Below are 72089 nucleotides of genomic sequence, written 5' to 3' on the forward strand. Positions count from 1 at the left end.
GCAGGTCCTCAGGAAAGTGGGAATTAGTCTACCACAGGACCCAGCAATTCTACTCTTAGGCATATACCCAAATGATCCACATCCATGCAACAAAAACATCTGTTCAACTATGTTCATAGCAGCATGGTTTGTAACAGCAAGAATCTGGAAACAGTGCCCCTCAACTGAAGAATGGATAAAGAAGATATGGCACATTTACACAATGGAATGCTACTCAGAGGAGGGGGGGAATGGAATCTTGAAATTTGCAGGCAAATGGATGGAACTTGAAGAAACCATCCTGAATGAGGTAACCCACTCACAAAAAGAGGAACATGCTATGTACTCACTCATATATGTATTTTAGACATAGAGCAAAGGTATAATTCATACCACCAGAGAAACTAGGATACAAGGAGGAACCTAAGAGATTCATACAAAATTCCTCACAGAAGGGGAAAAGAACAAGATCTCCTGAGCATATTGGGGGGGGCAGTGAGTGAAGAGGGAGCTAGGTGAAAGAAAAGGGGAGGAGAGGACAGCATGTGGGACTAGGAAGATTGAGTCACGGGAGGAATAGATGAGAGAGAAAAAAGAGAGATAATATAAAAGAGGGAGCCATTATAGATTTGAAGAGAAAATTGACTCTGGAGAAATCTCCAGAGACCCACAAGGATGACCCCAACTATCAATCTGAGCAACAGTGGAAAGACTACCTTAAATATCCTTCCCTGATAATGAGATTGATACCTAACTCATATGCCATCATGGAGCCCTCATCTCGTAGCTGATGAAAACAGAACCAGACACTCACTGCTAAACACTGAGCAGAACTGGAATCCAGATGCAGAGAGAGAGGACAAGGCCAGGCTACAGAAACCCACAGAGACAGCTGACCTGAACAAGGGAGATCTAATGGACCCCCAGACTGATAGCTGAGAAACCAGCATTGGACTGACTCAGACACCATGAACATGGGTCTCAGAAGTTCTGGACAGTCTAAGGGACCTCTGACTGTGGAACCAGGATGTATACCTGGTGCACAAAAGGACTTTGGGAGCACGTTCCCCATGGAGGGATATTCCCTTAACCTAGAGGCAAGAAGGAGGGCCTAATCCCTACTCCAAATGACTTGACAGATTTTGTTGACCCCTTCTGGGAAGCATCACCCTCCCTATGGAGTGGGGGTGGGAATTGGATGGGAGGGGGTCATAGGGCATGGGAGGAGAAACTAGGATCGATATGTAAAATAAGAAAATACAATAATAATTTTTTTAAAAAAGAAATTGTAAAAGCCAGGATATTGGGGGAGTTTGCTATGAGACTGTGTCTCCTAGTAATGTCAGAAGCTAAACCCATAAAATCTCACCAACATGATTGCCCAAACATGAGCTAAACAAGGACAACACCAATGGACATGCCAAAGTGGATGGAGAAAGGCCCATAAAGCCTCAGCCCTAAACAAAGAACTATAGTCAACTGAGTAAAGCTAGGAACAGAAGTGGTCTTCTCCAGGGAAGCATACCAATTAGATTGTCCAGTGGCAAATCGTTAGATTTGCAATCATACATACATACAAGTAACTTTATAATGACTGAACTGATTATACTTTGAATTGTGTGTGTGTGTGTGTGTGTGTGTGTGTGTGTGTGTGTGTGTGTGATAACAATTAATACCAAAAGAGGCCATGAATTTGAAGGACACTGTGGAGGGTATATAGGGAGAAGGGGTTGAAGGAAAAAACGGTGTAAGAGAAACTGTGGCCCGAATGAGAACGCTAATGCTCGGCAAACACTTCCTCCTTGAGCCAAGCCTGCCTCTGTGCCCAGAGATTGTTGATGAAAAGATGCCTGGCCCAGAGACACCAATAAAGAAAGGATATACAGCAGAGTAAGCTGCTGGAGCCAATAGGACCTTAGGAGGTGGTATAAAGGCAGGTCTAACTTTCTTCATAAATGAGTCTGCAACACACTCTGCTACTCACTGACTCCCAGTACCTGAATCATTGGTGCATCTTCCTGCTGCATCCCCCAAGGAATGTCCAAGCAGAGTAACCTATAACAGAAAGGGAAAAAATTATATTATATAATTATATTACAATCTCAAAAGTAAAAAAGGAATAAAATAAACTATATAGAATTATAGAATTCATATTTCAAATAAGATGTTCCTACTATAATATACTCCTTAAGTTGTGGTAACCACTTATATTTAGTATTCACATGATCATATTCCCTGAACACAATTTCAGATAAAAGTATTACATATTAATGAGATTATACAATGAGAAGAATAAAACTATTCAATCCTATTCAAATACCCTGAAAGAGTTGGGGAACAAAGGTTGTTATAAAGCCAGGAAATTCCCAATAGAATAATTTGTAGGCATTAGATGACATTTTTAGCATCCTTTTTACCTATGCATTGTGTTCTCCCACAAGTCTCAGCATGACCATCACCAGTGAGTGGCTTCAGCTGCTGGAAAGCAGGGGGCCTAGCCCTGTAGAAATGATCCCTGTGGTGACTTTTAACTCTTAAAGGTCACAGCTACAGCTGGGAGAAGTAATGCTTTGTCACTAGGAGTGATGCTATCAATATTTCATCAAAGTCCTGCAAGGCTTCCCACTGTGTCTGAATTCCTAGTTGGTTTGGTTTGACATTGTCAGGTCACTTTAGCACTCAAATTCCTATAATTCTCCAACAAATTATCTTGATGAACTAAATCAACACTAAAATCCTGTACTATATATGTTTCTGCTGTGTATAGCAGGACTATGGAGAAGGAGAAGATACAAAGAAGAGTAAACCACAGAAAAATTCTTTCAAATTCATAATCTCTACAATATTCAGAAGAGATTCAGAAATGGTTATCTGATGAACATACAACACACCACCCAAAGGGGACATATATATTTTAAAAAAAAAAAAACAGTATTACTTACTTTTCCACTTGCTGGAAAAATACCTGACAATTTAAGGAAATGTGGGCTAATTTTGACCCAAAGTTTAAGGGTACCATCCATCATGGTGAAGAGACCATGATGTAAGGAAGCAGGTAGGAAGCTAAGAGATGAATACTGGAACTCAGCTCACTTTCTCCTCCTTATCCAACCAGGATACCCAGGACATGAAATAGTGCCACTCACATGTAGAGTGAATCATTCCACTTCAATTAACCTAATCTACAAACTCCCATCATGGACATACCCAGGGGTTTTTCTCCTAGGTTCCACCAAGATAATAGTATTAGTCATCAGAGAAACCTATCTCCTAATGTACCTGAAGCTCGTCGGTTGGCTAGTCTGGCTTTCCATCTACTCACTAGGGTCCTCTTGTCTGTACCTCCTAAGGTTTTGATTTCAGGGCATATGCTGCCACACCCAGCCTTTTCCATGGTCTGGGGATTCAAACGCATGTCCTCTTATAAGCATTTTATTCATTGAACAATTTCTCAAACACAAAAAGATATTTTCCCCCAATCTTGATTGTATAGGACTGGGTTGTCCATGCATCTCCAAATTAATCACTACATCCTAGTGTAACAGTGTCCTTATCAGCTAATCTGAATCAAATATCCCATCCTAAAAAGGGCAGTCTTTTGACAGATTTTGATGATCCCTCCTGGAAGGCATCACCCTTCCTGTGGAGTGGTGGGGGTGGGATGGGAGGGGGTGTCGCGGGCATGGGATGGAGGGAGGGAGAGGGAACCGGTATCAATACATAAAGTAAGAAAAATATTATATATATATATATATATATATATATACATACATACATACATATATATATCTTCCACAAAAAGCACTTTCAGTAGGGCTACAAGCGAAATTATTCTTGGACAGAAATTGGTTTTCTCCCTCTAGCAAAACAAAAATAATTGGCTAATATAATGAAAGAATGACTAAGTAGAAAACAGAGTTACAGTTATGGCACTGTAACTACTCTGAGCAATACTGTAATCATGGACATATATCATTATAACTTTCCCAAGGCCATGAAATGTACAAACTCTAAGAGTGAGTCCTAATTTAACTGTGGGTGTTGGTAAAACTGTCAATGTAGACTCATTTCTAACAAATATTTCAGGCTGATGAGAAATGGAATAGCAATGTTTGAGCATGAAGAGGGAAGTTACTTGAGAAATCTCTGTGTCTTTGTCTGTGAGCCTGAAATTGATGTTAACAAAGTAAATTATATTAAAAATAAAATAATAATAAGCATCCATTTCAGTGAAGGAAGGTAGCACAGGATCATACATCAGGTCCTTTTAAATTAAAAAGGCAAATATATTTGTCTATTTTAAAATGGGTGTCTTTTCAATGTGAGAAATGAGGCATGAAGAGTATCAACAATCTCAAAATCAGAACATAACATTTCCCAAGAACTTCCTTAACCACCACTTCCATTCTAGCAAACACTGAAAGCCTCCCTGGTGCTATAATCTACATTCCATGTTAGGGGACTCAGAGCCTTTTTGGTGGAGTACATAGATAATTATTGATAACACAACTCTAGAAAAGACATAAGCAATGAGAAGATCGCAGAAAGTATACTAGATCCTGGGGGAACATTTCTACCATCATATCTAAGCCAGAAGAACTATTTCCTTTCTGTCATATACCCATAATTTTCCCCAAAATTTAAAGAATTGGGTTACCAGTATCTGAGATTCAGATTACTCTCCTAGGTGACACTCCTAGGTGCTCCCTAGGTCCTAGGGAAAAGAGCATAGAATAACTGTCAGTAAGACCTGGTTTCAAATCTTGTAGGATGATGCCCACCAACCATGTTCATGTGACTGAGACAACAGCACCCAGAAGGCACCAACATCCACGAGGTACTAACATGTAAGAGGTGACAAAACTAACTAACAGACATTGAGCCTGCACTGTGCTCCAAAAACAAGTGAGGGTCAAAAACTCTAAGCATAGTCTAGTGATTATTCAAAAGTTAAAGGGGACATCTAAGGCCCAAACATTAGAGATACTATCTTGGTTCGAATCTCAATGCCACTGTTTACTAACCATACAAATTACTTCAATTTTAGGAGTTATATACACTTAAATATTATTTGCACATTATTGTCTTGTAGAGTGACTGTGATAATTATAGGCTCCAGTCCATAGGATTGTTGCAAAATTTTCATGATTTCAGTAGAGGGAAAACAATAAATGTTTGCTATTATTTTTGGTTCATTCATCACTGATTTCTTGAGAATATGTACTAATCTTATACAGGTGTGTATATCTTTTTTCATAAAAAAGCTCAATGCAAACAAGTAATTTTTCATTGTAAAACAATGAGACTGTAATTATAATAATAGAAGAATGAACAAATGCCATGAATGCCCAGAAGAGGGAGCCTAACACTGTAGAAAGACTTCCCAGAGAAGGAATACTTACATAGTGTCTTGGGGGGTTGACAAGCCATGGAAACAAGAATACCACAGAAAATTAGGCAAAGGAATATAGCAGTATACCAAAGTTATACTCCATGCCAACTAGAAAAAAATAAAATAGTACAGTATTGCAAAGTTTCTTTGACATCCAGATTAACACACAAAACAAAAGAAGAAAAATACCAAGACCAACTCAGCTGCCATCCCAGCCAAGACCCAGCACTTTGAGTCAGTCTATCACAATAACTACTCCATCTATGAGCTGCTGGAGTGAGTGAAGAAGCCAGTCCAGCAGAAACAGGTGTCATTATTAAATAGGGCCTACTCTAGGCCCACATTCAGTGTCCAGCATGGAGCTACTGTGGCTGTAGCCTGAGCTGCTTGCCCTGCTGGGAGACAGCATTGGGGCAGTGGTGCTGCCTGTAGCCTACAAGAACAAAGGTCGAGCCTGGTGAACCTCAGGGTGGCAAACACAGAAGGTGAGGAGGTGTACAGCAGCCTCAAGCTCTCACAGAACCTGGGCCAGATGGCCTGCTAGCCACAAAATCAGCCTGATTCTGGGCAACAGCAGGATATCCAAGATGAGTCTCAGCAAAGTCTGATACTTATGGTGTGTCAGAAACCAGAAACCTTGAACCAGACCAATAACTTGTTACATAAGTACTTGTATCTAAAGCTGTTTGGACATATATATATATATATATATATATATATATATATATATATATATCAATTTCCAGTGCCTTTATGATAAACAAATATGAGGTGGAGAGGTGGGAAAGATGGAGGAGTGCAGCAGTGAGTAAGCAGTGGAGAGAAGTGGGACTGGAGACAGCATGGACAGCATGACAGTGACTGTTGTTAGAGAGGGCTTCAGCAGATAGGGGAACATGTGTCATTACCAAGTAGGGCTGACAGTGTAGTGTGTACCAACCTGAAGCTTTCACTCCAACACAGTCCCCAAACATACTGTACAGCCACACAGTTGCTCTGCTTCTGAGTAACAATGGGATGTACAAGATGAAGAAGGGTTGAGGAGGATGGCACCTCCTCAAAAGACTTCTATGGTCTGTGTTGCCCCTGGAGGTTACTTTGTCATCCATGGTCCACTGCCCCAGACCATGTTGAAGCCAGAGGTTCATGTGGCTATCCACAGTCCTACAACAGACAGGAGCCATGTTGCTGTCCCTGGCCTGAGTCACCACCGAAGGCCATACAGATGTTCTTGGTCTGGGCCTCCTGCCTGAGCCATGCTTCACTGGAACCACATTGATGTGAGTGACCTTTGCAGCCACCTGAGGCCATGTTGATGTCAGTAGTCCCCACTGCCTCTGAGGACTATGTCTGGGTCTGTGGTCCAGTGCAGCCGAGCAGGGGACTGTGTTGGTGTCCATGGCCTGTGTTATCACCAATTTCCATTTGGATGTCCATGGTGTGTGCTGCTGCCTGAAGCCATGTTGATGTCTAAAGGCCATGTTGCCACTGAGGGAATTATTGGTTTGAGTGTCTTATGTTCCAACCTAAGACTATAGTGATGCCTGGGTCCATACTGCCAAAATGATCCATGTTGATGTGTGTAGCTTGTACACCCACCAGAGGCCATGTAGGTGTTGCTGAGAATCATGTCTGGGTCCATGGTCCTACTGCTGCTTAAGCAGGGAGCATGGAGCCCGTGTTACCACCAAAGGTCTTGTGGATGCCTGAACCTATGTTGTTGTCTGTGTGATGTGCTGCCACTGAAGATCATGTTGATGTGAGTGACCTGGACCCCCACCTGAGGCCATGTTCATGTCCTTGGCCTCTGCTGCCAGCAATGACTATGATGGTGTCTGTGGCCTATGCAGTAGCAGAGGGCCATGTTGATGTCCATGGTCTATACTGCCACTGGAGAACATGCTTAGGTCTGCCGACACAAGAACCATGTGGATATCCATGGTCTATTCATCAGTGGCCAGAAACAATGCATAGGTCATGATCAATGCTCTACTAACTGTAAAGAGCAAGGTATCTACTTTTGCCACATTATTGATAACTCTAGACTCACAGATGAGAAAGAGGGACACAGAAGCTGTTTGACAACTCCTACCCCCACCCCAAAAAAAAAAGTAACAGCCTAGATGAAAAGCCATTGAATAGAACTCTTAAAATTGTGATAAGGATGCCGAAGTGTAGTCTTCCACAATTGATGACTTCTAGCATGGAATGACTCATTTTCTTTAAGGGGATAGCAACCACAACTAGACTTGATTTCTTTTTCTTCTACATTTTGGGGGAAAGGTCTCAAGAGTGGGGGACCAACATGGAAGGACTTGGAAGTAATTCTGCTTGGGTTCATGATGTGAAATTCCCAAATAATCAATAAAAATATTACGAACATAAGGAAAAACACCCACAAAAATTCCTATTCATTGAGTAGATTAGAGATCCAAGATTTACAAACACAGATCTGGTGCAATGGGCACACCTTTAATTCCATCACTCAGGAGACAGAAGCAGGATTTTTGAGAGTTCAAGGCCGGCCAGCCATAGGTACATCAGCTCAGATACCCAGTACCCACATTAAAAACTGGGTCTATCTGTAACCCCATCACTGGGAAATATAAAGGCAGGGGATCACTATGGCTTTCTGGCTGTCAGCCTAGCCAGGCTAATTGGAATGTGACTAAAAGTACAAAAAAGACACCTGGTGTCCTATTACCTCCATATATGTACATAGAAACACATGAACCACATATCTGTATGACACATACACATTGAATGAATGAATGAATGAATGAATGATCACAAGTAAATTTAAAGCAAGAAAAGCAACACATAACTGGTGCTTAAAATATGCTAGTAACTGAAAACCAAGAGGGAACAAGGGAAGGGAGAAAAGACAAAGAGTAAACAAGGGACATGTTAGAATTCATTGGCAGGAGTTTGCAGAGGAAAAATGTGAAGGTAGATGAGGCATGAGAGTATTTGACTGAATACTCAAAAGTCATGTTAGCTAGATAAATAAATTCTAACACACACACACACACACACACACTTATGAGGCCATCCCTGTCTCTCTCAGGAAATGAGAAAAAGGCACCTCCTCCCTGGACAGACTGAATTCACCCAGCTCAATGTGGTAAGTACAAGGTAGAAGTTTGCAGCATGCATGCCTTCTGCAGAGGACTCAAATGTGGGACACAACTGTGCAAACTGTGCACCCTGTTTCACAAAACTCCTCCCCATCTTGTGGCTTTTATGTTCTTTCTTCTCCATTTCTATGATGTTCCCTGAGCTTTTGATGGAATGGTACAGATGAACCATTTATGGCTGAGCACTCGACAGTCACTAATTCTCAGCACATTAACCACATTGACCAAGGTCCATTCAGCATATGAACCTAACCGCAAATGCTTTTCCTAAAACCCAAACACTGTTTTTTCTTCCTTTCCCTAAAATATTCACAGAAAAGTAATGCCAGGTGTTTTACATATATATGTATGTATGTATGTATATGTACATATATATTATTTTTCTTATTTTACATATCAATCCCAGTTCCCTTTCCCTCCCTCCCATGTCTCCCAACCCCCTCCCATCCCATTCCCCACGCACTCTACAGGGAGAATGATGCCTTCCAGGAAGGATCATCAAAATCTGTTAAGTCATTTGGGGTAAGGTCTAGGCCCTCCCTCCTGCCTCTAGAAACTTCCTAACAAATCCGCATGACTATTATTAAAGCCGTAAATATTGCTGGAGAAGGAGAGAAGAAAGGAGCACACCTGGCAAAGAGCAGAAGAGTTTAATTCAAGGTAATATCATGGTCATCTACTTGCTGGAAGGAATTCTTTGTTATTATAGTTAACATGTTTATTATATAATTTAGTGAGAGCTACTAAGTGTGGCAGTCTACTATCCTCTAGCCACCCCTTAATCCTGTCCCCATGGGATCCTTCTCCAATCCCTAAGAGTCCAAGAAAAAACAGTTTTGCATTGAAGAGGACACAGCAGGCACTAATAGCATGAGTGTTAAGGTCATAGATTTTTAAGACAGACAGAGCCTGATTCTAGCCAGCCAGAGGGAATTCAGCGAAATCCATTAGCCATTCTATTAGTTTCCTCACTTATAAGATGAAATGTGATAATAATAATCATGTTATAATGTTATTATTATGGGGAAGTGCTTACAAAATTGTCTGCCAAAATAAATGCTCAATAATAGAAGCTATCATCCAGTCATGTGTTCAACAAATACTAGAGTCAGACACTGTCCCATGAATAAGGATACAGTATTCACCAAAAATCAGACATGATGATTGTCCTCCTAACATGTAGCATCCAGTGGAACATACCAGCAATAATGAAATGTTGCCTAAAGAAGTATTAACTGTGAATTACTCTCTGTACAATAAAATTACAAATATCAGAACCTAAGATGCTGTTGTCAAATGATATTGTGTTTATGGAGACAATTGCATATGAAAGGAAATTTTGAGTTAATATTTGAAAAAAATGAATAGAAGGTAACTATAGATGAGCCCTAAAAGCCCTATTGTAGGATAGAATATGTTGTGCTGTGGGAGATCATGTTGTAGCTAAAACACTAAGTTACCAAGGTGATTGGAACAGAGAATAAGTAAACAAGAACAACATCTGCAATGTCATGGTAGGCATCCATGAAAAGTCACCAAGACATTTTGTTCTACTAGAATTGACTGATCATGGGATTATATGTACACAGACAACTCACAAAGTAGAACTCTTGACACTTGTGTTGAGAATGGATGAGAATGAAAAAAAAAAAAATATGCTGATTTTGCAGGGTAGAGATAATGGTGGCTTGAGCCGAAAAGGGAGGAATCTGAAGACTAGTAGAATCAATGAAATTTTAAGACATATTAAATTTGAGTAATAAGGGAAGGGAATGGAGCAAGAAAGCTTCACAAGGCAATTAAGGATCTCTAAGTTTGAGGGCAAGATAATACACAAATATCCTTGTAGCAAAATTGAAATTTGAGATAGCTTTGGGATTCCTAGATTTCTATGTACTGTAAATATATGTTACAGAATCTCATATAGGGGCAATTCTATGGCTCTGTATTTAATAGACATATACATGGAAAGTGTGATAACCTGTATACTGAGGAAAGAAAAATTAATTCCACAGTTTCTTGTTGGTAATTGGGGCCATTTTTATTATGGTGATGATTCTATTCTTTTGAAGTTTTTTGGTTGAGTTGGTTTGGCTCCACTTGGCTTGGCTTTCTCAGCCACGTCTCATGTAATCCAGAATGGGGTTAAACTCAATATGTAGCAGAGAATGACCTTGAACTCCCCATTTCAAGCATCTTCTTTTTGAAAATATTTAGGGGCTTTAGGACCAACATAGTTATAAAAAAGTGGAGGTAAGCCATAAAAAAAGAGATAGAAAATAAATGATTTAAATAAAAGTAAAACTCAGAAAACAAAAAGTACCAGAAGCGGAGGGAAAATAGAGCTTGAAGAAGTCAATGTTTATTCAAAGCTACCAAGAATTATGTAAATTGGATATCATAAATCACTGGCCTATTTGCTATTCATCAGCTTAAAATTGCATACCTTTCATCAAGACTAAAAGACTGAAAGGCTTAAATGTTTGGATCATTTGCCTAAGATTATGCAGTCTGAAGGAGGTAAACAGAATTTCACACCCTAACAAAAATCTTTTCTATGAAGGTTCTCTTAGCCTAAGCTATCTTCCTTGGGGTTAGACTTTGCAACCCAGCATGACATCCACTCATAAAACAGATGTCACCGATGCTGAAAACTTAGCACCAACATCTATCTTCTCTTCCCAGTACATACACATATAACTAGAACAGAATTATTTGTCATCCATGGGTCACTAAGTGATGAAGATAATGCCGGTAGAGAAATGATGAAGGGGTTGTAGACTAAGCCAGGATTGTAACTCAGCTGCAACTGATTCTATCCTAAGCCTAGCAGGCAACATGGGCATCTGGGTACTAGGTAAAACTTCGTGAAGAGCTGCAAAGAACTCTGGGAAGAAAAATTTAATCAAGAAGTAAATCATTTCCAAAGGACTTCATCAGAAAGAAAGTCTTGTTCAACAGCAGAAAGCCAGCTCTGAATCCATCCCAATGACAGTTACTCAGAGCCATCCCTGACCCAAATTGTTAGGTATAAAAGAAGAGTTGACTATTGAGTCTATCTTTTGTCTTTTTTGTCCCTGATTTTCAATACTCAGATTATTATCCCTGTTCATGTCAGCTATTTCCTGAAGCCTAAGACTTCTAGCTCACTTCCATACACTAACTCTCCAATTCTGGCACTTTTACGACTTCACCATATTTAATGTTTATCTTACATCCTCTTACCCTTTCTGAAGTCATTTCACTGACTCTGGAACTCAAGTTTTTTGACCAGTACATTACATTACCCTTTGTCATGAAGTCCTTCCAGCAGCATTTCCGTCACTTTCTTACTGAGGCCTGGCCTCTCCTTGAGGACACTGTGGCCATTACAAGCTCTATCTTCTCTTACACTCCTGACCTAGTGGGCCTGGAGCTGGGGTAGATACCCCTCTTTCTGCTTTGATAGTGAATGAAATTGTGTCCCTGCCTCTCCACATCATAAAATTACATGTCTCTTCTTGAGCATGCCTACCCCACTCAAGATGAGGAGATAGGAAGAACTGATAGTCTCTCCTATGACGCACAAGTAATGTTTGGCAAGATATCTCTAAAGGTGCAATGATGCATTCATATATTGGCAGTAAGGCCTACTCAACAGAGAAAAATCATATGTGGTACTGGAAACCTAACCCACTACTGAGGGCCAGTGAGGTCCTGTATCTCAGAGAAGAACATACTACTATCATTTTACTAAATAACAATGTCCCTAACCACATTATAAATACTTATCCTTATACCCATAGGTAAGTATAACTTCTAACCCTCATCAAAGAAGGTTCCCATGCAGCAGGCAAAGCTAATTATAAAAAAACTGAACTGGTAAAATACAGAAAACAACTGACCAACTGACAGTGAAGTGCCTAACCTCATTGAATATATTTACAACCCAATTTCTGTAACTTAGACTTGGGAAATATCATGGAAGAGATGATGGAAAGACTGTAAGAGCTGGGGGATGAGAAAGTTTAAGGTGAGAATATATCTCCAGGAAATGACAAGGGAGCCATGATACCTTAACAATATGGCTACCTAAATAAGATATGAACAAGGTCAACACCAATAGACATGCTAATATGGAAATAGGAAATTTCTCAGAGACCCACCTGTGGTGATATCTTTCTTGTACAAATAAAGCTTGTCTGCAAATCAGAGGATAGAGCTTGCTACTAGCTAACCATAGAAGTCTGAATGCCTATACAAACAGAGGAAGTGAGATGACTGGGCATAAAAAGTGAGATGGCTGGACAGAGACCTTGGACAGAGAGAGGAGATAAGTCAGAAGAAAAAGAAACTCACTCTCTTTTCCACTGGGAAGCTAATGAGGTAAAGGTGGCTTTGATTTGTTCCTTCTTCTCTCTGATCTCTCAGCATTTTCCTCTATATCTGACTCTGGGTTTCTATTATTTAGACCAATTAAGAACTACTTTTACACACATCCCTAGACAAAGAACTAAAAACAACTAAAGAATTCTGAGAGTGGGAACTGGGAGAAATAGTCTCATCCTAATTAATTATCCAATAGAAAGTGGTCAGGACTGAAATTATATACATGCAAGCCACGCTGAACAGAAAGAGATTACAGGATGTCAGTGACATAGGAAAGTTGAAGGAAGGAAAAGAGAAGGTAATTTCATTTTAATTTTTAAAAAAGAGTTGGTGGCTCCTAGGAAAGGGAGAGTCAGTTGTCTTTAAGGGTGTGACCCCTAACATGTCAACCACACTCAAGTAGGAGGCCCCAAACCCATTAATATGCAGGCAGCATAAATTGAACTCTGTGAGTTATTTTGAAAAAGAAAAAAGAACATAAGAGAAAGTAGACACAAAGCTCAGAGGGGTAAAAGATGAGGCAACAGTTCTAGTAGGGGTAGGGATTTAATATAATCAAAACACTTTATGTACATATATGAAATTCTCAAATTAATAAAAATTTTGCTTATTAAAAATAGCTGTATGACCCATTAACCATTTGTTATTTTCATTTACCCCACTCTTTCAAAAGCCAAGTCACTATCCTTTAATGCTTAAAGATGTTAGCTCCTGGGTCACTGTTTCCAAATACAAAAGTGTCATTGGTCTTAGAGATCAGTATATCGTTACCAATCCCTGCCCATATACGTCATTCAGTGCCCCCCCTCTTCATCAGTCTTGAATTAGCTGATACTATTTCATATCTTTTCAGTATAAATAATTGCAATCATTACAAACCCAGACATTCGGATATTATACTTTAACCAACACTTCTGCACTCAAGTTTTTACCAATTCTTTGGTCATTCAGCTGTTTATCCTACCATCTTGTAATGGTCTTTTTTTAAATCTAGTCTTCTTTCTTTAGCTTTAATTATTGGGTCAGTCATTCTTATGATCCCTTTGCATTGTATCCTCAGCTCCCTTGCCTCTCTCTTACTCTGTCATTTCACTTCACTAAACTATGGTTCTAACTCAGTACCTTCCACTGGCTTCTCTGCAGTGTCATTCATTCAACCAATAGGAAAAAAAAAAACAATAGAAAAACCAATTCTACCATACTTTATCTTCTCATTATCCTCAAGGCCCCAAATGCTATCTGGCAATTACATGTCTCCAATCTTTCTTCTCTCTTAGAGAACTGCTATCCTGGCTCTTTTCTTCTCAAACCTTCAACACTTCCTGTTCCTGGTTCACCCACATCTAAGGAGCTTGATTCTTATTTCACAAACAACACTGAAAGGAATGTGTGCAACTTTCCTATACCACAGCCACATACCTACCTGACTCTGGTCCCTGTCTTCCTACCATCTTTCCCACACTCATGCTCCTGTCAAGACCAAATCCAGTCTTTCTCCAATAGGTCTCACACTGCTTACCTACTCACTGACATTTATCTCCTGACAATTTTCACTTCTCTTTTTGCATCTTCGATTTTCCCTGCCATCACTGCCATCACTGTATAAATATGCCATTCTTTCTCTTTTAGAAAAACTCACTAAACAAAGTATTTGAGTTCCATGAATCTAAATTATTTCCTAAAATTTTCTCTTAAATTCTATGACTTTTTCAACATCACACAGTAACAACTATCTGACAAATTTCAATGGTTGTGTTCATCCTTGATCTTACATTACCTTTTATTAACACTTAATAAGATTACTCCCTTCTCCTTTGGCCATTTTCTTCATTTGGCCTCTAGGACTCCATGCTCACCCTGTTTACCTCTGACCTCTCTGACTATATTTCCTCAACTTGATTTCTTGTTCCCTCAGATTGAGACATCCTCTGATGGCCTAAATGAAAGAGACTGGACTTCAGTCCTCAGAACTTTACTCATGTGTTCTATTCTCATGGCTTTAATAATATTTAGAAGCCTGTGACTTTTAAGTTTATGCACCTGACTCAGCTCTTTCCACTTGGTGCAGATTTTTACATCCAATATACTACTCTATATCTCTGCTTGAATTTCTGATAAGTATCTTAAATGTACCTATTATAAGTCCCCTGAGATTTCCCATCTCAACTAATGGTGATCGATACCTTCCGATACTGAGGTCAAAAATAGATCATCCACAAGTCCTAGTCTCATATCCAATCCATCATCAGATCCTCAGATCTATCTTCCTCATTCATTGCATCTTTGAGACAAAGAATGAGAATTCCATTTACCCTTAACTTTTTGTTGCTACAACCCTTATCTGAGCCAGGCTTATCATCTCCCATCTGTATTTATTGCAATACACTCCTAAGTGGTTTCCCTGCTTCCATCCTTGACTTCCCACAGGTTATGTTTCAGCTAGAACACAGCCATGTTAAATAAAGAATGGTGCTAAAGACAGAATCATGTTGAAACAAAGGTCAGATTTTGTCTCCCTCTGCCTAAAATCCCCCAGTGGGCACTAAGCTCGGGTTCTCATCACATAGTCCCAGCTGCTTCCAGACTAAGCCATTCTCTCCCTAAGCCCTTTCCTTCTCAGTAACTGTTCCAGAAGTCCTGGCCTTCTGCCATTTTCTAAGAGGCCACTCTTGCTTCTGCCTCTAGGGCCTTGTCCTACCTTCATTTCCTCAGTTTTGAATTATCTTCTTCCACAATTAGCCATTTTTAGTTCATGACTTCTCTAGAGCTTCATTCAAATGTTGGCTTCTTGATAATCTGCCCCTGGACACCCACTCTAAATGACCTCTTCCCACACAAACATTTCCTACTTCCTCTTCAGAGGAAATTGGGCTGGCACTTTCTACATATTTTATCAGAATTAAAATCTTAACTTCATGACTGTCATCCCAACAGTCAAAAGTAGATGTAAAATGAGTGAATTCAAGAACAGCCTATCCTACATAGTGAGAGCCTTGAATTTGATGAAGACAGAGATGTTGTGTGTTTGTTTAATTATTATTTCTCTACTGCCTAGAATAGAGTTTGGTGCACAAAAAGAGTTTATGTGAATGAAGGAATAAATGAGGACAGTACATGTATTAAAAAAAATATAGAAATAGCTACTAAACTACAAACCAAGCAGTTTTTAAGTGTCCTAGACAGAACTCAAGCCTCTTCTCCATAACTGACCCTTCCAAGCCCATGTCAGGTGGGAAAATATTTCACCTCTGCTAAGAAGAAGAGTCTCAAGGCTCCCATTCTTCTGACTCTTTTCATAAAACATTCATAATCTCCCATGAAATAAGATTTCCCAGTATTGCTCATCTCTAATGCAGCCAGTCAGAAGAAACTGAATGGAAAAGGAGCTATTAACCATGAATAAGAAGTGAGGACCGCCTTCTAATTCCCAAGTGGCAATTAGCAATTACAGACAGCAAAATAATTTTAGGTAAATTTAAACAACCCATCATGGGACATGGTATGAGGATTCTGGCACAAAATAGGCCATGTCTCTCTTTTTTTTTTTTTTTTAACAAAATTTAGTTTTATTCATTAAAGAACCACTTCTCACCCAATATATTGAAGACAATATTATACACGTGGGGACTTTGGGTGTGGGAGAAAATCATTCTTTTAGTAATAAATATGGCTCTTTTAGATATTGAATGTCACTTTTAGAAATGTGTTTATCAGAGTGCCTACAGGGGACTGACCTAGGCCCTGCGCATATATATTACAGTTGTGTAACTTGGTCTTTGTGTGGGACTCCTAGCAATGAGATTAAGGGCTGTCTCTGATTCTGATGCCTGGTTTTTGGACTCATTCCTCCTACTAGGTTGCCTCATCCAAACTTAGTGGAAGAGTGGATGCCTGAGAGCTTGATAGACCATGGCTGTCTGATAGACCATGTCCACCTGTATCTGAAGAGAAATAGTGGAGGAGTGGATGGAGTCGGGGGGGGGGGGTGGAATTTGGGCAGGGAGCAATAGATAAAGAGGGGAAGGAGGGGAAGATAATGATATAAAAACAAGGATATAAATTTTTTAAAAGGAAATGTATAATTCACAGTACATGATACATATACCTGGTTGTAAAAACAAAACTTTTTATGCTAACATCTCTCAATTGTTACCCATTTCATATGAATTTTCAAACAGTTAAACATATCAATTCTAATGTAAGGATAAAAGCAGGAATGTATTGTTGACCAGCTTATCAATGACCTTACTATTTACTGAAGAGTTCTAACTCATCAGTTTCTCTTGCAGAAAAGGCTGGCTGGCATTTCATCCCATTTGTAATAGTGAGAATACAAACCTAAAAATGGTTCTTTCTGACATTTCTGAAACACACAGTACTATAAGTGGCATTGCTGAATCAAGATTAAAGTCTCCACAAGCAACACAAAATTTTTCATTATATATATATATATACATACATACATACATACATATATATATATATCACCCCAAACAGTAGTTTAGAGCTGTCTCTTCCTGCAGAATACAAAGTAGAGACATTTTAAATCAGACAGTGGAGTGTGAAATTACATCCCACTTCCCATCCTCAACAAGGAAGTCAGTATTTAACATTCCAAGCATATCACAGTTCAGCTCAATAATTCTCATATAGTATCTAATTTTGTCACAGCTATGATTGAGAACCAATAAATGTTATTTATTCAACAACAGATCAGAAGTCCAGCTTTCAAAAGTTCCTGTTGGTGTGCTGCCATTTGCTATAACTATAAGAATGTCATCTCTTACTTCAACTCTCAGAGCCATTGGTAAATAAAGGAGGCCCATTTATGGAAGATGTTATTAATATAACTATCCTCTTTGGAACATTGTTACTTTAAAATACAGTAATCTGACTGGCTTTAACTTTTTTTGTTTCATATGAATAGACTTTACACACTTGTTAAACATTAAATTATATGCAAGACAATCTCTGTTTTTAAGCAACAGGCAAAAATACAAAAACAATGTGATTTTTTAGCATGTAGTGAAGGACTAGAATTAAAGTCCTTATAGTCCCACATACCTTAGTTCTTAGAATAACTTGGCAACATCAAATAAAATCCACATTATAAATGATAATGGTGGGTTGACTTTTTTATGGTTCTAAAGTAATAAACATCACAATGATAATTTCAGTTCAAGTTTTTCTGGTACCAGTTATTCAAATGTCAAATCACCTTCAGTTAAGATGACCCATACTTACCTCTTAACTCTTGGAGTTGAGATTCTCATGTCAGAAAATCTCATGTCAGAGATTCTTATGTCTAGCCTTTAGGAAACATCCTTAAGGGCTTCAGAGGGCTCAGGGGGTAAAATGTTTGCTATACAAGCATGAAGACCTGAGTTCAGATCCTAAAACCCACATAAAATCTAGGCATGAATGGACCCTTGTGACCCCATGAAAACAATGGAGAGAGAAACACACAGATTCCAGGGACATAATGACAAGTTAATCTTGCCAAAAGAGCAAGCTCCAAGTTCAGTGAGAGATTGTCTCAAAAAAAAAAAAAAAAAAAAAAAAAAAGGTGGTGGAAAGCATATAAGGAAGATAGCTAGATAGCCAACAAGGCCTCACACTGCATGGACAAACACTTGGACACACAGGTACATACAAAATACACATACATACTTTCCTGGAGCTGGGTGTAGGAATATCAACACTTAGGAGATGAAGGCAGGTAGATCTTGAATTTGAGGGCAGCCTAGTATACATAGTGAGTTCCAGATCATTCTGGGATACATAGAGAGCTCCTATCTTAACAACAGCAGAAACAAAAACAAAATCTTGCTGTTGTAATTGCTGATAGGAGAAACTCATTCTGAAAGACTTGGCTGAGAATCCTTCTCGAATACAGAACTGAGTTGTGGTTCTGTTACAAGTGAGACACAGGAGGTGGCTACAGAACAGAGAGAGTTCCAGAGAGAAGGGTTTTACTCAAAAAGGGACAACTTAAATAATGAACAGATACAATATCCTTTGACTTTGAAGCTGCATTTCCATCCCCACTGTCCAGGACTTTAACTGAACCCCAACAGGAAAACTCAATATGACAATCCTACACATCTTACTTGTTTGGAATTGTCAAAGGAATGTGGAAAGGGAGCCTTTCCCTAAAGCTGACTTTTACATGATTTAATGTCCTCCCCTTCATTATGCTAATACCTGAACTTCCTCCAGGCAAATAGCCAATGGGTTAATGACCTGTTTCCAAAAGGGGAAAAAAAAACCCTAAGAAAATTACAGTCTATAAATCATGCTTCCCTCTGTATTGATTCACTTACTTGGCTCCTTCCTAACCTAGTTAAAAGCCAGCAACTGATGCACAAAGAGTATTGATGTGGGAAAGGGAGGGTGCAGAGGGAAGAAGATGTAATTCTACAACCTTCAGTAGACCCCCAGAGACATGTTTGATTGAAGCCCTTTGTCTGACTCCACAAAGTTGGGGGTCACTGAGTGCTTAGACACAAGAAAGGAGAAGCTAATGGTAGGAGGGCTGAATAATGTAAAAGACAGAAGCCCAAGTCAAACCAACTCAAGCAAATTAGGGAATTGATTGAATCCTGTCTCTAGGTGACATTCCTGCAATTACAGGAATGAAGCATGTGCCTGCACCGTCACATTGCACAAGTTCAGACCAGTTCTCAGATCCTCACTTATGGTAAGGCCTTGAGAAAATATTCTTCTGGTTCTTACTTCTCTCATCTGGGAAAAGGCATGATGATAATAACCAAGCCCACTTCACGGTCTCATTGCAGGACTGAATTCTTTCCCACAAAATGGCATATAGCACCAGGTACCTCCTTAGGCATGAATGTGTATTTGGAAGTATGTATACCAATATTGTTAATTAAAAGTTAGCTTGGTGTAGAGAGCTCCTTTGGTTCATAAGCTTACACCAGATCCAGAAGAATGTGGATTATCAGGAGTAAATATGATGCAATGACAGAAGCAGGTTATAATACACATGTCACTGCACTGTGAGTAACTGGAGCTGTCACAAGGAAGGATTCTAGCCTAGTGGGTTTAAAGGGAGTAATTCAGTCAGTTCCAGCTGACATAACAAAGTGCCTTGGACTAAGTGAACAGGTTAAATAATAAAAATGTATTTTTCTCATGGTTCTGCAGGCTACAGGCCCACATAAAGATTGAGCAGGGTTAGTCTCTGGTAGCAACATTCTCTCTGGTATCCAAATGGAAGAGGGAGAGAGTTCATCCCCTGAGGTTTCTCTTCATAAGGCTATCTGATAAGGTCCTCACTTTTAGAAGCTTATTTAATCTTGCTCAACTCCTTATTGATTCTATTTCCAAATACAGTCACATTAATAGTTAGAGCTTCTCCTAGAAGACATCAGCTATTAAATGAAGATCATAGTATAAATCATGGAATATCACTAAGGTCAAGAAGACCCCAGAGGTCTCCAATACAACATAAACTATTGTTTTTCCCCTTAGATACCTCCGTAACTACATGGTAAGAAATATTTTTTTTCTGAAAAAAAAATGCCCTACATTTAGCTGTAGAACAAAGAAAAATCAAACTTCCTCCCTGTTGGCTAGCTTCATAGTGTCAGAAGGTAATGAACAGGCTACTGGGGGAGGGGGGAAATCGGTGGTCTTACTCATCAGTGGATACTGCATGCTGTGTTACTGAGTCATATTCACTGTTACAACAGCAGAACGAGTGTTATAGGGCAACTAATCATTTTCTGATTGGATTTGAGACCTGATCTACAGAAAAGAAATTCATGCCCGCTATAGTAATCATGATCAGAAACCTTTGACTGGAAACCTTGTTATTTTGCAAAATGATTGTGCTGTCAAATTGCCTTCTAGATATTTATGTGCATACACGTAGACCTGGTAGTTCTCAAGCTTGGTTAGAGAAGCATTTTTATGCAGTGGGTATCAGGCGACAGTGAGATGCATGTGTAACCACTCAAAATACTGAATCTAAGATACTAGTGCTCAACTACAAAGAGGACAACTATATCCAACCACCATCATCAAAGCTCAGGGAACATCACTGAAGAGGGTATGAAAAGACTGTAAGAACTAGAGGATGGGTTTAGGGTGCCATGAAATCTGTTTTCGGGACATAAGGTTGCTATTGTACACATGAACACACAGCAGCTTGATGGGAGATTTCATTCAGGGGTGGTGGAACCAGACTGGCAGGGAAAAAACATAATAGCGCCTTCAACGTGGCTAATAACAACTTCCACTTAAAACTTTAAAAAACTTTAAAAGGGGTTTTAAAACAAAACAAAAAAAAAGAGACAAGCAAGGCTTCTTGATAGCAGCATTTTTCTCAGTTGGACTCTGTTTTGCTAGAGACAAGCAAATATTTGTGCGGCTCCTTTAAAGGAGGGTTCCTGACTCAGCATAAGTGTCAAAAACAAAAAGCAAAAAACAAAACAAAAAAAGCACAAGGCTTTTAAAGAGCTCTGCTAACAACTGAATGGTGTGTACGTGTACAAGAGCTGACAATGACATCTCCAAGCTGGCAGCATGCTGCTGGATGGCAGCGTAGACCAAGGCAGTGAGCACAGCTCTCAGTTCTGGTGGTAAAAGTACCCACCGCCATCTTGGATAGATTGTGGCTTTCATTTTAGCAATGTTGTTGTTTACCAGATAAAAGACTCATGGCCAAAAAAAGATAAAGATTTACATTAAAGACAGATTCAGATTTTTAAAAACCACTAAAGGTTTACAGTGTGTTTTAAAATATACATAAGCTTGGGAGAGAAAATGAAATAGGATAAAATGGTTTAAAAAAAAATAGAGACAGAGTAGCTGAGGCATTGGTGGCACAGGCCTTTAATTCCAGCACTCGGGAGACAGTGGCAAGCAGATCTCTGTGAATTCAAAGTAAACCTGGCATACAGAGTTAATTTGAGGGCAGGTAAAAGTTATACAGAGAAACTCTGACTCAAAAAAAAAAAAATAGAGTAATAAAAAAGCCATGTAAAGATGGAAAGTGAATGGAGAGAGAAGAGACAGAGAAGGGGAGGAAAGCATGTGTGACTAGGAAGATTGAGTTAGGGTAGGAATAGAAGACAGAAGAGAGAGGGAGAGAGAGAGAGAGAGAGAGAGAGAGAGAGAGGAGAGAGAGAATGAACATAAAAGAGGGGGCCATTATTAGTTTGAAGAGAAAACTGAACCTAAAGAAAGGTCTAGAGACCTACAAGACTGACACCAACTAACAATTTCAGCAACCCTGGAAAGGCTACCATAAATGCCTTTCCCTGATAGTGAGATCAACAACTAACTTATCCACCATTATGGAGCTCTCATCTAGTACCTGTTGGAAACAGAAGGAAACACCCATAACTAAACACTGAGTCGAACTAGAATCTGGATGCAGAGGGAGAGGACAAGACCAGGTTGCAGAAACACATAGAGACAGGTGACCTGAACAAGGAGGAGCTAACGGGCTCCCAGACTGATAGCTGGGAATTCAGCATGGGACTGACTCAGGACCCCCTGAATATGAGTCTCAGCCAGAAGGATTGAGCAGTCTAAGGGATCTCAGACAGTGGAACCAGGATGTATTCCTGGTGTACAAAAGGACCTTGTGAACACATCCCCCATGGAGGGATAACTGCCTTAATCTAGAGACAGGAGAGAGGTCTTAGTCCCTACTTCAAATGACTTGTAGATTTACATGACCCCACCTGGATGGCATTGCCCTACATGTGGAATTGGGGCGGGAGAATGGGAGGGGAGGGTGGTCAGGGTGCATATGAGGGGGCAGAGAGGGTAAGAGGAAGGGAGGAAAAGAGGGAGGGAGGGGGAACTGGCATTGACATGTAAAATTAAATATAAAATAAATAAATAAAATAGTAGTTCAAAAAAACCCCATGAAAGTGTATACACACACACACACAGAGGGGGGTGGAGATGGAAAGCACAGAGAGAATCTGGATACTGTACGGTATTATATTGTCTTTGCATCCTTTGACTGCTGAGGATATAACAACTACTGTTAAAAAAAAATGCTACTGGATTAATTCAATTTATATATTTTAAAAATGCTTTGACTCCAAAATTTAAGTCCAAGGACAAGTTACTGGGGAAAAGAATTTCTATTTTTGTTTCCACAGAAAATGAAAAGATGTGGATTCTTTCCAGACTAATGTGGTTTGATCAAGCCAGACCCCCTAAAATAGAGTCCCAGGTGATTCAACATTCAAAACAGCTTGGACAAAGCAGCCTTGCAGACTACAGCCAAGATTTCTGTGTCTTCTTAGGATTCCCATGAGAGCGCCCCCTGCCAGCAGGAAGTAGTTTAAAAAGAACAAAGCCCAAATTCCCAAATATTGTTTATAAATATTTGTTTTCATTTAAATAGGCTTGGTTATAAATGGTTAGTGATCACAACCAATCTCCTTTTAAAGGTAAAAAGGGGATTATGATATAGATATAAATAATTTGTTTTGAAATGGATTTTCATTTATTGGTACAAATGTAAGGTCAACTTTGTGATATGTATATTTTTCCTCTTGTTTAGGTATTGTGTTTATATTGCTCATTTAGAAATATTGTATAATTTAGCACAGATTATAGTTACCTATGATAGTCAAAACTTAAGTTAGTTTTCAAGATGTATTTAAGATGTATTTGAGATGGATAGGCATTCTTCAAACCTTTCAGAGGCCTGCAAAATATGGCATTTTAAATGGTTTAGGGTTTTTCTTAACAGTGAGACACAACTTCTCCTGACAACACCACCTGTGTCAAAAAGGAAGATGGACCTTGAAGAAATGCGTTATGGAGTTTGCTTTCAATATGGTAAGACTAGCCATTTGGGCAAGATACTGCTCTTGTCTAGACTGTTTGACTTCATGCTGTATAAACTGGGCATGTAGGACCCACAGGAAAATGACTGCTGATACAAGATGGACATTGCTACAGGGTTCCTGCTTCATGGAAGAGTCTGCCAAATAGTCTACAGGACACAGAGAAAAGTGACTGACAAACTGCCAATACAGGTGGATAGTTTAAAGTTTCCTGCTTTGCTGAGGAGTCTGCCAGACACACTATGGCCTATAGGCTGAATATAGAACTTTACAGAAGAGCTTTGGGTGACTGACCAGACAGTGAGTTGTCATTTCTAGAGTTTATATATTATCCTTCTGTGGTCTTTGAAGGAGTTGAAGACAGATAGTTATGGTTATAGTTTTCCTTAGTTAGGATTAAAGATAAATCACATATAGTACTTCAGACTCACAAAGGATAGATGATGGAATATTTTCTTTAAATCTTGCTGTGTTTATGGACTAAATATTGTTAACTGTGATTCTTATTTGATAACTGTTATGTAATATAGTTTGCTATGCTAATGTTAAAAACATTCTTTTTATTTTAGACAAAAAAAGGAGATGATGGGAGATGTCATTCTGTAAATATGTTTCTCTTATTGGTTAATGAATAAAGCACTGTTGGCCAATAGGAAAGCAAGATAGGCAAGACTAGGAGATAAGGAGGATTTGAGGAAGTGAGGAGAGTCAACATGGAGAGACTTGAGAGAACAAAAGTCTATGCCCTCTCTTGAGTAAGATGAGACCACTTGGAAATACTTAGATTAAAAGAAATGGGTCAATATTTATGACATAGTTAGCCAATAAGAAATGCTAGTAACAGGCCAACAGAATTATATGTAATACAGGGTCTCTGTGTGTTATTTGGGGCTGGCATGGTGGTGGGACCAGACCAGCACAGAAAAAACTACTCTTAACAGCAGCTATTGTTTGTATAAAATCCTGAATATGATCAATCCAACCAAAATCCTGGCATAGATAAGACGGATGACCTCCAGGCAGTGGATAGTTACAGGGGAAGGGAGAATCATTCCCTTCTAGGGTGTGGCCCTAGAAGATTGTTTATGCTCCCATGGATAGTCACACCTATGCATATATTGGCAGCACTAACTAGACTCCGAAGACTATCAGAGGGGAAAAAAGGAAATTAGGAGGGGGTGTGTTTGGAAGAGTAATTTGGGGTAAATGTGATCATATTTCATTAAAAGCACATATAACATTTTCAAAAATAAAAAGTGTTTAAACTACTTTGCAACAACAACAAATGAGTTTGGGCTTCAACACATAAAGGGAGGCATAACTTAGTTCATAATAGGAGTGTGGTCCTGTCTCTGAATAGGAACACCTAACCTCTGGGTTATGAAACAATAGTTTCTGTTATTTTAAGCCTCCCAGAGTATATTAGTACTTCTGCTGACAGTCCTGAAAAACTAGTACAACATAAGACATGCTCATAGCTGTTTTGGTGCATGGTAACTATTTTATATGTGTCAGGAATTATGGTAACCACCAGGCACAGTTCAACCCACAACCTCAAGCAATTCATCAGGGATTTCTTTTCCTCGACTCTTAGCTTTACTTTCCTCTGTACTACTGAATTCTCAGATTAACTATCTTTCCTGGTGGTCCATGGGAAACTTATCTTTATATGGTATCGTATTAGCATTCCCAGCAAAAGTTACATGGGACTGTCTCTTTCCTTATAAGGCCAAAGTTCCCTAGTTTGAATCTCATTGGCCCAGAGAAAGTCATATGCTCATCCCTAAACCAGTCACAGTAGCTGAAAAGCAGCAATATTTATGGCACAACACAGAATGGAAATGGGTGGTTAAGATCAGAATATCTGACTTTGGAACTGAAACAGATTCCAAAGAGCTGAGGCATAAATCAAGAAATTTCAGCAAAGTAAAGATTATAAACATTTCTGAAATTTCCACTGTGCTCATACTATACTAGGAAGAATTATGCATTGTAGTGGAAAAAAAAACAGCAGATTCAACTAAACAGGACTGCTTAACTCAACATAAAGTCTCTAATATATTTCAACTTGGTAAAAATAAAAAATCAAAAGGCCAGGAATAAGATGTAGGAGGAATGAGGCAGAGAAATTCAGCCAAGATTCTGTCTGTGTTCTACCAGGGCAAGAGTAGAGAACAGCGATCTCTTCATGAATTCTGTTTGCATGTGGGCAAGTGATGAAGCCTTGGCCTGTGCAACCCCCCCTACCCCACTGCCCACTTGGGGAATTCTAAATGTTGATAAAGAGCAATTTTCATGATCGCTTTTCTACTTAAGGACAAGGCGGAAAGCTTGACTCATTCCAGAGCCCAAGGTCAAGGTGAGGAGTGGCTTCTTTAGAAATAACATCAATCATGTCAGTGATGAAATCAAGCCCATCAAAATGCCATTCACGTTGTCAGAGGTAATCAAGGAAAGCTCCTGTGTGACTGAGAGGTGTCAGGAAGGGAGTAGAGTGGTTTCAATCTGTACTGAACGGCAAGATTTAGAGTCTAAAGAGACTTGTCAGGGAAACAACAGCCGAAGTGCATGTAGAAGTAAAGAAAGGCAATAAATAAGGAAGTTTTTCTTTTCTAATTCTAAAAATTTGTTTCTTCAAACTAAATCTCTGTGCCTCAAAGACTATCTTTAAAAACAGCTGTTACCCAACAACTACTTATGGCTTGAAATAAAGGAAAACATTCCCACGCTGACTTTGCACTCGAAATAGAAGCTAGAAAGACACAAAAATACCCAGGCCGCTATGGCAGCCTAATTCCAAGCTTTTTATGGAACAGAAAAGCCATGTGGGCTCCCGAAGACCTCCCTCCTCCTCTCCCCCACTATTGTCCTGTCTCTTAAGCTGGGTTGGCAGCAAGGGAACAGAGGATAGCAGCCATCTGGAGCCAGAGCCTGCCTCCATTCCTCTGCACCCAGGCAAGCAGGCTCTTTCCAGGGACATTGGTGATAAAATGAAATTCTCACTATTGTGTGTTGAGCAGTTAACATGGTTAGAAGTGTTCTAAAGCGTCACATGGGTCAAATCACTTACAAAAACCCTCTTAAGTGGGCAATCTGTTCATTACCCCATCTCAGATGGAGAAACTGAGACAGAGAGAGGTCAGCTAGGATAGCCCATGATTGCCCTCTCAAGCTATAAAAAAAGAAATTATTGAAATCTCTGCATTCTCTTAGCTTGTGGAGGCCAGTGGAGGAGAAGGAATGGATCAAAGTAAGGAATGGACAGTTACTAAATAATTACACAAAGCCAAATTCTGTGCTAAGTGAACTACCAAGAAATCAAAACAGCTCAAACCTCTCACGTAACCACATAACATGAATGTGCTTAATCATAGGAAGCACATACAGTTTAAAAATGATTAATGTGATCAGTGCTGTTATGTCTTATCACAAGGAAAAAAATCTACCATGTAACACTATATGGCAGGCTAATCCTCCACAAATCCAGTTCATTTAAATCTTTTTGCAATCCCTTGACATAGATGCCATTATTGTCCTCTAATGATGAAGTGAAGAAATGCAAGTTCCCATTGGTTAAATGATTCTCTGGGTGTTTAGCTTCAACCATATTGTACATGCCTTCAAATAATATACTAACCATAGTATTGTCATTGTTGTTAGTGCTAATTAATATTACTAACTACTGATCATAATATCAAAAATATTATAAGTGATTGGGTTTTTTTAGTATTATTGACATAGGCTTATGAGACAGACCATGTGACTTTAGATTTCAACTATACCATACAGCTGTGCTATCATAGACTGGTGAGTCAGTCTCTCAGTACCTGCTCATGTATTCATAAAACAGAGAGATAACAGTGTTTCTTTCACAATGTTATTAAAAATATTGAAATGAAATAATCAATTGTAACTGTTTAAAGCAATCTCTGGCAAATATATGTCAAATAACACCCTGTTGCTGTTGCTAATATTTTTCAAGAGGGTAATGGAGTTAACAAATATATTTGATTTACCTAAGGCCACACAATGAAAGGAAGAGTTGAAAAGAGGGTTTCAGGCCTGTGCTGACCAATGGTGAGGGTAAAGTTCAGAGCGGCTCAAACCTTCAGAGGATCACTACAGAGAAGCCTAGACAGGTAATAGATCACTCATAGGTCTGATAGCTTACTCAGGCCCCTTGTAAATCCTAGAAGATAACAGCTGTTGACCTTGTCACCACAAAGATGTACACATATGAAGAGAAAAGAGCTTACCAAAAAGGTTTCCTCAGATCCTTCTAACCCCCCTTTCACTTTACCCAGAGAATCTCCAGAAAAGAACTCCCACCTTGCATCACTCATCTCAAACCCATTCTCATTGTACTGACTCAGACAGAAGCCCCCATTGTGGTCAGGACCACACTCCCCTTCCTTGTGCTATGGGGGTGCAGATGGAGTCTTATGGGAGAGTCTTTCCTTGGCATGTGTGATATCCTAGATTCTGAAAATGAGAATCATTTGATGGTACTTTGTTGGCATCTACTATAAAAAAAAAAAAAAGAAAGAAACCAAGACAGACTGGACCACGGAAGTAATTCTACTTGAGAACTCTACTGCACTGAACTCTTATCTTCCACACATCCAAAAAAAAAATCTAAAATGATTAAAATTTTAAACTGTTCAAAATAGCTACATGCAGAAAGCATCCACACAGGGAAAACTGGAGGAGAATATGTCATGTATTAGTAATGGAGGGAAATGCTAGGAGATTGATGTGTTTTCCTCTCTCTCATCTACATTTTGTATTTTCCAACTTTCATATAATGCATATTCTATGTAGTGGTACATCTTAAGGAGTGAGTCTTGTGCTTCATACACATATTTTTATATTTTATATCATAAAACTAAATTTAAAACATTAAATCATTTAAAGTTTTTCTGCATTTCTTATTCTCTTTTTATCTATTATTGTGTGAGGGGAGGGCACACATGTGCCATAACATGCATGACGAGATCAAAGGACAATTTAATGGAGTTGCTTCTGTCCTTCCACTTCTATATGGGTTCCATGGTCAAACTTAGGTCATGAGGCTTACACACACATTTGCCCATTGAACCATCTTACTGGCCCATCCCAGACATCTTATTTTCATCAAAATAACAGATCAGTGAACAAACAGAAAGAAGTTTATTTTAAAATTAAATGAAATCAAAATAGGGAACATATGATATTTAATTAGTATCTCTGTGGAAAATTACAGACTCTGTTCTAAAATTTCTTGACTGACACCCTTGAAGGGGGAAAAAAATAAAGTATGGACTTTGAGTGACTTCATATGCAGTGTTTTCAGAGAGCAAATGTTTTTATCAGAATATCATTAGGAAGGACAAGATCAGGAAGACAGAGCATGCCTGCATCCTGGGCGTGTGATAGCAAAGTAATGATGACCAGTCTCACAGCTGTCTAGCACCAGCCCATTTTCAAAGCCCATTTATAATAATTAGCCATTGGAAAAAGCCCAAAATGGCCCACAATAGGAGAATGGCTAAACAAACAGTGCTGGATTAACTCAGATGGAATACTTCATAAAAAAAAAAATTTAAAAAAGAAAAAAAAAGAAACAATGGTGGACTTGCAGATTGAATTGATTCTGGAAATGTTTACATGACCTCATGTTAACAAAGAAAAAGTGAATTACAAATTACTGACTTGGGAATTCAACAGGGCCTTTTAAAAACCTATCACATTAGCATCTCGGAGAAGATGGAGAAATTAAGACTTTATTGTTCATTAGAGAAAAGAGCTGACGTAAATCGGGCTCCTCTGGGAACTAGCTGAATAGAACTAAAGAGGAAATCCCCTATTTGTGGAGATAACGGCTTTCTGTCCTCTGAATCTAGGAAAGTTGGGAAACTCCTAAGGAGGATGCTCTTGTCAGATGCTAGGAACACATGTAAAGCTTCTCTCATCTTCTTTTTATTATTATTATTATTATTATTATTATTATTATTATTATTATTATTTAATTTGAAACAAGTTTTTTTTTTTACATGTCAATCCCAGTTTCATCACCCTCCTGTCCTCCCCTGTTGTCCCCCACCTACCCCTATCTCATCCCCTTTCTGCTCCCTGGGGATGGTGAGGCCTTCCATGGGGAATCTGTCATATTATTTGGAGTAGGGCCTAGGCCCTCCCCCATGCATCTAGACTGAGAGAGTATCCCTCTATGTGGAATGGGTTCCCAAAGTCCATTTGTATACTAGGGATAAATACTGATCTACTAACAAAGGCCCCATGGTGGCTAGAGAGATAGCCCTGGGTGCTGAGAACCAAACTCTTATATTTTTGGTTGTGAGTCTAGCCTTTAACAGATGAATCATCTTTCCAGCCCCCTCTCATCTTAAGGTCATTCTTTCATGTCTACTTCCACCCATTCATATAATCTTTTTCCTTTTCTTCCTAATTGAACATTAAGTCTGAAGGTTTTAAATTCAAATGAGCTGACCAAAATTGGTATTCCCAATCAGCTTCATTTTAGTCTCATCTTGCATTGAGCATTGTATGCTAACTTCACTATTGCTAGTGTTAAAAGTCAAATGTTTTCTACCCCCTATATAAATATAATAAACTGAGAGTCAATCACTGATCTTGACTTTGTTCTATATTTAATAGTTCTTTCCTAGACATGCAGTAAATGATAACAAATGCCAGTGAATATAAACCACTAACATTTCCTGACACATCACACATTCTCAATAGGTATTGACTAACCAATAGGTATTGACTAACTCTCTATAATCTAACATGCAGATAACACTAGTAAGTAATGCAACAGAGGGAATGCTGTTTAAAATATAGAGCAGAGCTTACCTAAATGGATGCCTTTGTCCTCCACCCACAGTAGTCTTGGTTTGTCTTGCCATGACATTTTTTAGTTCTGTCTCAAGTGATGCTATAGATGGCTACAGGGTTGAAATTCTGATTGTCCAAAGACAAAGCATGGAACTAACTGCCTTGGATCATGGTGAAAAAAGAAATTATAATAATTTTTTCAAATTATAAAGTTGGACTGAGAAATCCAGAGCCAAAGACCACCTATCAAAATCCCAATACCAAACAGGAGAAGCCCTCTTTTTAGTTATTCACTAGGGATGTTGAAGACTCTCAAAACATTCAGGCTACTGCTGTTGCCTTTTGTTGCCTCCCAGGGGTAGATGATAAGTCCCTATTGATAATGACACCACTGTAGTAATTTCCTCTTGAAACTGAAACATCCCATCCTAAAGGGAAGCTCAGTAAACCAGAGGTAAACAACTCAAAGTAGCTTCAGGAAGTCCCTGAAACAGACCAGACTCACTAGGCCCCTCCCTATCAGAGTAAACATTAAAGACAGCTGAGTTACTCTCAGAGAAGCCAAGCTTCAAAGACTCTGAGATCAGACTAGTTGCCTGGAAGGATCAGAAACCTGATAATCTGCCTGGAAGAGGTTTAGACCAACTGTGTTACTTAAAAGAGACACTCTCCAACCTTCTGAGCTCACTCAGGTTATGGAATGTATTCTAAGTTCCCAGATTTATGAGCTGACTCTCATGCTGCAGTGGGTTTTGATGATGCAGTTGTGTTCAAGTCATTCCTGTAAGTAACCCCTCACCCATATTCCTGTATGTAATTCAAACAAAACTCATTAGTTCACCAAGTTGCACTTTGGTGGTATCTGTAACTTTGTCTATCATGGTCTCCCTATCTGTGGTTAGTAGGCATGTGTGTAGCATCTAGCCCAAGACATCTGTAGTCACACAGCAACCATGTATTTCAGAAACAAAGCCCAAAGACCCCTAGATGGAATTGAACTGAATGCCTACTCTTGAGGATTAGTTATCAGGAAGGCACCATTAAAGTCTCCAAAGGAGAGAAGCCACCAAGTCTTACCCAGCTATGATGCCTATGAACCATGTCAACAACCAGCATGACATGATTACCCTAAGGATACTATAGTGGCAATGGGAGTAACCAATAAATCTCTAATTAGACTGAAGACCAACTCAAGAGGTAAACTGTACCTGGTACTGGAAACCTAAAAAAAACTACTCAGATAAATACCATAATAGAAAAACAAATCCAATCAAAATACAGAGTTATGGAGCCAAGTCCCAATAGCTACATACACAAAATATTCTCATACCTAAGTCTCAGGGAACATTGGGGGAGAGGGAGAAGAAAAATTGTAAGAGTCAGGGAATTTGCTTTGAGATTGTGTCATAATATACTCCCATAAAGTCTCACTAACAAAACTGTCCAAGTGTGAGCTGAATAAGGATAACACCAGTGGGCAGTGGACATTCCAAAATAAACAGGGAAGGCCCACAAGGCCTCAATCTTAAAAAGAGCTGTAGGCAACTGAGGAGATGTGGGAGCAGGAGAGATAGTCTTCCGAAGCATACCAATTGGCAGTCCCATGCCAAACAGTCAGTCCTAAAAACTTCAAGTAACATTACATGGACTGAGAATGTTACATTTAGGAATATATATGTGATTATTTTCTTTTACTAAAGTACAAAGGACTGAAGTCAGGGTCTCACACAGTTAAGCACCCTACCATTGAGATATTCTTCCCATATAGTTTATTTATGGTTTAAAATTTTCACATATGTATACAATGCATTTCATCAAATCTCTTTATACCAATAGATTAATACAACTCTCAACCATCATCAGAGATGCTTCATTTTTAAAGATTTTTGAGATTACAATATTACATTATTTCCTCTTTCCTGTTCCTCCCTTCAAACCCTCCCATGTACTATCCCAATGCTCTTGTTCCAACTTATAAGCCTTCTTTTTGTTCAATTATCATCTCCATGTGTTCACGTGTGTGTGTCTAAACATATGAATAAAATCTGCTCAGTTCATATAATGTTGTATATGTTTTCAGTCAGGGATGACCATTGGATACCCAGTTGGTGTGCTCTTTCCCAAGGGAGATTCAGCATTCCTTAGTTGCCAATAGTGTCTTTTCATTTTGCTTTTGTCTAAGAGTGAGACCACCTGAGCTTTCCCCCTTCCATGTTAGCATGTCTGTTGGCGTCATTCTTATTCAGTTCATATTTATGCAGCCGTGTTGCTGAGAATTCCTGAATGTAGCTTCTGACATTTCTTGGAGACACAACCTCACAGTAAATTGCCTGTCCACCTTACCATCTCTCCACCCCCTCTTCTGAAGTGACACACAACTAATCAAGATGCAGTTATGGAACCTAGTCACAACAGTTACAGCAAAAATACAACTTCTATGTCTAAGACATGCTTCTTTTTTGAAGTAGGTGGTGATTAATGCAAGGTTTCACAACTACCTAAAATGCAGAGAGTATGAGATTGTCAAATTCTCAGTCCTAAATGAGACATCTGTACAATTTCCTCTCCACCTAAATCAGCAGTTCTCAACCTGTAGTTTTTGACCCCTTTGGTGGTCAAAATATCACTTCATAGGGGTCACATATCAAATACCCTGCATATCAGATATTTACATTATGACTCATAATAGTAGCAAAATTATAGTAATGAAGTAGCAATGAATAATTTTATGGTTGGGAATAACCACAACATGAAGAACTGTATTAAAGGAACACAGCATTAAGAAAATTAAGACCCACTGATCTAAATTGTATTTTTTAACTAAGTGGATGACTTGGGTTTCAGGCATTCCTTTATTAAAAGACAGTATTTCTCTAAAGCAATTAGAGAGTTTGGGCTTACACTTTGAGATAAGGAGCCTGTCTTCCTTCAGTTGATAAGCCTTTGCTTTTGCCTTAGCTCTCTTTCCTTTAATGCCCAGGACATTTCATCAGGACTATCTCTGCCTCCTGGGATTTCACCCTTCTCCTGGCTCTCCCCTACAACCTCTCCTCTATATACAGCCTTCTTTTCTCTTTGTGACACTAGGCAGTTTGTGTGTCATGAAATCCTCCCACTGTGAACTAAATTAAGGCATCAAAATCTTGTCACATCAAGCACCTGATAATCACTGGTTATTTGCTAGCACTGTTCATCTGGGACAAATTCAAAATGCTGATACTGAAAAGAAAGCTGCTAGTTTCCACTAGCAGTCACAGCCATTCAGAGCTTGCTAAGCACAGAAAGAGAAAGCATGGGTTGATCAGACTTGATGTACTGCTTTAAGGATAGCTGATGCTCCCTTCAGTGTTCTGCTGATCCTCAGCTCAACACAAGATCCAGATAGGCAAAGGAGTAAGAGCCTAGAAGTCCCTATGAACTCTTGAACGCACTAGATAGCTCCCACTCTCTCATTAGCCTTCTTTGTGATATTGAAGTTACTTTACTTCTTCCTATTTGTTTATTCTGCCTCCTCTGAATTAAGAAGAAAACTTTGAATACAATAGCCTTGTTTATTTTGTTAGTTCCTGGCCTGGAGCAATGCATAGCATTCAGTAGACAACCATTGAGAGACTGCTGGGGGAGCTGGATGATAAAATGAATAACATTGATATTTATCAGGCGGCATGGTGATAGAGGTGAGTCATTTTGTTCTATGGGCTTTTGTTTCTTCTTTATTGGGGATGTATACATGTTCACACGTGTGGGGTTTGCACATCTGTGTATAAGTGCATACACATGTATGTACATGCATGTGGAGGCAAGAGGGCAGAAACCATCAATCGTGGTTTCTTGAGTGTCTTACTTGGCCTAGAACTCACAAATTAGGCTAGGCTTGATAGCCCGGAGTCCCAGGAACACTCCTGTTTCCACCTCCCCCAGCATTGGGACTATACACTCACACCACCATCCTTAGCTTTTTCATGTGGGTGCTAGGGCTGGTCCTAACACACTAATACATGCACTTTGAAAACTGATCTACTTTCACAGTCCCTACTTCTTCCACTTTTCAAGAAGAGTGGGTGTGGGTGCATTCAGCTTGGTAATTGTTTTATATGTGTGAGCATACACACACACACACACACACACACACACACACACACACACACACACACACATTCTCCTTCAGTAGAGGACATAAGGTTGCCTTGGGGTAGCTATGCAGCCAAGTTTTTATTCACGGTATGTGGTTTATGGACATGCTCTCTCTGCTGGGGCCATTGAAAGAACACATATGCCTTTTTCTACTTCCTCTCTTCTCTTTTTCTACCAAGGTAATGCAGACATTCAGCAGTATGCAAGAGCTCACTCAAAAGCTTCCTTGATGGTATAAAACAATCCTCACCCTGAAAGGAAAGGTGAGGTTTGCTTTCTGGGGTCTTTTTGTTATAGCGATTTAATTTCCAACTAATGGAAATACACTGTCTCTAAGCATCCACCCATCTCAGAAGGGCTAGATGGGTACCTTAAGTATTCATGTGTAGTCACTTCATTAGAGAAACTTGTATTTTCAGGGACTGTCATCATATTAAATGGATTCACTTAACCTTTAATCTTCTCTGAAGATTTTCTCTATGGATATGGATGCATATTTCCTGAAGATAAAATTAAGTTAGCACTTTTGAAACAACAACTTACACCAGCAAATGGAATGAGACTTTCATGCTTAGCTTCTTTATTAATCACAAAAAGAGCCCAATAGCAGTCGTCCTATAAATCATGTCATTTCTGCATGTTCTGCCACACTCCAGAGAGTGTTAGTAACTGGACCTCAACAAGCATTGCATCATACCAGAAATGGTAGATGAAATTTTCAGTCAGGCACAGACATTTTTAAATTTAACAACTATCTGCTATTTCATGTATTTAAAGTATTTTTAGACACAGTCTCATACAGCCAAAGCTAGTCTCGAATTCATTAACAAGCTAAAGACGTCCCTGAACTTCTTTATCTTTCTGTCTCTACCTCTAGATTTCTAGTATTACAGGTATATGCCACCATATCCAATTTGTGAGCCACTAAAGTCTGAATCTTTCAGAATAAATACCTGCTAGGAAACACTCTACAACCTGAGCCATGGCCTCAGCCCCTTAATGCAGTTTTAATTTATGACAAATTACTCTGTTTCCCAATTAAGCAAATAATATAGTTTTCCAAATAATAAATTTTAAAAATAGGAAATGACAAAAGCAGTGACAATAGTTTGCCAATGACTGCCAGGTAGTTTGACAAGACTATAATCAACTTGTAGTTCTAAATCTCTGAGAGTGGCACTGGGTAACCTAATCAAAGCACTTAGTGACTAATTCAGAGTACAATGACAGTCCAAAGAACTAGCAGCTTTAGGAATTTTCACTATTTTCAAAATACTTTTTCAGCAGAAAACAAGAATATAATTGAATATTTGGTAATATCTGGGAGAAAGGTAATCATCCAGAAGGGTGCAATAGGCATAGGAAGGTCATGGGAGTGTGGAATGGAGGATAATATAATGTAAGGACATATATGTATGAAAATGTCGTAAAGAAGCCCATTGCAATGGATTCTAACCTTAAAAAAAAATACCCTTCTTCATGCTCAATATCTCTTCTCATCTAACAATTGAATGTACTAAAATGTCATATTAGGGAAGGCAAGATGACTCACTGGTATTCTGAGTTTGGTCCCTGAACACATATGCTAGAAGAAGATAACCAACTTTAGCAAGTTTTCCTCTGACCTTTACATGCACATGTGGCAAGTGCATACCTCCCCAGCATACTAAGTAAATAAGTAAATGTAGTTTGTAAATGTAATGGCACATTTTAAAATAAAATGGATGTTAAAGCAAGTAGAAAATGCTGTGGTTTTATTTTTAATGTGAAGTCTTGTTGGTGAACTCAACACAAAGGGAATACCCTTTGGGGATTTATTAACCTCAGATCTGGGCTCAGAATGACCAGATTGGTCATTCAAATGCTGTAAGCTGTCTGTTTGACATTCATCATAGACTTACTGAGCATATAAAACAGAACAGGCATCAGACTAGGTACTTGGGATGTGTCAGAAAGCAGTAAAGTGTTCACTTCTTCATGCTGTGTCTTCCCAAAACTCACCTATATGCCTACACACCATTGAGGGAGTATAAGAGCCAAAAGAAAAGGGCTCTGTGCCCTTGTAAAAGAGAACCCAGAAGTCTCCCTAACCCCTTCTCCCATGATTTACATGGAGCAGAAGATGATCCTGGCTTCTTGACATCCAAAACTGTGAGAAATTAACTTTCCATGGCTTATAATTTACTAGCCTGCAGACAGTGAAAGTAGGTTCAGGATGGAGCCAAAAAAAAAAAAAAACTTTTATTTCTAGTAAGTTCTCAGATCATATTGTGCCACTCCCTGGGAGCTGTACCTTAATCACTAGCAGTGCTATAATTTAGTTCTATACTATAATTGCTAGTGATTCTTTTGTTTGCATAAAAGAAAGAGTTTCTTCCATGCTGGAATAATCTGGAGCTTCAGAGATCTGGAACCTTGGGGTTTAGGATAATCTTGGCACTTTTTGTTTTGTTTGTCTATTTTGTCTTATTTTAGTTTGGTTTTTGTTGTTGTTGTTTTGTTTTGTTTTATTTTGTTATCAATTTTAGATGCATGTTTATTTTATTTTTCATTTTATTTTTTAATTAATTTTTACATGAATTTAAAACTATTTTATTTTATATACCAATCCCTGTTCCCTCTCCCTCCTGTCCTCCACTTCCCCTCACCATCCCCCCATCCCACCCTTATCCATTCCTCAGGGAGGGTAAGGTCTCCTATGGGGGATCATCAAAATCTATAACATATTTAGGGTAGGACCGCATGTGTCTAGGCTAAGAGAGTATCCCTCCATAAGGAATGGGCTCCTAAAGTCCATTCCTGCACTAGGGACAAATACGGGTTCCACTGCCAGAGGCCCCAAAGACTGTCACCCACATTCAGGGGGCCTGGTTTGGTCTTATGCTGGTTGCCCAGAAGTCAGACTGGGTTCCATGAGCTCCTACTTTCTCAGGTCAGCTATTTCTGTGGGTTTCCCCAGCATGGTCTTGACTCTTTTGCTCATCACACCTCCCTCTCTGCAACTGGATTCCAGAAGTTTTGCTCAGTGCTTAGCTGTGAATCTCTGCTTCTGCCTCCATCAGCTACTGGATGAATGCTCTGATGTATTTAAGGTAGTCACAAATCTCATTATAGGGGAAGTACATTTAAGGTAGCCTCACCACTATTGCTTGAATTCTTAGTTGGGGTCATCCTTGTGGATTCCTGGAAATTTCCCTAGAACATCGTTTCTTGTTAAGCCCATAATGGCCCCCTCTATGAAGGTATCTCTTTTCTTGCTCTCCTTCTCTGTTCTTGCCCCAACTCAACCTTCCTGGTCCCTCATGCTCTCCTCCCCACTCCCCTTCTCCCTTCTTCTTTTTTCTCCTTCCATCCTATCTCCCTCCATGTTCCCAATATTCTCTGGAGATCTTGACCCTTTCCCCTTCTCTGGGGAACCATGAATGTCTCTCTTAGGGTTCTTCATGTTTCCTAGCTTCTCTGGGTTTGTGGGTTGTAGGCTGGTGATCCTTTGTTCTATGTCTCACCACTTACGGGTGAGGACATCACATGTTTTTCTCACTGTGTCTGGGTTATCTCACTCAGAATGATTTCTTCTAGTTCCATACATCTGCCTTCGAATTTCAAGATGTCATTGTTTTGTTTTGTTTTGTTTCCCCCTGAATAATACTCTATTGTCTAAATGTACCACATTGTGTAAATGTACCATTCTTCAGTTGAGAGATATCTACGTTGCTTCCAGGTTCTGGCTATTACAAATAATGCTGCTATGAACATAATTGAACAGATGTCTTTGCAGCATGAATTTGCATCTTTGGGGTATATGCCTAAGAGTGGAATTGCTGGATCTTCAGGTAGACTGATTCCCATTTTCCTGATAAACCACCATACAGATTTCCATAGTGACTATACAAATTTGCATTCCCACCAGCAATGGAGGAGTGTTCCCCTTTCTCCACATCCTCTCCAGCAAAAACTGTCCTTGGTATTTTTTAAAATAAATTTTTATTTAAATTAAAAACAATCTTATTTTATATACCAATCACAGTTCCCTTTCCCTCCAATCCTCCCATGCCCACCACCAACTCCCCATCCCACCCCACCCCCATCCACTCCCAGGGCAGGTGAGGCCTCCCATGAGATATCATTGAAGTCTGACATTTGAGGCAGGACCTAGGCCCTCACCTGTGTATCTTGGCTGAGAGAGTATCTCTCTCAAAGCCCATTCATGCACTAGGAATAAATACTGTCATTGGTGTTTTTTATTTTAGCCATTGTGATGGGTGTAAGATGGTATCTCAGCGTTGTTTTGATTTGCATTTCCCTAATGGCTGAGGATGTTGAGCAATTTCTTAAGTGCCTTTTGGCCATTTGAGATTCCTCTATTGAGAATTCTCTATTTAGATCTGTATGCCATTTTTTAATTGGGTATCTGGTGTTTTGATGACTAATTTCTTGAGTTCATTGTATAGTTTAGAGATCAGCTCTCTGTCAGATGTGAAGAAATTTTCCCATTATGTGGGCTGCCATTTTGTCTTGATAACTGTGTCCTTTGTCTTACGGGAGCTTCTCAGTTTCAGGAGGTCCCATTTATTAATTGTCTCAGTGTCTGTGCTACTGGTGTTATGTTCAGGAAGTGTGCCAACGTATTCAATGGTGCCTCCCACTTTCTCTTCTAAAAAGTTCAGTGTACCTGAATTTACGGTAAGGTCTTTGATCCATTTGGACTTGAGTTTTGTGCATGATGATAGATATACATCTGTCTGAAATCATCTACATGTCAGCATCCAGTTATGCCAGCACCATTTGTTGAAGATGCTTTCTTTTTCCATTGTATAAATTTAGCTTCTTTATCAAAAGTCAGGTTTCATAAGTGTATGGATTAATATCAGGGTCTTCAATTCAATTTAATTGTCATGATAGGACAAAGTGACCTGGACAAGGGCCCCCAATGAGGAGAATAGGGAGCCACCTGTTTATTTTTTAATGAGAGAAAAGGTGTGGATTTGGATCAGAGGAGAAGTAAGGAGTATCTGTGAAGATATGGGAGATAAGGAACTATAATCAAAATATATTCTATGAAAAAAAATATTTTAAATGAAAGAAAATAGAAAAAATATAAACTACATTGTAAAATTCATTGTACAATAAATGTCCAAAAATGTTCTTTATGCAAGTGACATGAGTTAATACAGAGACTCACAACTAAGCCAAATGCAGAGAGCAAGTGTTTGTGGAGTATTCAATCATAAATGAGACATCTGCTTTACAGCCCCAAAAGTCTCAGAGTCACTTGGGAAGCAGAGACAGGTGGATCTCAGTGAGTTTGAGGCCAGCCTGGTCTACAAAGTGGGTCCCAGGATAACATGGCTGTTACACAGAGAAACCCTCAGGGGACACGAAAGAAGAGAGGATACAAAGATTTAAGAGTCAGAAATTGTACAGAACTGGGACAAAACAATATCTTCTGGACATGGCAGGACTGTTGCACTCAGGAACTCATGACAAACATGCACAAGACCTATTCAAGATCCAGCATGGATGGGAGAGGGGCTTAGTAGCCACTATTGACAGTTGATAGTTTCTGGGAGATAGGATGTCAGTTTCCCTTAGTTCTCAATACAGTATTTAGTATTTACCATTCCTCACACCAACTGATGTTTGATATATGTTGTTGAGTGAATTCATTTGGTTCTTTTCCTAGGGGGAGGGAAAGCATATTTTTATTCATAAATTTTATTTAAATTAGAAACAATTTTATTTTACATACCAGTCCCAGGTCCCTCTCCCTCCAATCCTTCCATGCCCCCTACCAATTCCCACATCCTGTCCCCCATCTACTCCCCAGGGAGGGTGAGTCCTTCCATGAGGAATCATCAAAATCTTTCAAGTCATTTGGGGTAGGGCCTAGGCCTTCCCCCATGTCTCTAGGCTAAGGAGTATCCCTCCATGGGAAATGGGCTTCCAAAATCCATTTGTGCACTAGGAATACATTCTGGTTCCACTGCCAGAAGCCCCATAGACTGCCCAGTCCTCTTAGCTGACTCCCATATTCAGGGAGCCTGGTTTGGTCCTACATTTGTTTCCCAGCTGACAGACTAGGGTCCATGTGTTCTCACTTGCTCAGGTCAGCTGTTTTTGTGGGTTTTTCCAGCATGCTCTTGACCCCTTTGTTCTTTACTCCTCCCTCTCTGAAACTGGATTCCAGGAATTTGGCACAGTACTTAGTTGTGGACCTCTGCTTCTGTTTCCATCAGCTACTGGATGAAGCCTCTAGGATAGCATATAAGGTAGTCATCAATGTCATTATCAGGGAAGGCCATTTAAAGTAGTCTCCCTACGATTGCTTAGATTCCTAGTTGGGGGTCATCCTTGTGGATCTCTGTACAATTCCCTAGTGCCAAATTTCTCTTTAAACCTATAATGGCTCCCTCTATTGATGTGTCTCTTTTCTTGCTATTCTCTATTCATCTCTGCATTCAGTCTTCCTGATTCCTCATGTTCTCCTCCCTCTCCTCTTCTCCCCTCCCCTTTTTCCTACCTCCCTCCCCTTTCCCCCTCCCCCCATGCTCCCAATTTGTTCAGGGTCTCTTGTCCTTTTCCCCTTCACTAGGGGTCTATGTATGTCTCTCTTAGGGTCTTTCTTGTTTCCTAGCTTCTCTGGAGGTGTGGATTGTAGTCTGATAAACCTTTGTTTTATGTCTAATATCTGTATATGAGTGAATACATGCCATGTTTGTCTTTCTGTGACTGGGTTACCTCACTTAGGATGGGTTCTTCTCAACCAAAGAATGGATACAGAAAATGTGGTACATTTACACAATGAAGTACCAACCTGGAAAAAACAACAACAAAAACAAAAAACAAAAAAACAAAAATGGAATCTTGAAATTCACAGGCAAATGGATGTAATTAGAAAGCATAATTTTTTAAAGAGCACGTAATGTATGAATATCTACCTACAGAGAAAGCCAATGGAGACCTACACAAATAGTGCATTACTGAGCCTCTCTAGCCACACCTTAAAACATTTTTTTTCCAGATAAAACCAGCATAAGCACCTTGACACTTATAATCAATCTGGATGATCTAGGAAAACAGGAATAGATGCTTTTTTTAAAGTTTATGCACTAGAATATAGATAATCCTTTTAAACAGGAATTTTTAGACTGTGTAGGATGGCATGCCTCATACTCTGCTCCAATTTAAAACAAGCACTGGGATTGGAGAGAAGCCAAAGAGTTCAACATTAATGGAGGAAGAAATGAGCATATGAATTTCCTCAGCAAAGGACAGAGATAGCAGGTGGTCCCCAATCAGATGCATACACACTCATACATACACAAACACACACACACACACACACACACACACACACACACTCAAATGGAGAATGTAATTCTGGCACATATGCTAAAAAGGGAGATTTTTCTATTCATATCTGCATGAGCAATTACCATAATAAGATAGGTTCTGATTCCTTTTAAAGTCTCTTAACTGAAAAATGTATTTGTACTATGAATGTTTTCTACTGGCTTATCCTCAAAAATTCAACTGGAAGCTAGTGAATCTTAATGTCTGCATTACACTGTGATCTGGCCTAGATTTTCAGTCTCTCTAAGAGCCCTGAGTAATGATTTCTCTGCTACTGTCTTTGTTTAAAAGGCATCTAGGCAACATTTTCTAAAGTTACACAATAGAAGTTTGCTAAGAATTAGTTTCTGGGAAACCCATTTGGAAGCTGATTAATTTCTCAGATGCCCTGAATCAGTAGTTCAGCCAAATGACAGACACCAAATACTGTAGCCAAATCACCTTACACAAAAGGATCTCAACCAAGTGGGGTTTTTTTATTTTAAAAATGTAACATCCTAATAAAGACATTAGCCTGCACTTGCTTGTTTGCTTCCTTGCTTGCTTGCTTGCTTCTTGCAGACAGGATCTCAAGTAGCCCAGGATAACTTCAAACTTGCTATGTAATTGAAGATGACCTTGAACTCCTGATTCTCATGCCTCTACCTGATGAATACTGTAATGCATCCAAGTCATGTGATGTTGGAGAGTAATATCAAAAATATATAAAGTTCTCAAAAAAGCCCTATCTTTTTTCTTCTTTTGAGAACTCTCTGTTCATTTCCCAGGCCCATTTTTAGAATGGATCATTTTTTATTTGGCTTTTTTGTTTGTTTATATTTTGAGTTCCTTATATAACCTCAATATGAATCCTCTATCAGAATATAGTTGACAACAATTCTCTCCCACACTGTGGGCTTTCTTTTCACCCAGTTGACTGTTACTTTAGCTGTACTGAAGTTTTATGACATCCTGACATCAATTTCCATCATAATTTTTGGGCAAATAGAGTCATATTTAAGATGTCCTTTCCTATACCTGTATCATTTAAGGCACTGTTTATGCTTTTCTTATAGCAGTTTCAGTGTTTCTTGTTTCAGGCTTAGGTCTCTGACTATTTGAAGTAGTTTTTATGCAAGGTAATATATATGGGTCCATTTTCATTCTCCTGCATATGAGCTTCCACTTTTCTTAGCATTATTTGTCAACTTGTCAAAGATGCTTTTTTTTTCTTCAACTTATGTTTTGACATCTTTGTCAAATATTAAGTGGCTGAAGTTGTTTGTGCTCATGTTTGGGTCTTTGATGCTGTTTCACTGATCTACATGTCTGGTTTTGTGCCAGTACCATGTTATTCTTTATTATTATACTATATCTGAATCTTACTACAACCCCTGTTAGTACTTTGGACAAGCTTCTACTATTCCTGCTGATTCTCCTTGAATAGCTGAAGAGATAGATTCAAAATAAGTTTGAGCCCCCAGAACAGTCCTAACATAATTCTCGGCCTCATGAGCTTTCCATGTCCCCTCACAATATAAGCTCTCTTCACATCACCAACTCCAATTCTTTTTCACTCCCCTCCCTCTTATTTCTAGCTGTATCACTTTAAGTTTCTCAAATATCCCTTGCTGTCTCTTTTAAGCCTTAGAACATGTTGTTCTCTCTATCTAGGATGATGCTTTTCTTTCTTTACTCACTGTTCACTATTCATCCTTCAAATCCTCAACCCTTTCTTTCATCCCTGAACCCTAGACTGAATAACATAACCTTAAAATGTGTCCTCTACACACCCTACATCTTTCAACTTAGAAAAATATCTTTTCTCTCTCTAATAACTAATAAAGTTTATGATATTTGTCTTGGGCACCAACACGTGCAGCAAGACATGATATATGCATTTAATAAACATGAATTGATTAATTAACTAGTCAATAAACTTTATTGATAGGTAAATTGGATATTCAAATACTTCGCATGGTGACACAATACTTCCTTTCCATTAATGAAATTTAATGGGCTTCAGACACTGACCCAATATCATTGAAGCACTCTGACATCAAAACAGGTTCTCCAGTCTCCCTGTCCCAATGAAGTGCTAGTCCACTTGTTAGAAGAATTACAAACCAAATGTTCATCAAATCATCAGTGAAATGGGAGAATTATTAGTGAACATTCAGTGAATTGTATCAAAATAAAGAACGCATGCCTCATTTGGAGAAGTATCCACAATTTGGGTCCAACTGTTGCTTAAAAACACTTTATCAGATTTTATTCTTCTTTTTCAGAAGAATAAGAAATCCAGAACTTAAGGTAAACTATTCTGATTTTTTTCTTTTTTCTTTTAATAATAAAGTAACTATTAAAAAGTAAAACTCCAGTAAATCCATCTTTCCTTAATGTTAGTATCTTATGTTTATAGTTTATCTATTTCTAGGCAGGTACTTCCAATGTTGATACACTGAGAAACTATTTTGGAAATTATTCTTTTTAATATTTTTGTCTTGATTGTTTGATTGATCAATTGATCGATCGGGGTAGGAGTCGTGACAAAGGGCATGTGAGGTCAGAGGACAACTTGTAGGAAGAGATTCTCTCCTTCCACCATATGGTATCCAGGGATCACACTCAGGCAGTTCCATTACCACTGAGCCATCTTATCACAAAGGAGGAGCTCAGTCCCACCTCAACTTGATATGCCATGCCTTGTTGACACCCATGGGAGGCCTGTCCCTTTCTAAAGAGAAACTGAGGAAGAATGGAGTGGGAGGGGTAAGGGAGGTGAGAGAAAGAGAGGAGAGGTGCGAGAAAGGGTTGGGAGGAGAGGAGGAGAAGGAATAGAAACTTTGGTGGGGATGTAAAGTAGATGAATAAATTTAATTAATAATAATAAAATGTATGTGCTCCTATAAACTATTCTGATTTGTAACTGGGCAAAAATAAAATATAAATACAATGGAATACACCATGCATACAGAATGCTTGGCATGGTTCCCAGGCCAGTTCTACTTTCTGTTGAGATACATGGAGCTTCAACTTTCTTCATGACCTGGGATTACCTCTGAACAGAACTTGGACTTAGACAACTCATCATTTGCTAACTGTGGGGAAATGATGTCTTGGAGATCCAAAAAAAAAAAAAAAAAAAAAAGCAATTACAGACAATTGTCAATTGTCTTTTCCCAGAAAGAGATTCTTGCCTTTTCAATTGCTTTAGAATTGATCAGCCCTACAACATTAAGTACAGCTGCCACATAGGCTGTGGTAACCCCTATATCATATAACAGAAATAAGAAACTCTGAGAAAGTCAATTTTCCCCAGAAGGTAACAAAGTAGAACTGATACAAGGATATTAGACTGATTTTTTTTGTTTCTGGGAAGAATCGCTACCATATTTTCATGGTTCTTCTGCTCTCCGTGTGTGGCTAATCAGCTGATAGCAATAGACTTAGCACTGAACTCAGAGGTTGGGGTGGTGCTTGGTTCTTAGGCCTGCAGCTAGATTACCTTAAGTAAATGCTGACCAGCTGGGAGCCTCTGCATCCTAGTGATTTAAATGTCCTCACAGGAATACAATGGAGAGAGAATGCAAGCAAAGGGGCTTTGTCTCTTGTTGCATAGCATACCAAAGTTAAGAGCTAAAAGACTAATGGTGCTAGCTAGACTTTCTTATTCTCTGGACTTAGTATAGTAGAAATGCTTGGTCCTCAAATCACTGCTGTGGAGCTGAACATAGTTCAGAGGAACTGAAATGGTCACAATAAGCATTAATTCACACAATACTAACCTATCAGGAAAAGATCTACCAACTAGTACAATAGTGGCAAAGTTGTTACAGTAGCAACAATCATTCTATGTTTGGATTTATGGCCTGATACACTGGAGGGAATTCATGATTGAGATCTTAGGGTTTCTATTGCTGCAAAGAGACACCATGAGCACAGCAACTCTTATAGAGAAAAACATTTAATTGGATGGCTTTCATTTCAGGGGTTTAGTCCATTACCATCATGTTGGAACATGGCAGCATGCAAGCAGACATAGTGCTGGAGAGGTAGCTAAGAGTTCTACATCTTAGTCAGAGGGCTGCAGGCCGAAGGGCGAGCTTGTGGGCAGAGGGGGGCAGGAGCAGCGCTCAGGGGGCATGGTGGGTGCGGGACTGCTGGCAGCAGCTCCAGGCTGGCTGTTGTGTGGAGGCCAAGGCGGACCGCGGGCTGCCTTGTCCTCAACCTCCTGCCCTGGCTGCTGCCCGCCAAGTCCCGGAGCCCACTACCCCAGCACCCTGCGCTCAGTGCCTGCAGACAGCGCCGACCTCAGTGTGCACTTGCAGGCTCCTTACCAGGACAAGTGGAGGCTGGTGTACGACCTTCTGCCCCCTGAGGTCTGCAGCCTCCTAAACCCAGCAGTCATGTACAGCCTGAGTGACTTTGAAGTCTATGGCTTTGACTACGACTATACGCTGGCCCAGTATGCAGATGTGCTGCACCCTGAGATCTTCAATGCTTCCCAGGACATCCTGATAGAGCACTACAAGTAAGTACCCTGAGAGAATTTGGAAGTATGACTATGACCCCAGTTTTGCCATCTGTGGCCTACACTATGACATTCAGAAGAGCCTTCTGATGAAAATTGATGCTTTTTGTTATGTACAACTGGCAACAGCCTGTACCAGATGATGAAGTTAATGACCTATACGACAGCACATCCCACTATACCAGAGGAGCGGCTTCTATGGCAAGGGCCCTTCCATCAAGCAGTTTATGGATATCTTCTCACTACCAGAGATGGCACTGCTGTCCTGTGTGGTGGATTACTTTCTGGGCAATGGCCTGGAGTTTGACCAAGTACATCTCTACAAGGATGTGAAGAATGCCATCCGGGATGTTCATGTGAAGGGCCTCATGTACCAGTGGATTGAACAAGACATAGAAAAGTACATCCTGAGAGGGGATGAAACATTGCAGTTCTGAGTCAGCTGGTAGCCCATGGGAAATAGCTGTTCCTCATCACCAACAGTCCTTTTAGCTTTGTGGACAAAGGCATGCAGCACGGTAGGTCTCGATTGGCGCCAAGTCTTCAATGTGGTCATCGTCCAGGCAGACAAGCCCAACTTTTTCAGGGACGAATGCATTTTCGAAAGCTTGATGAGAAGGGCTCTCTCCACTGGGACCCTATCACTTGCCTGGAAAAGGGCAAGATCTACCTGCAGAGAAACCTGTTTGACTTTCTTAGTCTGACAGAATGGCGTGGGCCGCGTGTGCTCTACTTCAATGACCACCTATACAGTGACCTGGCGGATCTCATGCTGCAGTATGGCTGGCCCACAGGAGCCATCATTCCTGAGCTGGAGCACGAGATCCGCATCATCCACACAGAACAGTACATGCACTCGTTGACCTGGCCCAGGCGCTCACTGGGCTGCTCGAACCTATGCAGACTTATCAAGATGCAGAGTCAAGACAGGAGCTGGCTACCTGGATGAAGGAGCGGCAAGAACTGAGATGCATCACCAAGGCCCTATTCAGTGCTCAGTTTGGAAGCATCTTCCGCACCTTCCACAATCCCCACCTACTTTTCCAGGTGCCTCGTAGCTTTCTCCAACCTCTACATGGCCTCCCTCAGCTGTTTGCTCAACTACTGTGTGGACTTCACTTGTTACCCGTGCCGCACACCCCTGCATCATGAGGTACCCATCTGGATGCACCAACTCTGCACTGGCTGTTTAAAGACACCTTTTCTCAGTAACATGGCCCACGTCCGATGAGGGCATTTTTATTGTCCTGGACAGACAGGCCCTCAATCTTTGCAGCCCCAGCTACCCTGGCAAGCAATAAAAGTGGTCTCCGTCTAAAACAAAGAAAAAAAGTACATCTTGCACAGGCAACAGGAAGTGGTCATACCCTACTCCAACAAAGTCACACCTCCTAATAGTGTGACTTCCTTTGGTGGCCATTTTCTTTCAAACTACCACATTCTATTCCCTGACCCACAAAGGCCTGTAGCCATATCATAATGCAAAACTGCATTCAGTCCAACTTCAAAAGTCCTCATAGTCTATCAATCTCAAATTTATTTAGAAGTCTGAAGTTCAAAGTCTCTTCTGAGATCCATGCACTCTCTTAACTGTAATTCCTGTAAAAATAAAAGGAAAAAAAAAAACAGACATCAAAATGCTCTTCAGATCTCCATCCTTTCAGCTTTGTTGACTGCAACACATTTCTCTCTCTCTCTTGGGCTGGTTCCACTCCCTGTTAGCAGCTCTCCTTAAAAAGCATTCCAGACCTCTGGCATCTCCACTAACTTGGGGTCTCCAAGGCAATCCAGGCTTCAACTTCACAGCTTCATACAGCGGCCTCTCTAGGCCTTCATTCATGGACACTTCCTGACACATGCCTGCCTCCGCAGCTTTCCTTAGTCATAGAGGCAAATTCCACAGCCCCTGTCTTTTATCCTTAACTCCAGAACTAAGTGGCCTCAGCCACCAGGTTCTACAGCTTGCATGGGCAACAAGTAGTCATACCTACCCAATACCACACTTCCTAATAGTGTCACTCCATTTAGGGGCCATTTTCTTTCAAACCACAATTGGTATTGTAAACTTAGTTTTAAAAATAATAGGTCTCAAGAGTGAGCTTATGACAGTTCTTTAGCTAAAGAGACATAACATAAAATTGCCTTCTAAATGTTTGATTTTACATACCCACAAATTCTACATCAAGCTTTACCCAGAGAAGCTTCTCTTTACAATGAGACGCAAAGACTTGTAACTGCCCAAGCTACTGAGAATAAGGGACAGTTGAATGCTAAGGCCTAAACAGGACACCTATGCCACCGCAAGACTTGGTGAACATTGCAGGAAAGGGGTGGGAAAAAATGTAAGTGTCAGAAGATACAGCTGTGAAATGTTGTATTCTGGCATGACAAAACCATTACAATCATGATTTCAAGAGCATTGAATTTTGCCTGCATTGAGCCAGAACAAGATGAAATTGTCATCAGTCAGTCATGGACTGGGGAGGGACCTACTAAACCACTGACTACTATATTCGGGGGAGGAGGGGGGAGAAAGCTGCAACTGTCTTCCTTTGTGTGACCTCAAGTGAGCCCTCCAGGCTCTAATGGATAGTTTGAAGCCAAAGATCACATACGCAACTCTGGTTAAATTCAATGGGTTACAGACAAAACATAATGACACAGATATGAGAAAGGGATTGGTAAGGAAACAAGGATTAATAGGGATTGGGGAAAGCTGGAGACAGCTCTATATAGATACATGAAATTGTCAGAGAAGAAAATTGTTGTAGAAAAAAGCCACATGGAGAAGGAATACAAGCTTTATACTCTTGAGCTAATTTATCTAATTTTAGCAGTTCCTGTCCTTTTTTCAGATGTCAAGAAGTCATGAGTACTGCCCATTACAGCTTCTTCAACACCTTCCCTGCACTTTCTCAAGAGTGGTAATTGATGACTCTAAGTGCTCACAGTCAACATTCTCTATGTTTATTATTTTATTTGCTTAACCTTCAAGCAAGTGAGCCAAAAAGAACACAGTTAGAAATGATGGCATTGAGATTTAAATTCAGTGTGTGTGCCTCTTGATCCTGAGATCTTTAGGATGCATCAATTACCACTAAAGTCTGGGTTTTCCCCTACAATGCCTTCTTTTCTTTCCTCATTCACTCACCAAACAATTCTGCAGTTACTGTCTACAGTTGTAAAATCTCAGGAAGTGTGCATGCCACAGGAGAGAAAGAGATTATGACAGATCAAAAATAAACACTATTTCATAGGTGAGCTTCTAGTGATCCTCAGAAGAATAAGTAATAAATAAAGAGGAAGACCAGTTCAAGCTGGAAAAGGGTGCCTATGGGTCATGCATGCCTGGCATTGCATGAAAGCCATTGGAATATAATGACTATAAGAAAGGAACCTAATAGTTACTAAACTCTGGCTTTGTACAAATGCAATTCCCACAGCATCACTTTTCTAATCTCCTCTTCTCTTGTTTTATTTGTCTAAGATAGTATATCAATTCAATAAACTAGAATCTGAGTGTTACTTATACTAGGTTGTCCCAGTCCACATTTTAAATGCTTTGTATATGTTGTTGTAGGTTTCTAAAGAAGTTACTGCTATACCCTCTTGTACAAAAGAAAACCAAGTTTGGGAGAAGTTTGAAAATTTTATTCAAATTGTATTAGATACTTTTATAATTGCTGTGACAGAACACCTGAACAGAAAATTTAACAGAGGAAGGCACTATTTTGGCTCATGGCTTAAGGGGTTTCCAGCAGGAAAATGATGGCAAACAGAGCCCCATCCTCGATGATGGAAATTTGCAGTACAACTTATTATATCTTGTCCACTCAGGAAGCAGAGAGCTTTGGATAGAGATGGTGAAGTTGGGGTGTGACAGGAGGACACACATTGATACTGAGTGTCTGATCTAGGCCCCTTATGGGTGTTCAGAATGGGCATTGTGTCCCCAGGACCACCCTGCAAAGGATGGGAGTGTAAAGACTGTTTCTGGGTAGGAGACTCATGAAGTTATTCTGTTCCCAGAGATGCCAGACCCTTGAATCTCTCCTCTAGATCACAGCTCTCCATTCAGGAAGTTTTCCTGAATAACTTTCCCATTTAAAGGGGGGAAGGTATTCTAACTGGGTCCTGGTATTTCTAGGTTATAGCTAATACAGTTTGAATGCATCCTTCCAGACACCCCTGTGTTGAAAATTTAATACCAAATTCATATGTTAATGTTAGTTCAGAATGAGATTTTTGAGTGGCAGTTCAGATTAGATAAGATCATGACAGTGGAAGCCCTGATGGCATTCATGGTTTTATAATCATCTAGACCAGCCTTTCAGTTACTGTACCATCAAGAGCAGCTGGGCTAGGCCTCAACAGCCAGAGCCCTTGAAGTCACTTCTATCACTGAGCAGAGTGAAGCTCTAAGTTAACATTTCTAAAACTATATGAGAGGATTCTCTTATTATTTTCAGAAATGCTGTGCACTGTGTCCCCATTCATAGATATACCCATAAACACATTAGAATTGTATGTCTTAAGTGGAAGGAATAGAGTAGAAAAACTTTTAACCCTGTTTAAGACTTCTCATTCCAAACTACAGAGCTGTTTAACTTAACGCCATTTTATCCAATCCAATAAAGCCACAAGTAAGAGCTGTTAAAACTTCCAGACCTGATGCACACTCTTCCTCTGTGAGAAGTGGTAATTCTTGGGCCAGATGACACTTCCTGGAGTAGAGACACTTCTCTATGATCTGATGGCTCTCTTCCAAGCCAAGCAACAGACGCTAAACAAATCAACCAGCACATCCTCACTAGCCTAGTCTCTTATGAAGCAAAGCAACACACACCACCTATCAAGACTTCATCAGCTATAAATTCAGCTTGTTAGTGCATGGGCAAATACAGGCTTAATTCCTAAAGTTTAGAACCATAACATAAAGGGCTAAAACAAATGAGTGTTGAAATTATGGGAGACTCTATATGCTTACGGTGTCTAGAGAGTGTGTGTGATTTAGTTCAGATTTCAGTTCTCCTAGTAGGTATCAATTTTCCCAAACTATAAAATTAAATCAATTATTCAGTGGCATGGTGGCCTGAGTTGTGCTCTCAAAAGAAAAAAAATTACATGGTGAATTCCTAGCCCCTAAAACCTGAAAATATGCTTGTATTTTTACAGACAGGGCCTTTTAAAGGGTGATGGAGTGAGTTTTCACCTCCATCAGCCTGTGGCAATGTGAGTACAACAGAAACTTCCAGCTCAGCTCTGCTCCAACCTGATTTTTCTATGTTCTGTAATTAAGTACATGAGATCTTCAGCTGGCAGTATCTCTCTCTCTCTCTCTCTCTCTCTCTCTCTCTCTCTCTCTCTCTCTCTCTCTCTCTGGAATAGTTTCTCAATGTAGCCATGGCTGTCCAGAATCTCTATATAGATCAGGCAGATCTCAAATTCACAGAGATCTACTGGCCCCTGCCTCCCCAGTGCTGAGATTCAAGGCATGTGCCACCATGCATGTGCCACCATGCCTAGCTCAGCAATACAGTCTTACCAACAAGGCATCAAGAGCCTTACTCAACTACAAACCCTGAAAGCTACAATAATGACCCAACAGGCAAGATATAACCCCATGTTCAATAGTGGCATGACTATTAATAGATTTGGTTTGGAGGTCCACTTTCTTATTGGATTGGAGGCCCACCTTGCAGGAGGGAATTTGTGCCTCATTCTGTAAACCTGATTAAGAACCCTTGGCTGGGGAAGTCATAATGACCTATGAAGGAGCCTACTGGTATTTTTCTAATAAATTGTATTGTAAATCTTCTTTCTAAATACTCATTTTACACCCATAGATTAGTGCTGCATGCAGCCTTCATCAGAGAAACTTCTTACTACAGCTGGCAATGTTTAGTGCAAAAACCCACAACTGGCTAACATTCAGAGAGTAAATGATGGTGGTGTTCTCATCCCAAAATGGAACAGCTGTATCAGCTACTTCAAGACTCCAAGAATAGTACAGGAGAGTGTCAGAAAGAATGTAAGCCAGGATAGGCATGGTGGCCCATGCCTTTTATCTTAGCACTTGGGAAGCAGAGGCAGGTGGAGTTCAAGACCAGCCTGACACAGAGAAACCCTATCTTTAAAAAAAAAAAAAAAAAAGCAAGAAAGAAGGAAAGAAAGAAAGGAAGGAAGGAAGGAAGGAAGGAAGGAAGAAAGAAAGAAAGAAAGAAAGAAAGAAAGAAAGAAAGAAAGAAAGAAAGGAAAAGAATTTAAGAGCCAGAAGATGTGCTCTGGACATGACATAGCCATTACACTCATGAACTCACTATGGCTATCTGCAAAAAAATCACCCTTTCAACATTCACCATAAATGGGGTAGTAGCCCATGAGGTTCCACTCCTTTCTAAGGAACTACTGGCAGTTAATTGTTGTTGGAGGAATGTCACTTTCCTTCATAGTTTCATCTCTGATAAGTTGTCCTTGCTCCAGAAAATAACCTCCTATTCATGCTAGGGCAAAACTATAGTTAAACCTAGTGGTGATACACAAGAAGGTAGCATAGAGGTAGGAGTTAGACCTGTTGGGAAGAAGGGCTTTAGTAAGAGGAATGGGGATGAGAGAAGGAAATGGGGGTTCAAATTTGCTAACACATATTATATAGACCTGAGATTGTCAAAAATACAAAAATGTTTTCATAAAAGGCAATAAGTTTAACTGACCTCTTTTTTGGGGGTGGGGGGCTGAATCCAAAGTGGCTCGTGCTCATTTTAAGAACAAATTAGGACACACAAAGTACAAAATGTGGCCATCTGAGATGCAAGAAGGCAGGCATCTACAAGCCAAGGTGCAGGGTCCCAGAAGGAACCAAACCCACCAAACACAGTCATTTTGACTTTTATCCTCCAAAATGTTAAAAAGCATCCATTTGTGTTGTTTAAGCTATTGGTCTCAAGTGTTTTTGTTATGGTACCACTAGAAAACTAATTCAGGTGAATAACCTCTACAAAGTGTTGGTCGCCAACTTAGCATCCATTTCCCTTTGCTTTCTTACTAATATAGCTTACTTTTATCTGTGTGCAGCAGAGAAAAGTGATCTTACCTGAGCTCACAGAACAGTGTAAATAATCTAAATAAATAATCTAAGCAGCTCTGTTCAACCCATTCCTACTACCAGCTGTTATCTAGGCAGCATGCCGGTAACCAAATTCAGACCAGAAGGAATAAGGCAAACCTCCTAGAGGTTTCTGGGATGTTTTCTCACTCCTGGTGGAGAGGCACAGAAAATACTGCCTCTAATTCCCATAGGAATTTCTGTCTAGATAGGACACCTGATATGTCTACAGCTATTTTGTGACCTAGCAAGAAGGCAGCTTGAAAGCTGACAGTTCCCTAACAGTAGCAAAGAGGAAGATGAGTGATGACACTTCTCACTGCTATCTTAGGCAAATCCGCTGCACTTCCCACTTTAGGCCTTGCTGTGATGGCAGATAGAAAATTTCCTTTCTATTTAAGCCAGGAGAGGAGTCATATGCGGCTGCAGCTAAAGGCTTGCCACTAGGTGTGTTCCATGATCCTTCACAAGTTGGAACTTCCTGGAAGTCATGTTCTGAAGACTGCTGGCCACATTCAACATGGGAGGAACAAGCTTAAACATCACCCACCACAACTCTATAAGTAGTATGATACTGTGAGAGACTAACATGTATTTCATTCTCTATTCGTTACATGCAGGTCCTAAAATCCTTTACAATCCCTTAATCAGTATAGGTCCTGGAAGATTATTTTGTTCTAATATTTGACCATTAGCCCAGGTTCCTGACATAAAGCTCTCAAATTTCAAGGTTGATGGGAATATCTTTTGTTACAATAGGCAGTTACTGGTGGACTTCTGGACAGGGTGGTCATTAGAAATATCAAGCCATGACTAAAATCTTGGACCCTTCAGTCCCATATCCCAAACTCTAAGGAAGACAAAAAGAGAATAGAGTTAATAGTAGACTCTGACTATGTGATGATGCCTCCAAATGATACCTAAAAGACCTCAGGGCTAGGAAACATGGTCACACAGTGGGAAGGCAGCACAAACCTACAATGCCACAGTGCAGCACTCAGGCTCTCCAGACCCAGCACCATTTGCACCTTCATCTGACTGTTAATGTGTTTCCTTGATTGAATCCTTTATGATGAACCAAGGAAAAAAAATGTGCATCCCTGAGCTCTGGAACAAATGATAAAGAACTTAGCAAGCCCAAGAAGGATTCTGTGAGGATCCTCCTAGCATGTAACAGGGCAGGAAGCCCAGGCTCCTGGCTTCCATGTGAAATAGAGGCATCTATTTTGTTAGATTGAGTACTTCACCCATATTTCTAAATCCAGGTCCAAAGTGTCATAAATGAACATAGGATGCTCTATTGGTATCTGAAGAGTGGTAAAATGACTATTGTGGGAATAAAAAAAAAAAACACATCTGGTATCAGAAATGGAATGTTCTCTATATATGGAAAGCACAAAAGGAAGTGTCGCTTGTTTTCCTACACCAGTAGAAAATGTCTTTAGTTTCATTTAAAGAAAGAGCAGAGAAGTTAAGTAACTGAGCCAAGGCCATTGCAAGACAAGGTTAGTATACAAAAATCTAGTCTTACTTATTCCCTGTCAGAGGAAACACAATTTTTGCAAATAGTCAAGAAGTCCTGGAGGTCATAAAATACCTCAATTTGAGATAATCATTGTTTCAGAAACTCATTTTTATTTTTCTATAATATTTTTATTTAAATTCGAAACAAGCTTTGTTTTACATGTCAATCACAGTTCTCACACCCTCCCATCCTCCCCTATTCCCCCACCATCCCCTATCCCATACCCTTTCTGCACCCCAGGGAAGGTGAGGCCTTCCATGGGGAGTCTTCACAGTCTGTCATATCATTTAGAACAGGGCCCAGGTCCTCCCCCATGTGACTAGGCTAAGAAAGTATCCCTCTATGTGGGATGGATTCCCAAAGTCCATTCATATACTAGGGATAAACAGTGATCCACTATCAGAAGCCCCATAGACAGCCCAGTCCTCCCAACTAACATCACATTCAGGGAATCTGGGCCAGTCCTATGCTGGTTTCCCAGCTATCAGACTGGAGTGCATGAGCTCCCCCTTGTTCAGATCTGCAATTTCTGTGGGTTTCTCCAGCCTGTTCTTGACCCCTCTGCTCATCCCTCCTCCTTCTCTGCAACTGGATTCCAGAAGGTCAGCTCAGTGTTCAGCTGTGGGTGTCTGCTTCTGCTTCCATCAGCTACTGGATGAAGGCTCTGGGATGGTATCAAGGTAGTCATCAATCTCATTATCGGGGAAGGGCATTTAAGGTAGACTCTCCACTATTGCTTAGATTGTTTAGTTGGGGCCATCCTTGTAGCTCTCTGAACATTTCCCTAGTGCCAGATTTCTCTTAAAACCTATAATGGCTCCTTCTATTATGGCATCTTGCTCTCCTCTATTCATTCCCTGACTCAATCTTCCTGCTCTGTCATGCCCACCTCTTCAGAAACTCTTAAAAAGTCTTTTTTAATTCTGTACACTTCTACTGTTTTGGAAATGTTAATGAACAACAAATCTTGGGCTGCATGATGGGTTCTTTTACCCAGCTGGCAAACCCTGCTGCCCTCAACCTCCCCATCAGAGACTGTTGTGTTCCCAGCCAAAATGAAATTGAACACCAATATCTCTGCAGTCCAAAAAGGCAAATAATTTCTTCTGTGCTCCTCTCCTCTACTGCCCACTCCCCCAACTTATGTTTTTTTTTTCTTTTCTTGTGTATCTCACTCTCTTACATTACAAAATCATTTGATTTGTTCATAATCCATTTTCTCTGCAAAAGAATTTTCCTCATTCTCCCATCCAAGTACTAACCAGGCCTGACCCTGCTTAGCTTCTAAAATCAGACAAGATCAGATGCATTCAAGGTAGTATGGCCATAGACTCATTCTCTCCATGCTCTTTGCACTTATTCACTGTGATCATGAACCCAAGATTACCGACCTCCTCCCCCCCCCACCTCAGTTCTATATTGTCCACAGTATGTGGGTCAAAAATCCACAGTATGTGGGTCAAAATCCACAGCAAGCTAAATAATTCTACTAGCTAATTCCAAAACTTTTAGGAGAGGTACAGTTGGGTTGGTTTTCCAAGGTGGGGTGTCCACTTCTCTAATGGGCTAAGACTGGAAAATAATAATAATAATAATAATAATAATAATAATAATAATAATAATAGAATTTAGATCTCCATGAGAACATCAGTACTCCAAGGCAGAATAGTGCTCTCAAGAGTATTTGATGGAAGTAGGTGAGGCCTCAAAAGCTGCCTGCTATATGAGTCCTGTAAAGTTTACTCCTACTATGAAACTCTCTGAAAAGCTCTAATACTGGCACTGTTTTACCCTGTGTACTCCATTTCTTAAACACAACACAAACAGACAGGTAAAAAGAGATGAAGGCCCTGCTCCTTAATGATAGAAGCTAGACTCGTTAGAGATATTTCTCCTTGGGAGAAATGGATGAAGGAGTGGTATGTTGCCTTCACAGAGAGAAGAAAATGCAGTTCCATAGGCATTTATCCTCAGCTAATTAACATTATCTTTACATCAGTCTTCACTTAACCTCAAAGTCAGCTAGTCCTTCATCTCACTCCTGGGGAATTAATTAGATTCATCTCTTGTGTGTTTGTTCTCTCTCTCTCCTCTTAATAATTTTTATTTAAATTTGAAACAAGCTTGTTTTGCACATCAATCCCAGTTCCCGCACCCTCCCATCCTCCCCTGTTGCTCCCCACCAATCCTCATCCCATCCCCTTTCTGCTCCCCAGGGAAGGTGAGACCTTCCATGGGGAGTTTTCACAGTCTGTCCTATCATTTGGAGCAGGGCCTAGGCCCTCCCCAATGTGTCTAGGCTGAGGGAGTATCCCTCTATGTGGAATGGGCTCCCAAAGTCCATTCGTATAGTCTCTTACAATAAACCACCCAGTCCATGTTCCCTCTCAACTGTGTGCCATTTCCTAAGGTATACCATTTGTGGCTTCCATTTCTGCACACTGCTACTCAATGACCTGCACCTCTGTTCCTGGGGCACCTGTAGTTCAATTCCTGCCTCAGTGGCACCCAGAGGGGAGTTATATGAATTCACAGGAAGGACAGGTAAAGGGGTTCACCGATGCTAGATCTGCTCTAAAGGCAGAAACAGAACTTTGTAATTTCACAGGACAGGGAGACAGAGGGAAATAGTTGTCTGCACAGTTGACAGAGGAAGGAATGCTATTCAGGCCAGTGGTCTCACTGATTGTTATCACAGCTCTGGTTCAAGAGATCTCATCGCTGTAATCGCTTAAGGAGAACAGTCTGGTTCCCTGAGATGATTGCCACTGTCCCATCAGTTCCCATCACAGGGTAATTGCCCTCATTTGGGGTGATTTCATCTGAGATGCTAGGTTCTGTGATTTTCACTATTGCTTGGCAGCAGTTTGGGTCCTCTGTCATAAGATGTCGCCAATCAATCCCATCATTTCTAGAACCCAAGATAAATGCAGAAGAGGCAGCAAAAGGGAAACTGAGAGGAACAAGTAGAGTCAACCAGGTCACTACCTACCAGCTGACAGAGATCCCAAGTAAATGAACAAAGGAGAAGATTTTTCAGACAGTAAACTTCTATAATAGGCTTCTAGGCTTCCAACATACCTTCACATAGAAAAGCCTATTTGATCCTCACTCTATTTGTGTTAGACAAATGGCACTTATCTTATTGTAAAAGGAAGAAAGACAACAGATAAAGAAGTGAGTGGCTTGGAGAGATGCCCGTCGGCCTCTGCACCCACAGCACAGGAGAGTCCTTCCTTCCAGTTGGACTCTATCCTAGGTGGCAAAGAGCTGGGTGTCCAAGGGATTTCTGGGTTCTGAAGCTCACGGGCTGGAGGAGATCCCACAATAAGCAGCCAGCAAGGAGCCGGAGCCTCCTCCACTTGCTGCATGGTCCTGACCACTATACAAACATCGCTTTATTCTCCTAGGGCCAGCAAGCTGACGCCAGCCCAGCTTCCTTCTGGCCCCAGTCTCTGTCCTACATCTGGGAAGACAGTGAATAATTCTTCCTTTCTTTCTGGAGTTTGTTGCCTTCGAGGTATTTATAGACTGCTCCTGGCCCCGCTGAGGCATCCTTTCTCTCTAGTTTAAATTTAGCCGCCTTTGTCTTCCTCCCCTGACTTATCTGCTGGTGTGCCTGTGTTTCCTCTGCTGCCTTTGTTCTCCGGTGTTTGTTCCTCACCTTCTTCCATGTGCCAAGCAGGAACAATCTCTCCACACGAGTTTCTCTAAAGCCTTACATAACTTTCTCCTCCACACTCAGACTTCCCCAGCAGTCCTCTCTCTGCCCACTTTTCACTTTCTTTTGCAACCACCTCCTTTATCTTCTCTAGATCTGGCCCATTTTGCGGAATGGGAAACCAAGAAAGGCCAATCTGCAAACAGAACCCGGAACCAACGCCTTCCCCTTCCTCTCTGGCCGAAGCTGCTTTGGCTTTGAAGAACTCCTGGTTTTGACTCAGATTCATTTTTGTCTTACGTGCTACAAAGTATATCAAACACTTCCACATCTTTCTTCTTCTTGGGTCCTGAAAACTGACAAGTATGGAGAAAAGAGCTACTGTCAAAGTGAGCCAGAAAGTGCCATGTTTAACGCCTAAGAAGGTGAGCTGAGATGAGATGGCCCCAGTGCAAATCATGTGGAAGTCTCCAGTTCTGATAGCTTCAAGACTGGGCAGACACGCAAACAAACAGAAGAGATTGTGCCGAGCTTCAGCTGACAGTATCTGTCTGCCATCTAGAGAGGGAGTGCATTACATCACTTGGTCTTGAGACGGAACCAGAAAAACCAGAAATGTGGACGAGTGTATGTATGCTTCACATGTGCTCAATTGCGAAGGCCTGAAGCTGACACTGGCTGTCTTCCTGGATCACGGCCCACTTGATTTATTGAGGCAGAACCTCTGACTTGAACTCAGAGCTCGCCCATTCTGGCTAGTCCCGCTAGGCAACTTGTCCTAGGGATCTCTTGTCCTCCCTCCCAGGTGCTGGGATTACAGATGGGCCTCTCTGCATCTTCCCTGCTTTAACATGGGTTCTGAGGATCCAAACGCTGGCCCACATACTTGTACAGTAAGTACTTTATCCATCTTCCCAGCCCTGGACTTTTAAACAGCGGCAATTAGTGCCAGAATTTTTAAGTGTGTGAACAAAAAGGAAAAATGTGTGATCAGAATAGAATGCATTAGTCTGTTGTGCACATCACCCGCACTTTCCCCGTGCGTCCACTCTCTCACCACAGCTGCAGATCAAAAGGCCCTTCCGGTTCCACTGAGTGCCGCTGTGGTGCCCAATACTACATCATTTTTACACCTCTGTCGTCGCCAGCATCAGACCCTGAACTGAACACAGCAGGGCTTTGCTTCCAAGCTCAAGCTCTCGTTTCCTTTCTGTCTCATTCTTCACCAGAGTGAAGGTTTATTTTCAGTAGTCATCAGCCAGGATAAGGGGGGTTGTGTTGTAGAAACAAAGAGTATGAAAACCCTATTAATTTAAATAACTAAAGTTCACTGTCCACCTATGCTATAAGTCCAGGACAGTGGGGGACACCCAGGCCCAGACTTGGGGGGGGAGGGGGTCACTGTCTGAAACTGTCAGCATCATGACAGAGAAAGTGTGTGGCAAGTGAACCCTTTCCTCAAGAGTCACAGTCACATTCTTCTGCTCACACTTGATTTCCCAGTGTAACTCACCAGGTCATCTCTGATCACAAAAGAGGTGAAGAAATGCCATCTTTTCACATTCCTGAAAGATGGGCAGATAGATGTGTTTGAACAACAATTCTGTATAAAACATTGCCACCTGAAGGTTGCCACTGCTAAGTGGTGTTGAGTTCAGTAATTTGTTCACTGTAATAACTGAACAACAGCTTGGGGTGGGAAGTACGCCTGTAAGAATTTGTCCCTGCCAAGCAATTGTCATCTGTCTAGGTAACATCTTAGACAGATCTATATCAACACCCTAGAAATGCTGCGCAGCACAGGCAGCTTCTGGGGTGGCGAGAAGTGGTGAGGTGGGTACAGGTAGGCTTCAGAACAAAGAAGTTAGCATCTGAGCAAATCCTTAGGGGGAAGGCGGTCTTGAGCAATCCTACATACAAACAGCCACACTGCACCCCAGGCTCAATCTTCCCATCCCACTATGATGGCAGCAGCAAACCAAAGTGACCAGAAAGCACAACTTCCTGAATAGTAAGGTCTTTGCCTGTACACAGGAAACAGGCAAAAACAAACACACGTCATATCCAAATGTAGCCTAACTATGGCCCCAAGCCCAGACAGAATCCTGTTGCTCAGACTCAAAGTTTACCTCCTCTGTTTACTTGCTAAATGACCTTTGGACAATTTATTGAACCATTCATGTCTATTTCCTCATAGGTGAAATAGAGAAAACAATAATACCTGCTCAAAAGGTTGATATGAGAATTGCACGTATTGAGACAGTCAAGGCTACAAGTAAATACAGGTTGTCATCCTCATTCTGGTTGTTGTTCGTTGTCATCCTCATTCTAGTTGTTGTTCTATGCTCTTAGGCATTGGTTAAGACAACTTCTCAATGTTCCTTGGAAAGACATTTCATCTACATAAAATTACTGGGCAGAGAGAAGAGGGCTGGATTCCCTCAACACTGTCTATCTGATCACCCATCTGCATTCCATCTCTGACTAATTACCAGGGAACATCTTGTTGATATGTTTTCATGTATCTCCTGCCCCCCTAAATAGTCTATGAACTTAAAGCCATGCTCATAGTGTCATTGGATATGCCAGAAAATGCAAGCCCCACAAGATGAATTGCGAGAAAATGGAAGCCTTCTCTTAGAATCTTACTATGCAAGCAAACTTCCCTCTTGAGAACGAGCAAAACACAAGGCAAAATGCCTGTTTTAAAAATAATTTATTTTATTTGCATTGGTGTCTCACCAGCATGTATGCCAGTTTGAGGCTGCCAGATCCCCTGAAAGTTGAGTTACAAATAGTTGTGAGCTGTGAATACTGAGGATTGAACCTGGGTCCTTTGAAAGATAACTGGTGCTCTTAATCACTGGGCCATCACTCCAGCCCCTGCATAAATGCCTCTTTAGGGCTAGGTATGCAACTCAGTGGTAGAGTGCTTACCTATTATGCACAAAGCTTTGGGTTCAAATCTCTGTACCAAAAAAAAAAAAAAAAAAAAAAAAAAAAAAAGTATGCCTCTTTATTTCACCCAGGATTTTCTAGGTCAAATTTTAACCATGATAACTTCAGTTTGCATTTGTTACACCTTGGAAAATCTCCTTCACAGGCCAAAACTATTTCTCATTCACCCACTTATCCACAGAAATTTGAATAATGTTTGGGATATAATAAGCATAAAAAAAAGAGTCCATACATTGAACTGGATTTGTTATGTAACCTTGAGAAAATATTTCCTTCCCATTTTTTTAAATGAGCAAATTGGAGTGAGAGCTGCTGAGATCTTGCCTGTGCTTGGTTACCAGCCAATTTTTCATTAGATATGTTATCTCACCTTCCACCAGGTCATTACTTAGCCTCATTATCTTATTTGAAAGGGGAGCAAAAGCAAAATAGCCAACCTTTATGAGCAGGAAGCAAGAACAACTGATCAAAGCTGACATTTACAGTACACCAGCTACTGTTCAGGGTGCCTCACAGAAGCTGCTGTGCTGGGCAGAAGCATACCCGTTAGGCAAGCACGTGATTAGCATAATTCCCTTAGCTACTGCTTGAGAAACTCTTACTGGTCTCTAAACCTTGTACTATTCCTTTTTCTCCGTGTGTGTGTGTGTGTGTGTGTGTGTGTGTGTGTGTGTGTGTACATATGTATATTAATATCCATATGTTGATAGTTGATATTTGATATCTAGATATCTAGATAGTTGATAGTTGATATCTAGAATCGCCTTCTATTACTCTTCTATCTGGTGCAAGCTCTCTTAATCATGGCCAGAGCTGGGTAATATGGCTAATCTGGCTAGTCTCAGTGACCAGCTTGTGCTGTGATACCAATCCTCTTTCAAAAGCTGGAATTATAGGCGGACCACCCCCCATTTAGTGTTTTGCATAGTTCTGAGGAGCTGAACTCCACTTCTCATGCTTGCATAGCAAGCACTTAAACCACTGCGCCAGCCATCTCTCAGGTCCCTGATCCTCAGAATTTTAACTATTAGACTATCCAGCCTTCAGGGTCACATAGGATGCAAGAAACTAGCCCACACTGTTTTAATAAAAGAATGTGCACTTTGAGAAGCCCAGACTATCTGCTACTATCTTCTAGTCGATTCAGCACATTAACAGATGTTGAATTTCTCCAGTCCATTGAGTCTACCTTTCATTGCACCCCAGATTTCATGAAGGCATGCAGAGAATAGAAATACCCCATGCATTTAATATTATCTATTATCGTGATAATGGTAATTGTCTACACTGTTGCCAAGAAGATGTGATTTTTACACAAACTAATCCGTGCATATTTAAAATCAAAAAAATGGAGACTCCAAGAGGTGAGTATGTTTGTCTAAAACATATTAATATGTTGTGAACCTTGGATTTGAAACTGAAGTGTTTGAACCTCAACAAGATAGTACTTAAGAGACTCAACATGGTCACAGACACCTGGCTTCCAACATCAACTAAAGGCTGAAGGTGTAAAGTGGCCATGAACTAAGGAGGAAACCAGAGCAGGAGGGAAAACAACCTGTTAATCAAAGGGAGGAGTGGAGAGCATCACCATACTCCCTGTTTAGGCGAGGGATGGAGAGATGCATTCATGCAGGCTTTAAGGTATTTCATACATCCATTGACTTGCTGGTTCCCTTTTTCTGAAGTCCCACCTCTTCAACCTATTTTCCAGCTATCTTAGCCACTTCCAAATCATAGACCTAGGACAGTTAGCACATTTTCCCACAAACAAATCCCTGAGTCTACAGTATAGCAGGCCACTATATCAGGCACTGGAGCCACTAACATGAGCAAGGTATGCACAAATCATGGGAACTGAGTCATGCTTGGGGAAGACTTGCAGAGATGATGGCTACGCAGTGAGCCTGGATGTGGATGTGAGAGCTCTTAAGAAGTGTTGACATGTACCAGAACAAAGGAGAAAAGAACACTTTTTCCCAGGATTAGCTCATGTGTGGCTGTCCAGGTTAAAAACACTTTGCCAGTTATGATGACCTTAGGACTCAAGTGGTTGAAGGAGAGAAATGACTCATGCAAATTGTCCTCTAGCTTCTACACATACATCCAGATATAAGCCCCAACCTCTCTACATACGCTAAGTAAAATAAATAAATGTTTTAGAGACAGAACAAGCATTTTCCAGGCATAGGAAACAAGCACAGAGATTTGGAGTGTTTTGCAACTGAATCAGGGGATAGATGAGCAGGGGAAAGGCCAAGAACAGAAGCTGGAAAACAAGTCATGGCCAAATCTATATGGATCCTAAAGGGCAAAGGACATAACTCAGTGGTGCAACATTTTTTAACTGGGCCGCCAGACTGCTACTCCAGCATCCAGAATTGTGAACATTAGAGATGGTTTCTATAAGGTAGAGACATTATGGAACTCATCTTCATAGGCCTGATCATCTCATGGTAAATGCTCCTAAGTACTGAGAAACTACTTCAAAACTCTCGTTCAACATAGAAAGGAAGACAGACGTTTTTCTTTTTAAAACAAAGTCACTTCCTTCAGTAAAAATAATGATCAAAATCATGACTTAAGGAGTGTGGTACCATGCACAACCTCAGGGTACCCACAGGAGTTTGCAGAAGTCTGCATCCTTTTCCTGCAGCCCAGAAGGCTAATGGAAGCAGTCTCTCAAGGTGTCTCTATGTTTTGAATAATGTAGAATGCCATCCTTGCCACATGAAAAAAAGACCTAATAGGGTGGTGAGAACCATGCTTCCAAGCCCTTCTCTGAGCACTCCTCCCCTCCACCAGGAGGAAGCAGTTATGTCAAAGGCTATTCACAAACTGAACACCAGGAGGCAGTGTGGACCCACAATCTAACTCTCAGCCAAGCCACCTGGAACCAGAGATGAAGAACAAATGAGTAGACTAATGTGGTTTGATCAAGCCAGACCGCCTGAAACAGAGTACCAGTTGATCCTACATTCAAAACAGCTGGACAAAGGAGCCTTGCAGACTACAGCTAGGATTTCTGCATCTTCTTCGAATCCCCCATGACAGCGCCCCTTACCAGCAGGAAGTAGTTTGGAAAGAACGACGCCCAAATTCCCAAATATTATCTATAAATGTTTGTTTTCATTTAAATGGACTTGGTTATAAAAATAAATAAATAAATAAATAAATAAATAAATAAATAAATATTTTTTAAAAAATTAAAAACGAGTAAAACAAGCCCAGATAATCAAAGTAGGAGAGAAGGGTTTCCAAAACATTAACAGAAATGTGTCTCATGTTAGAGGCTGTCCATAGAAAGTAACCTAATATATCAATCCAGCCCTCAAATCTTATAGAAAAGAAAAGAAAAACTCCTGAGCAAGCAAAACTCTAAGGACTGGCACTTGATACCAACCTTCACTTGCACCTACTTTCCAGTTCCTATTCTCTATCCTCCTTTATACACAGGATGCTAGACAGCCTTCTTCTCCATGACAGTGCTGTCCTAAACCTGGGATAGTCTATTTTGTTGTTGTTTTGTTTTTGCTTTTCAAGACAAGGTTTCTCTATGTAGCCTGGACTGTCCTGGAACTTACTCTGTAAACCAGGCTGGCCTCCACCTCATAGAAATCCACCTGTCTCTGCCTCCCGAATGCTAGGATTAAAGGAATGCACCACCACCCCACAGAATGATCTATTTTTGAGAACCTTATACCACCTATGTTCTGTGCTAAATATCTGTGTAGATGACCCAAACACAACCTCAACAATATTGATAATCATTCTAAACTTAAGTGGACTAAATCTCTCAGTTTGGTAGAACAGTAAGATTTCTAACAGCAGAAGGGATGGGCAATAAACCCTTTCCAAAAAGCAATCATAAATACTAACAGAAAGGGTTGTCAAAAGTAGTACTGAAGAGCTCTGGGAATCAACACAACAAAAAGAATAATCCCTACACTTAACTGTGTGAGTTTGTGGTATTTGAGCTCGGGGCTGGGAACTACTTTCATCCACCTCATGGACACCATGCTTCCAGCAAGGTGATTCTAGCCCAGTGGGACTAGACATGAGAACCAGCAACTTTGCTCCTGGAGGGGACTTACTTAGCTTGGGGATGAAGTGCATGCCTACAACATCTTCAGTAACAGTAAAGAGAACAGTCATGGAAAGCAGTGATTTTGCTAACCTGAGATTGAAATTCTGACAGAGGCAAGCCACAGACTGAAGAACTAATCTAATCAGAAAGTTAATAACGTTATATTATTACCAATAATAAAACCAAGGAATAGTAGTGTCTTAAAAGGACTTGACAAAATTTTCACATCGGCCCCCTCCCTGATCTAGCCAAGACACTGAGACCCACAGAGAAAATGCACGAGCTGAAACTGCCTAAACTTGGATTAACACCCACAGAGCTGACAGAACTGTGTGGGAGCCTTCCTGGCCTGAAATAGGTGGTGGGCAGAAAAATGTCCTCTTCACCTCTCCACAGAAAGGTCCAGACCTTAGCCCTAGAACATGTGACTATGTTACCATGGCAAAGGAACTTTGCAGATGTGATTAAAGTTAAGAGCCTTGAAATGGAGAAGAGATGGTTCATCTAGGCAGGCTTGATCTAATTACATGATTCCCTCAATGCACAGAATGTTTTCAGCTGAGTCAAAAAGGTATACTAGGAGGAAAATTTGACCTTCTCTGCTAGATGTGAAGATGGGTAAATAGGACAGTGTTAGAGTGCTAGAACTCCTGTATAAACTGGTAAAGCAAGGTCATGAAGTCTTGTGTGGAGCCTCCAAAGAATATAGACTTGGTGACAGTATAATTTTAGCCTTGTGACCTGTGTCTTCTAGCATACTGTAAATAACACACTTCTGTCCTTTAACCATGTAATAATGAAACACGGCAGCAGGCAACAACACTCGGTACTAGACATTGACTGAACTAGGTAGAAGTAGAGGAGTCACGCTTAAATAAAAATAAGACATTTAAAGATCAGAGAGACGTGTGAGCAGCCACACACCACCAGGAAATAGTACCCACAGGCTGAGTCCAGATCTGTGGCTAAATAAACAAACATCAGCAACAAAACTCGGAAGAGATCAAAATCCAGCATTGCTACAGTATATGACCTAAATTATCTGAGTCTCAACCGTAAGAAATTATGAAACATGCAAAAATAGGAAAGCATAGGCTAGAGATGGAGCTCGGTTAATGCAGTGCTTGCCTAGCATGTGCAAAGCCCTAGATCCAGTTCCTAGCACTGTGCAAACCACAAATCAGGCTCCGAGATATTTACCTATATTCTCAGAATTTGGGATGTAGAAGCAAGAGGACTAGGAGGTTGAAGTCATACTTGACTATATAGAATTCAGGATCAGTCTGGGATACGTAAAACCCTGTTGGAAAAGGAAATAAAAAGAAATAAAGTGGGAAAGAAAGAAGGAAGGGAATGAGGGAGGGAAGAAGGAAGAAAGTTCCATGCCCAGAACATAAATAATTCCATAGGCATGATCTCCGAATATATGCAAATGTTGGATTTAGTAGCCAAAGTTATTCAAATAAAGAACTCAAAGACATACAAAAAACAGTGTTTCAAGATTTAAGAAAAATATGGTGACAATGACTCTACAAATAGAGAAGCCCAATAAGGAGCTAGACGTTATTTTAAAGAACCAACTAGTACAGAGTTTAAGAATTCAGAAACTTGTGTGATGTTCTATTCATTTCCTGGGGTAGCCATTTACCGTGCATACTAAGTATCACACATTAGATGGTTTAAAAAATTAGAAATTTATTGTTATGCTATTCTATAAGCTATTACAAATCAAGGTATGGGTTGGTGCTCTGTCTTAAGACCACTAAAGGGGAGACTCCTCCCCTGACTCTTAGCTTTTTAGCTTACTATTCTTTGTAAGTCCATTACCCTCAATCCCATATTGTTTCAATCACCCCAAGTCTTCAGTCAACTTCCCTCTGTGCTCTGGCTAAACTTCCTTATTCTTATAAAAACACTGACAACAAGACTAGAGTCCAAACTGACCCAGTATAACCTCATCCCAATTTTCATTGGAAAGCTTTATTTCAAACAAGATCACATTCTTCAAAGAATGTTATTTAACCCAGCAGAGGCATCATCAAGCCTTCCAGCATTCTGTCAATCAGTAGTGACCAACAGGAACCTCTCCTGCATTTGACACTCCCATAGGTTAGACCTGTGGGCAGACAGCAATGACATAACAAAAAACAAGGTTAGCCATTGTGTTGTTAGCATTCTGTGTCCCCAGCTCCAGCACCAACCAATCAGGAGACCCAGATAGCAAGATGTTTAGACCATGGGTTACTCCAGTGGTAAAGAGCTTCTTAGCAACAGCCAGCAATTTGGGAGACACTGACCTAACTTAGCCACTCTGTCCTAAGAGGATCAAAGTCAAGAGACCTATGGGGCAGATGATACTGAGCACATAGCCTTTTCCTGAAAGTCAACCAGTTGCATAAGAACCTTTGTTCTGAGCTCTCAGCAAAGCCTTCTGATCATAACAGAGAGATGCTTAACCAGGGTTTGGTCAAACTAGTTAAACTTTGCTTACGTGGCCTATTTTAGGCACTTCTCTTATTCCCATGACAAAATAGCTGACAAGAAGCAACTTAAAGCTATTACTGTAACTCACAGGTTGAGGATTAAAGTCAATCATGGCAGAAAGGCATGGTAGTAAGCTATACTGCATACATAGTCAGGAAGCAGAGTGATATGAGTGTTGATCTTCAATGTGTGTTCTCCTTTTATTTCACCCGATAATACCTGCTCATTGATGGTAGGGTGGGCCTTCCCACTTCCATTAGCCAAGATGCAAAAATACCTCATATATGTGCCCAAAGATTCATCTGATAGGGGATTGTGGATCCTGACAATTTGGCAATATTAACCATCACATGGACCATCAGAGAATGTGCTACAATAGCAGAGCACAGCAGGGCTGTTCTCTATACAAAGGCAGAGTGGAAGTCCATATGGAAGTTTAAGAAACAAGTAGAAAACATTTTTAAAGAAGTAATATGTTAAAAATCTCTCAACAAGTTCCAAGTATGAATAAACAAGGAAATCCATACCTAGAAACATCATAGTCAAAGAACTGAATTCAAAGGCGGTGAAATCTTGAAAGAAGCAAGAGAAGTGATTTTATTAATTGTAAACATAAACATAGATGCTAACATTATGAATAGTGGCAAATGTCCATCAAAAACAAGAAAAAGATACTTAAAAGGCTCTATAAACCAAACTGAGATGTCTACATGTCATTCCTTATGACAGGAGGCCATTGAAGGATCTTTATTTAGTTTGTGATATTATGTGATATACATTTTTAAAAGAACCTTCCTGCCTTAGGAGGGAGTCTAAGTGCAATTAAGAACAGATGTAAGGATGTTACTTGGGAGTCAGTTTATGTGATGAAAACTGGACAGATTTAAGATGGATTCTAGAGGTAGAGATAACTCAGTAATGTATTGAACTGGGTTGGGAAATGGAAAGGATCAATCAAGAGTGGTTCCTGGCCTTTTGGGCCTTCAGGATCATGGGCCTCATTAATAAAACTCATAAGTAACAATGGCTGAACCCCACAGAAGACAACTGACTAACTCAAGATCACAGTGTATTAACTGAACAATCAGAGATAGTGTGCACAGTGATCTTTCCACTAAACTCTATTGTCTGTATTTATTGTCTGGATCTTGAGCAACTGAGTAGACCATGATGCTTTACCAAGGAGGGAGAGAAGGAAGGGGAAATAAATGGTATGTATTAGGGAATGAGATGTAAGTGGATATGGAACCAGGAGTTGTTTTAACTCTTGAAGCTCATGAGGCTCATTAGGCTTCTTAAGCTATGTACTAAGTCTAGTCAACAATAAAAAAAAAAAATATGGCCAAGACTTAGCCACCAGCCTCCAGGAATCAATAAATATATGAGGGAAGAAAAATGATGCATGGGAATTCAAGAAAACTTTCAGATGCCTTGTATAAAATTAATAAGTACAGGGTAATATGTAAGTGGGAGCCAATACATTGGCAGGGCAAAGACATCTGTGGAGGCTACATGGAGTAGCACAGTTTGAGGTTCACATTCTTAGTTTAGATGAACTTGAATTAACTCTAGTCATATGGGAAAATCTAAAACTAATTTCTCTAGAAATGAGCCACATTCTTAAGTTTGGGGTAGGAAGATGGAAGACCCTAGAAAAGTAGGTAGAACCAAATTTTGAAAATCTTTGAAAGTAACCTGGAGGTGATGGGCTTGATCTGGTGGCCTAAAGTGTGGATTGGGAGACAGAGAAGACATTTAAACAGAAAAGTGACCTTGTTGGAGATATGTGGTATGGCAACAGTGTTTGAGAAGTGATGATAACACATAACAGAGATGGGGGAGAAGAAGGAAGAAACAGCACAGGAACTAGTTTAGAGATTAGCCTAAGTGAGGGATAAGAAAGAGCTGAAAGGAAAGGAATTAAAAATGAGGGATGGATGGGCCCATGGTAGTGTAGTGATAGGATTTGATGAGTGATGTAGAAAAAAGTGGGAGATAATCCAGAGGTTGACAATGAGGGTCTCAGAATATCACAGTCCATGAACCGAGATAAGGAACCAGAGGGCAAGGACAGAAGGGGGAAATGAAGCGAATTTGTGTTTACGTTTATTTGGAAGGTCTAGCAGGAGGACATTAGTGCTGAAACATAAGTGGTCAATCAAGGGCTGGATACTGTCACCTATGCTCCGGTAATATATCTAACCTTATAGCAAATATTTAGGACAGGTATTAGTAGCTAATTGTGCATAGGAGTTGTGTTAAATCCTTTACATAATTAGCTTGTTTTCTTCCTCATAATAGCCTCATGAAGGAAAGACAAATATTATTATTGACACTTTACAAATGAGGAAGTTGAACTTAAGTTCAGAGAACTTAAGCCAGGTGGGATGGCAAATGCCTTTTATCCCAGAACTGGAGAGACAGAGGCAGGCAGAGCTCTGAGAGTTCGGGGCTAGCCTGGTCTACAAAGCAAGTTCCAGGACAGCCAGGGCTCCACAGAGAAACCCTGTCTCAAAAAAAAAAAAAAATTCAGAGAACTTAAGTCCCTCACTCATGCATCAGTTGAGTGGCAGAGCAGAAATCTGACTATTGCTACATAAACAATGAAACCAGGGAAGAAAAATGAAGTCTGGGAGCTTGTGGAGTAGCCCTTGTTGACTCTATTCAAATGGCCATGGAACTTCAAGGTGAAGTGGGTCTCCAAGATTGCTGAGTCTCATTATCCCAGTTCATAAATAACTATTATGGAAGCTCTGGAAGAGGACCTGTCAATGCAATGGTCAAAATGCATTAGACAATTAGGGGTGAAGTGTGTCTTCTAACCAGCCCCGTATTTTTTCTTCTAAACCCCATAATCTCCACCTGATAAGATGAATGCAAAATATCAGATGTTCCAGCCAAATTTCTTGTTATGCTTATTATACACAAAATCTGAATTTCATGGACCTGTAAGCTTCATTCCTTCCACCTCTCCAATCTCATTGTCACAGTGCAGTCCCACAAACCACACTCACACCCCTACCTCAGGTCTTCTGAGGGTTCTGGTCTTTCTGCCTATAGTGTTCTGCTTCAGGAAGTCTCATGACCACTTCCTGCCTATCAGTAGGTACCTTGCAAAATGGTCACATCCTTGCAAAAGCCTGCTTTCACTAGTCAACTTGAAAGAACACTACCATCATCACCTGACATGGTGGTATGCAACTCTACTTTCTTCATGTAAGTAGTGACCATGTCAAAGCACTTCATTTACACATTTGGCTGCCTCCACCTACCAGACATAGAGCACCCTTACTGTATCTGCAAACTGGAAAGCAACTTTTTTATTATTTTTTTAGCTAGTATGTATGCATTGTACAGCATGTTGGGTTTCATAAAGGTCATTTCTTTCAGGTACATTGTGCATTTTGACCATATCCATCTGCTCCCATTCTTTCCCTTTAGTCCTTTTCACCCCTTCCTTTTAGTCTCCTCCCTTCCTCTGGTTTCCCTTATGCTTGAAACAAAATATTTCAATGCAATTGTTGAAAAATAAAGTGAGAAAGGAGGGAGGGGAGGAGGGGAAGAGGTCAAATCCTTCCTGTGAACAGAGGAGGGCATGAGACCAGTCCTCTTATTCACTAGGTACCACAGCCATGCCAGGCTTTCTTACCAGAGTCATACCCCGGAGATTCATTTTCACAGTAAAGAGATAAAGATAGTATCAGATACTCTGGTCCTT

General features: G+C 40.3%; 1 pseudogene; it reads left to right on the forward strand.

The window, feature by feature from the left end:
* The first annotated feature begins 46162 nt into the window (after nucleotides 1–46162).
* Nucleotides 46163–47782, forward strand: LOC127222297 (5'-nucleotidase domain-containing protein 2-like; annotated as a pseudogene).
* Nucleotides 47783–72089: the final 24307 nt, after the last annotated feature.

The sequence above is a fragment of the Phodopus roborovskii genome, unplaced genomic scaffold (genome assembly GCF_943737965.1).
Source record: "Phodopus roborovskii unplaced genomic scaffold, PHOROB, whole genome shotgun sequence".
Classification (NCBI taxonomy): Eukaryota; Metazoa; Chordata; class Mammalia; order Rodentia; family Cricetidae; genus Phodopus; species Phodopus roborovskii.